Source organism: Platichthys flesus, chromosome 19 (assembly GCF_949316205.1).
Source record: "Platichthys flesus chromosome 19, fPlaFle2.1, whole genome shotgun sequence".
NCBI classification, from domain to species: domain Eukaryota; kingdom Metazoa; phylum Chordata; class Actinopteri; order Pleuronectiformes; family Pleuronectidae; genus Platichthys; species Platichthys flesus.
Window position 1 is genome coordinate 6283534 of NC_084963.1, and position 70738 is coordinate 6354271.

General features: G+C 42.3%; 5 protein-coding genes across 8 annotated transcripts; 2 read left to right on the top strand and 3 right to left on the bottom strand.

The window, feature by feature from the left end:
- Positions 1 to 3257: 3257 nt before the first annotated feature.
- Positions 3258 to 24541, bottom strand: hook3 (hook microtubule-tethering protein 3). 3 transcript variants are annotated; one of them, XM_062412828.1, is made up of 24 exons: positions 24384 to 24541; positions 19052 to 19137; positions 18668 to 18740; positions 18448 to 18498; positions 18167 to 18299; positions 18017 to 18084; positions 17722 to 17784; positions 17433 to 17516; positions 15400 to 15563; positions 15168 to 15308; positions 14882 to 14969; positions 14665 to 14778; positions 14432 to 14542; positions 14235 to 14319; positions 14072 to 14141; positions 12393 to 12533; positions 12019 to 12106; positions 9919 to 9953; positions 9734 to 9816; positions 9421 to 9521; positions 9207 to 9311; positions 8978 to 9049; positions 8297 to 8433; positions 3258 to 6621 (listed from the first exon to the last, which is right to left on the bottom strand). In XM_062412828.1, the coding sequence occupies exons 1-24, from the start codon at positions 24438 to 24440 to the stop codon at positions 6606 to 6608; spliced, it is 2166 nt and encodes a 721-aa protein (XP_062268812.1). In that variant the 5' UTR covers positions 24441 to 24541; the 3' UTR covers positions 3258 to 6605. The 3 variants fall into 3 exon arrangements, with proteins under 3 accessions (XP_062268812.1, XP_062268813.1, XP_062268814.1); XM_062412829.1 differs by having other exon boundaries at positions 3258 to 8152; XM_062412830.1 differs by having other exon boundaries at positions 3258 to 8433.
- Positions 24542 to 26105: 1564 nt separating this feature from the next.
- On the bottom strand, positions 26106 to 30258 carry rnf170 (ring finger protein 170). Its single transcript, XM_062413335.1, has 7 exons — positions 30120 to 30258; positions 29043 to 29206; positions 28584 to 28659; positions 28074 to 28188; positions 27913 to 27986; positions 27370 to 27501; positions 26106 to 27040 (listed from the first exon to the last, which is right to left on the bottom strand). Exons 2-7 carry the CDS (start codon positions 29180 to 29182, stop codon positions 26771 to 26773), a joined length of 807 nt encoding a protein of 268 aa, XP_062269319.1. The 5' UTR covers positions 29183 to 29206; positions 30120 to 30258; the 3' UTR covers positions 26106 to 26770.
- Positions 30259 to 31914: 1656 nt separating this feature from the next.
- gpn3 (GPN-loop GTPase 3) lies at positions 31915 to 34687 on the top strand. 2 transcript variants are annotated; one of them, XM_062413514.1, is made up of 8 exons: positions 31915 to 32059; positions 32568 to 32676; positions 33297 to 33464; positions 33606 to 33730; positions 33839 to 33954; positions 34057 to 34153; positions 34240 to 34368; positions 34486 to 34687. In XM_062413514.1, the coding sequence occupies exons 1-8, from the start codon at positions 32012 to 32014 to the stop codon at positions 34549 to 34551; spliced, it is 858 nt and encodes a 285-aa protein (XP_062269498.1). In that variant the 5' UTR covers positions 31915 to 32011; the 3' UTR covers positions 34552 to 34687. The 2 variants fall into 2 exon arrangements, with proteins under 2 accessions (XP_062269498.1, XP_062269499.1); XM_062413515.1 differs by having other exon boundaries at positions 31915 to 32054.
- Positions 34688 to 35209: 522 nt separating this feature from the next.
- On the top strand, positions 35210 to 38515 carry arpc3 (actin related protein 2/3 complex, subunit 3). Its single transcript, XM_062412778.1, has 7 exons — positions 35210 to 35337; positions 35735 to 35834; positions 36406 to 36482; positions 36805 to 36873; positions 37134 to 37260; positions 37646 to 37740; positions 38273 to 38515. The coding sequence occupies exons 1-7, from the start codon at positions 35332 to 35334 to the stop codon at positions 38333 to 38335; spliced, it is 537 nt and encodes a 178-aa protein (XP_062268762.1). The 5' UTR covers positions 35210 to 35331; the 3' UTR covers positions 38336 to 38515.
- Positions 38516 to 38740: 225 nt separating this feature from the next.
- ube2g1b (ubiquitin-conjugating enzyme E2G 1b (UBC7 homolog, yeast)) lies at positions 38741 to 42837 on the bottom strand. Its single transcript, XM_062412779.1, has 6 exons — positions 42627 to 42837; positions 41588 to 41690; positions 41399 to 41496; positions 40917 to 41095; positions 40337 to 40447; positions 38741 to 39816 (listed from the first exon to the last, which is right to left on the bottom strand). Exons 1-5 carry the CDS (start codon positions 42667 to 42669, stop codon positions 40361 to 40363), a joined length of 510 nt encoding a protein of 169 aa, XP_062268763.1. The 5' UTR covers positions 42670 to 42837; the 3' UTR covers positions 38741 to 39816; positions 40337 to 40360.
- Between the last annotated feature and the right edge of the window lie 27901 nt (positions 42838 to 70738).

Below are 70738 nucleotides of genomic sequence, written 5' to 3' on the forward strand. Positions count from 1 at the left end.
ACGATTCTACGATTCTAAATCAGTTATAATCGTTATGTCTGAGGTGCTCTTCTGTTCACATGGGTCGACACAATCTACAGATCCACTCTTCTCTCCTTTTACTCTCCGACTGCGTCAACCGGCCGAGCAGAAGCTTCCACTTTCCCCCCGGTGCCACCGCTCACCTGCGTCCCACTGAAGTTCTGCCAAAAAGGATAATGCCAAAGTGGAGAGGTGTTGTGTGTGTGTGTGTGTGTGTGTGTGTGTGATGGGCGCGTGTTAAACTCGCGGGTCAGGTATCCGCCAGGCCTCGGTCCAAAGGCGCCGAAACACCACCTGATCCGTGCTGTCTGATTGTGCGTGTGTGCGCCGGAGTGTGTGCATCAATGAGGGCCTTGTGTTATCAGGCCTCCGCTGCCCCTCCCCCACCACCACCACCTGCCCACCAGTGTGATTGAAATGTAAATTGAAAGTGTCATAAAGCCCATTTTGTCAGCCAAACGCTAAGTTATGAAGAAATAATAACCGGCTCTTTCATTAGGGAAATGACAGCGTGCGTTTGCTCTGATCAACCCCCCCCCCCCCCCCCCGGTGGAATGTCTCTGTAATTACTTCAATACTGAGAAACAGACAAACGTCGAACATCTGGGATCAATGACAACGTTTTCTTTGGATATTGAAAACAATGTTCATACTGGTACCAGAGATAATATCCTGTCAAAACTGCTGTACGGTGCGATTTCCCCATTTTTCCCCGAGTTGCTGACGTTGCTCTGCACGTGTCGAACTGCTCTTATTTTCTTGAAAGGTGGATTGTGAACAGAAGGACCATTCACTCTTCATCCAAGCCACACAACATGAAATACTCTGACGTCTCACAATGCACCTAGTATGGATTATATAACCCACCGGCGGGTCGGTTGTTTGAATCCACGTTTTGAATCCGTCTCCGTGTTACTCGAGCGAACGTCTGAGTAACAGTGAATCAGACACCGTGTGGTGGACTTTGAAACAACAGCACAAGAAGCAGGAGCTTGTTTCTGGACCACAGGAGTTGAATCGTGTCCGTGCTGCTGCTGCCGCTTGTCCACCGTGTTCGTAGAGTTCATGACTCACCGTCTGGCCCTGTGGTGTTATTTCATTATCTCACTGACTTTTCCTCAAACATGATTCCCCCCCCCCCCCCCCCCCCCCCCTCCTGTCGTCAGATTCTTTCATTCTTGGACGCTGGATGACAAAGTGGAACAAAGTGGAGCTGGAACAGGAGCAAAGGAGTAATTTGTAGTTCTGGTGCAAACAGAGACACGGTTTTCTGTACATGCTGGTTTTAATAAGAAATAAGTTTGTGAACTGACTCGACACATGTAAGTGATGTTTGCCTTGTTCGGGGTGTTTAACTTCTATTGTGGTGATGTTTAAAAGTTTGTCCAACATAAAAAATATAACGATCAGATACAACATCAGAATGCCAGATTATTGGTTTGTTAAGTAGGATTACGCAAAAAGTACCACAAAACTTGGTGGAAGGATTTTGTACTGGTCAGAGAAAAAACCCATGAAACTTTTTCATTGATTTCCCAAAGAATAATTCTTGGATCTTGATGGAAAAGAATCTGGCAACTTTAAGGCACTGATATTTTGGGGCGTGTGCAATTTGGTGCAGACCCGATTAAAATGCGGATCTAGTGAATTCAAACCTGGTTTCCTTGATAGAGCTATGGACTATGCAGAGTGTGTTTTAATGGCTACTTGTTGTACTTATACAATACTTTCCATCTTCTATACATCTGTCCCTAAGACCTAACATAGTAGAATCTGGTAAATCTTACATCCTTTATATTCATTTATGTCCAAAGTTGTCAGCAACATCACAGATAATCAAAGCAGATCAAAATAATGGTGACTTACTTTCATTGTTTAAACTTTCAGCAGCTAACATGGAGTAAGATGACACCAACACGCTGGACTGTAACCCTCCTCTTCCTCATCTCCTTTCCCTCAGACCCCATCCTGCTGGATGTGAGTGAGTAACCAGAGACGTGTGTTTTTATTGACTGTGGCTCTCTGCCGTGACACGCCAGGAGGAAGCACCCAGAGGCTGAGGCTCGGGAGAGAGAGAGAGGAGACGCTCTCAGGAATGGAGGACGGGACACTGATACAGGGAAGTTCCTGCGTCTGCAGCCTCGAGGGCCGAGCAGGCTTCATTTCCCAGGCCGGGCCCGTCTCTGTGTTTGTGTGCTCACGGACTCAGCAGAGAAACAGATATGGAAAATCAGAACTCACCGTGACGCACTGGTGATGCACAATGGTGACAGAATGTATCATCATCATTGAAATGTTTTTGCGAGAGTGGTTCAGACCCATTAAGGATGATTAGCTCTGAGGAATAACTTTGTTTGCTCTCTATCTCTATCTCCGGCCAAACCCAGATCCAAACCCTGGCAGTACAACGAGGTATTTCTCCACAGTCTCTGGGAAAAAAAGAAATCGTCAAATATTTTCACTAACCAGCGAATGGATTTCCGTGAACTTCATGACCGGCTTGCCCCGCCCTCTAACGCTGCCGCCGATTAACCGAGCTGCAGTTGGACACGAAGAGAAGGTTCCAATTTTTAAAGATTTGTTAGCTGTCTGGTTGAGTTGAAACCTAATCACCTGCCATCGCCATGCTCTAGTTACCACCGAAGCATGTTAGCTTTTCAGTTGAGTACTTAAATTTAAAAATGAATTCTCCTGACTTCGAGTATTGCCACCATTACCTTTTTGGAAACAGCATATGTTTAATATCAAATATTCCCACTGAACATATATTATATTCCAAATCTGATTGACATGATTTATTGTGCCCAAATAGTTGGATTCAGAATTTTGTCCTGACATTACCTGCTTGTTATCTTTTAGAGAAATTGAGGCAACGTGGATCAATGCAAACATTTGAAAACTCTGCCACTATTGTAGAAATACAACAACATGGGCTGAATCTTTTTCGCTAAAGCTCCGTAAAGCAGCTCATTGAGTGTCCCGCTCGGTTATTTGCTATTATTGTCATCACAATCTCAGTCGGAGCTGCTGTAACTCAATTTGTTTTGGTGAACCAGTAATGGATTTACCCCCCCGAGGCAGTGGGTTGAGGTCATGGGTTGATTCAATCCCGGTTTGTGTGTGTATCTTTGAAAACCAGACACAAGGACCAACTCCAGGCTGGAAACTGATATCATGAGAAAAACTCTTTCATATATATATAAGTCGTCGTGTTGAATGAGAAGCAGACGCGCGGCCTGTTTTATACAAGCTTTATTTACAATGTCATTTCCAAGTTTTGGCAGCGTAGGGAAGCACATCGATTGGTCCTCGTGGGACAGATGCTGAATGAAATCCATCAACCAAGACACCAGTTCTTTTCAGCCCGACACTTCCTCTACCACTGTCACATAAAGTATGTACACGTGTGTTTGTATAAGAGCAATATAAAAACTTGGCAAATGGAAGGTTATTTGCTACGTCGGTAAAGAAAACGTGAGAAAAAGAAAAAAAGAAACAAACACTGCAAACGTCTGGATGAGACTGACCTGGGAACAGCCTCGTGTTGTTTCTGTTTCAGACTCTTTGACTGGCCCACAATTCAGTTAGCAGTCAAATAACACTGGAAAATACTGGTTACTCGTTTTTTTATGAGTTTAAACATTACAGGTTTTGGAAAACTGAGATCCTCGTTCTGTTCCGACATGTGACTAATGAAGATGGATTTTTAAGTTATAGCTTAAAATCACATTCTGTGAGGAGAAATGTGGCATTAATAAGGTCTCAAATAACTTTTTTTAAACATTTCTCTGGTTGTAGGACAGTAACTTTCTTGTCTTCCCACTATCTCATTATTTGCATCAGGGTAATATCATTAAAAATACACACAAGACACAAAAGCAACACAGACAGTGACTGATTTAAAGGGAAATAACGGGATAACACGTTGTGTGAGATATTAAATAACAAAGCAAAATGTTTCCCCACCATCCCTGATATGACCAAACAGTACATGTGTTCCATTATATACAGATTTCATAACAAACCAATGGGGATGGACGGTCAGGATGTAATATGACATAATATTACAGCTCAAACTGCAGCGTGGTTTACAAAACACAGACACAATCAGGGAAGAATGAACATCGCAAGAAAAACAGTTCATTTTTGCATATCAACTTATACTGGAAACTTATGTGGGATAGTCATTTATTTGATATGAAATCTGATCTGTTTTAATCACGATTCTTTGATTTAACGCAGTAACGCATACATCCGTAACATTTTAAGAAACACTTCTCCCCACAAACAAGACCCCGGGTCTTTGTTGTTGTTGTTGTTGCCGCCACTGAAAACACTGGTAATTGTTTACAGGGTCACAGTAAGTTCACTAACACTTCAGTGGATGAAACATGTTGAATGTGCTTGTTCGGTTGATGAGGAAACATTCATTTTCAAACAAGTTTCTTCGAGAGCACCGTATTTTCTAGGAAACTTCTCTCCCAGAAACGACCGGAGGTGAAAATCACCAGTTTTTTTCCCCCGGCCGATCAGAGACGACACCTTCGTGTAATTTTAAATACTAGGAGACTAAACACTGAACTAGTACAAGTCTTCTCCTCCCTCTGTTGCATAAGACAAGTATTTAATAGTGTTTTGATGTCGTTTGGAAATCCATTGTAACAGTATGAGCAGAGAGATATTAATAATACTAACAGAAAACAAATTGAACAACCTTTGCTGTTCACGCAGCAAAAAGAATAAATAAGCAATTGAGATAAAAATGCACAGAATGAATTAATCAGGTTACAGAATAAGACAATTAGCAGTAAAATAGGTTATAAACAGAGAAAGCCCTCATTAAACCTACTTAAAACCTACTTAAACAATAAAAGAAGTTAATCATGCGGGTGAGATTTAGGCCGATCAAGAATTTGTTTTTTTTTACTCTTTTCAAAACAACACAATAACACTGGTCTTTAAAAAAGGCAACAAGCCTGTTGTCCTAAGAAGACCACAAAGTCTTTTTTCATTTCTTATTTTACAAAAAAGGCACTAAATCGGAGCGTTCGATATATATGCACTTATACCTGTAATATGCACATATCCTCAGGTCCAGGGGTTTGAGTCTTTCCAACCCTTTTATCAACACACGCTCTGAATATAAAATTTAAATAAGACTGTTGTTTTTTTTTTTTGTTAAAAGCTACACAAAATGTACAGTATGATTTACAGCTACACCAAATTAAATGTCAGTGTTAGTGATGTTAATATTTGTGTGAAAAGTCGAGTATTCTTGCTTTGTGGTCACCACTGCATGTTCAAACAGTGATTATCCTCCGTTGAGAATTAATGCCAAAAATTTGATTTTGAAACTGACGCTATTGTTTTCCCTCTGGGACGCCTTCTAACCGTCTAAGCCCTTTCAATCCAACTCAATGAACGCCCTCCACATTAGCCTGTGTGAGCTAACGTACAGTTGCGTGTCCTTTATATTAGAATTTAGTTTTCAATGTAAAGCGCATTAAAAGTGAGATAAAATGCACTTACATCCTACGAGACGAGTAACAACCCAGCAGTCAGCAGCGATGCATCAATGTGTTTTAAAAACCTGCATTTGATGGAGTAACAGATGTTACACTGACTTTAAATAACAGCTAAAAAAGATTCCAAGTGGGCTTAATGGGGGCTTTTCCATGTACACAAGCAGATCTGTAACAATGTTATTCATTTAAAAACTCATTTTTCCATCCTATGCTCCTACTGCATACTGTCCAAAGGCCTCGAGGGCAAACCACTTAATGCCCCGTGAGCTCTCCTTTAGTCCACAACTGGTTGTACTCCCGTAATACTTGTGGTAAAAGCACTTTTAAGATCTGGCAGCGTGATGAGGAGAACCAGGCAGAACCACTGCAGGAGATCCACACTCGAAAAGGGGGAAAGCTGGTTTCTCTTTTTCGTTTTGTTTTTGCAGACTCATCTGCAGGCTACACCTCCCGACTGCTTCTCACAGGAGCCAACAGTCCCCCGACCATGTAAATCAAAAACAGACATATGTGGAGAAATGTCACTGAGGTTTCCCGAAGCAGCTCGAGTCTCAGACAGGCACCACAGAGAAGGTCTATCGAAGCAAATGGGTCATTCTCAGACTGTCCTCCGCACCCTGTACTCGGCGGTTGTAACATACTGTTGGTTGGATAGTAACAGACTTGATGTGGTGTTGAAGTGCAAGCAGACACGTTTCATGAAGAGTAAGTAGGGAGGGGGAGATGGAGAGGATAACAGAGAGCAGGGGAACAAGAGGAGCGAGGGAGCATTTGCCGGAAGGGGGGAAAACGTTGAACCGGGGAAGGAGGGTGAGGGTTTTCGTTTTTTTCCGACCACATCCCTCCTCCGACTCGTGTTGAAGGTTACAACGCATGACACTGCAGAGTGGGGGGGGGGGGGGGTTGTTAGTGCTCATGCTGGGGTGCTGGTTATTTGCAGGCTGGAGTCAATGCAGAGTCATGCAAACGGCAGGCGGGCGGGGGGGGTTCATGCATCGAGAGCCTCGGCCTACAGCTCGGCCACACGGCGCTCGCTCGGCCAGGTCAGTGGTGCAGCGGTCATGCAGTGACATTGCTGTTAAGAGGAGGAGAGAGAGAGACATGACAGTCAGAAGACAGCAGCTAGAGTCAACGCCTCAGCAGGTTCGTTAAGTTAATAACAACAGATGACAACAGGCTACAGGGCGGGGAGGGTTACAACACACTTAACATGTTTTCAGACATGCACTTGACACTTTCCTGGTATTCTCCAGAGGGGCTGTAGGTGAGATCGACCGAGTCGGTTGCTCCAGACATTCAGCGGAACTTACCAGCCCCCTGATGAAATGTCAGGAGAGTGTCTGAGTGAACCCAGGTGACAACGCAGCTGGAGAATGTCCTGAACATTCACAGCTAGCGAATGACTGTGTAATAATTCGGGATGACAAATTGGTGCAATACAAGTAGAAAAGAGCTTTAGACGATAAGGTCAAAAACATTACCATGAGAAACCTTTTCTATAATGAAAATGATTCTAAGTTGATATGGAAAGTAGCTCTGCTGTGCAATATGGTTTAAACACCTTCTCTTTGGTGACTTATTGGCATCAAGGGAGATTTATAATCTAAATCCTGTTTCAACCGGACAGTACGAGGATCTGAAATTCACAATCTGTTTAACCTCAAGATGAGATTTTCCTTTGAACACATGTCTTCCTATGGATGAGGGGAAGCCGACCGTGTGTCGAGGACAATGAACTATGGCACACAAGGTGTTGTCTGAGACAACCTGGTAAATGCTGGTAATGCTAAAAACATGTGAACGGAAGCATTTCTCACTTTGCTGGACGTCGGCTCCTCACACAATGAGAAGCCGTAAACACAGTTAACACAATGATCTCTACTGAGCCCTGGATGGAACTTTCTCAAACAACTTTCCTTCTTTTCCCCTCAGGAGAAAAATAATTCTTTCACAATATCGTCTTTTACAAGACAACCTGCGTTTTGTTTTCCAAACCAAGTCGTCTCATTAGAAATCAATCAGAAAATGTTAAAATCAAATTAAACATTTGCATGTGAAAACCACACATCTTCCTATGCCTCTGTGCATGTGTTGCTCTTTAACACAATGATAAAGCAAAGGAGCAACCTTCTGAAACAAAGCAAATGAAACATGGACACGTGTGACTGATATTTGCTGTTAGCTTCTTAAAGCTACATCGCAAGAGTTAAAACACAGATAACACGGAACAGAAAATCTGCCAACTTGGTTTAAAAAAACAGCCTCAAACGTTGTCACAGGTAGAGATGTGCATAAATACTGCATGAACAGGTAGAGCGGTTCCTCCCAACAGAAATGACTGAGGAGATGCAAGTCCTCCCACCCCTGGGGGGGGTTCAAGACTGACTGCCCGGCAAAGGTTTGCCACAGAGTACAGGTTGAAGAAGGTCAGTGGTTGAAAGGGAGAAAGGGGGGAGGGGGGGTCGAGGCAAAGGGTCAGACCCTATTGAATATGCCGGGGGTTCAAAAATGGTAGAAGCCTGGCATCAGTGGAGTAAAATATGCTTAGTCAGGGTAAAAAGAGGTGCAAGTTTTGGGGGAGTTCCCGGGATCTCTACCTCATGGATCTGATCAGGAAGGGAAAGAAGACAATCAATAGACAGAAAGGAGGAAAAACAAGAGCTGAACGGAGATAGTGAGCCTCAGGGAAGTTCAGCGGATCTGACAGGTAGTTTGTCGCGGTACTGTTTCTGCCCCTGTTGCCTTTCTACCTTGTGGTAGCTGGCTGAACGTGGCCGGGATAGGAGCGGCGGGAGCTGGTGGCTTGTCTCTGCCGGGCCAGGAAGGACTGACCGGAGCCGGTGTTGGCAAGTCGGTCCTCAGCCGCCTTCTTCTGGATAGTCATGCCCTGAGGAAAGATGCAGGGGAAGGTCAGAGGAGGTTTCAGTAATGGGTCACTATCAGTCAGAAGTATATATATATATATAGACTCTTATATAGAACATTAACACCAACTATTGATCAAACATGGGACACAGCAAACAGGTACAACTGAACTCATATAACAGTCTATGCCGCCCTCTAGTGGTGAACATGCCGAATTAGTTAATATTTAGAGTATATGCTAGAAAAGAGGTTTTCCTGTGTATCAAAGACATTTAGAGTCTAAACATGTTTAATTAAAGAACATGCAATTCATCATGTAACATAAGAGTAGTGTAAAATGTTCTTTCTTTCAATGTTAGAGCTTGCATTGCAATATATTTCAGGACAGTTACTTTAATAATGTCCACGATAACGTCTTCACTGCTTTAAATTGTCAATTGAATGATTTTTGTGACTGTATTCATACTCTCCATGTCCTGAAATTCCAGCTCAACATGAACGTGTGTCACATATAAAAGGACACGTGACTGGTGTCACAGCTTCTGGCTGCGTAACGTCCTTCTTACCATATTGTACCAGGCTGAAACAATCAGTTTCTCCTCGTAATCTCTCTGGGTCTTTGTCTTGTCCATCTCCTTCTGTTTGAGGAAAATAAAAGACACAAAAAACTTAAGAAAAGCCAGATATTCTGTTTTGTTACATGTTTACGTTTTTCCTGTGAGTTGACCTGTTAACATTTATCTACAAGCTGCTCAGTCCTGTACGCGATCATCACTGCCTTAGCTAATGAATTACCTCCAGTGAGTGTAACATCCTCTCCTTCTCCTGCAGCTGGTTCTTCAGGGCCTGGACCTCAGGACCCGAACCCTGGTTTTGTTTGGGGTCCAGGGTCCGGATCACCTGGATGGGAAACATTCAATCACAATCACAATCACTCACAGCAAATATCACTAGTTACAGTGCAGAATACAAAAGATATCACTGTTGATCCAAAAACAAATATACTCACACTCTTGGCTTTTTCCAGGTATTTCTTATATCTCTCCTCCATCTGCTTCATGTCTTCATCTTTCTTTTTCAAGGCCTCTTCCAGATCATCCACTCGCTGGCCTGAGAGGGAACAACACAGTTGTTTGACTCAACCCATCCTGTGCTCTTTATATGCATTTCCATTTGAATTGAAAAATACATTTAACGGCTTCAGACTGAATCATATCTGTGTTGCAACATCAGGTATTATGTAATTTCTGATTTAAAAACAGGAATAGACAGCAGGAGAGGATGAAAGCAAACAGACTTCAAACAGTCTGAATATAACTCACTGCTGGCGCTGTATTTAGGCTCCATCTCATCGATGAAGGTGTTTTTCTTCAGTAACTCATTGTTCAGGTCTCGTACTTTCTCCCTGATGGAAAGAATAAAGCATATATGTTAAAATGACTTTTTCGTGCAATATCTCATTTATATTTGAAGTACAAGACAGCTCCTGGTGGGTGAAATCACTTACATGTGCTGCTCATATTTCTTTTTCAGAATGGAAGACTGAAAGACACAAAATGAATATAACATGAATCATATATTAGACTTTCAACAAACCAGAATCCTTTCAAGAGCTGCTCTGTTGGATCAATGAGGGTGATACTAGTCCCTGAGTTTGTTCAGTTCCACTTCATGATGGAATACAAGTCCCACAATGAATGGATCTGGGCCCCTGGGACAATGTGCATGGCATCATAGAGACATGTATATATATATATATTAGACAATGATATAGTTCTGATAAGTTAGGGACAGCATCTGTAATTTCCCATGATGTCCAACAGAGGGCAATGTAGAGTCAAATATATTTGGAAATCATCATCATAATGGATTCCGGATATCTTATACATACAAATAACTGACATTTTTCAAGGGTAATCAATAGAGCAGCAAAGCAGAAAGAAAATCAGTAATTTGTGGGTGATCACATGATTTTCCACATTATTATTTTTTAGCTTTTTGATCCTGTGTCAAATGTTGTAAAATGTACGATAGAATCAAGTGAAAGTTAAAATGTTAAGAGTACTGGAGAAAAGTTTCCACACTCAATCTCTAAACTAGAAGACAACAGCATCAAGGGACAGAGAAGAGGAGGAAAAATCTACAAGTGTCATGTTACTAAGGACTAATCAAAGACGTCTCTATGTCTATCAGGAGAAGATACTGACCTACAGACTACTGATAGTTAGCTATGAGAAAAGGACCTTTCCCTGTGTGCAGCAACTCAGTGTAATAAAAGCACAGAAAGTCAGTGACAGGCTCAGTTGAAGGTTAAAAATCGAATGATTCTTGTCGGACTTTCAGCCATCAAATTTGAAATATTATTTTGCAGAGAATATCCACATATTTATTACATTCTGAGTTGTGACACATTTGGTTCAATACAAACTAAGGTCATGAAGGAGCAAACTCCAACAGAAGGAACTTGTCTGATATCAAACACATATACTTACTATTGTCTGACAGAGGGAGCATTATTCGGAAAAAAGAAACATAAGTATTTAGCCGATTGTGGACGGCTTTATTCCATAGTATATCTTCTTTAGGTTCTTTTGCCTAGTTTTGTTTCTCCTGTTTTCCAGCTCAATGCACTTTAGACAATTCATCTGAAACACTTGATTGTATTCATCTAAACTAGAAAGTGCAGTTACGCAGTGTCCAAAAATTATAATTTGATAATTTAAAAAAGGCTGCAGCACCAGGTCTTCCTTTAAGACTGCAATAGAACATCAACACTGCTTACTGTACTCTTACTTCTTTAAACTTGACTCCATCTGTTAAATACTGAAAGTATTACTGCTCTTCTCATCTTCAGCGAAGAGGAAGGAAGTTAAGAAAAACTTATCGGCGGCCTAATCTACACAAACTGACAGAGAAGGAACCGGAAACCCCGACGAAGACCACAAAATGCTTTTGATTAAGGTTGATTATGTAGTAAAGGCGCATTGTGATCGAAATTGACACACATGCAAGCTCTCTCTCACACAAAAGCCTTGTTGGGTCCAAACCTCCTCGTCCTAAATACCAGTTGTTTCCCACTAGAAACTGGTTCAGGGGAGACAAGGAGCAGAGAAGAAGGCCGTTTTCTCTTTTGTGTTTAGGATCACAGATTAGACACAAGGTTAATATGAACAGCAGCAGGTTAATTTATATGTGAGGATTTTAGTTTGTAAACTTCAAGCCAGTCAGATGACCCAAGGCTTCTGTTTATCCCAAGAGAAATAATGATTATCTAACGCTACAACATAGAATTCAGTTGAAAGCAGACACACAAAAAAAAACATGGATACAATAGATGTTAGAAATGGTTAATGTTAATAAGTTAGTCATAACAAAGGGGAATCAAAGTTTTTTTTTGTCAATGCCCTTGGCCATATAAATAATTGTGAGTGTGTAGGGAACCTAAGATAAAGAACCTAAGAACCTTGACCCTTCAGGAGGAGCAGTGTACTGCAGTCTTGCTGACTATCTATACTTAACAGTGGTGGTATGAAAGGAATTTCATTTTCTTTACAGTATCAGTTATGTGCACACACACACAAAAAACAACACATTTTTTATAACTTACATCATCTGCTTGGGAGCCCTGTTCCTCAAGAGACTTTTGCAGCTCCTCCACCTGACCCTGTTCCTCCATCAAGCGCTGATTGATTAACCTGGATAAAGCACAAAAGACCAGTCAGACTACATAGCTTGAAGAAAGGAAGCAGCGAAGCTATGCAGTGGTAGATAAAAACCATAGAGGCAGGCTTCGGACTCAAAGGTCAAATGAATGTTCCAGTATAAAGAAAGGAGAACGATCCACTTTCAAAAACAAGAACATAATCTCACCACAGTCAAAACTACATGTAAAAGCAAAAGATGTTTTTCCTTGACTGTGAATAATTAAGTGTCTTTTCTTTTGCTATTAATCTGCACGTTCCTCTGCTCATCATTTCCGACCTGTTCTCAGTCTCCAGCTCGTTCTTTCTTCTGTTGGCGTCCTCCAGTAGACTCTGCAGCAGAGTGATCTTCTCGTTGTCTGATCCTTCCTGGGCCAACTTCAGCATCTTGTTCTCATGCTGAAGACGAATCAAATGTTCTCTGTAAGAAAAAAAACACAGAATAATTCATTCCATGTTTCAAATAACATGGATTCCTGATCACAATTGACTGAAATAATAATGGTTATCAAACCCCCTTAATCAGCAACATCTCTAAACAAAATGATTCTTGTATCATATCAAAATGAATCAAGACAAATGATTTTTTTTAAAAACAACTGTAAAAGCTAAATCTTGTGAAACCTATACATATGATGATATAAACATAATTGATTGGACATCAGTTAATATTTGGTAAGAAGGCAAATCATGTCTGTACTTGCCAAACTTCATTATTTGAATGAGCAGCCACTTTACTTGCCCATTGATTCATCAAAACCTGCACCTTAAAATAAGAGTAAGAATTCTGATAGCACTGAGTCAGAACAGTCTGTTACTCGAGTCTTTCTTTTGGGTGTGGCTGCTGACTCCTTTCCAAACTGAAGAACCGGCTTAATGTGTATGCACTGGCAGGCGGTGGCTAGTCGGTGTTAGGCTGAGGGCGAAGGGAGGCAGAGTTGAGTAAAGGTTCCAGCGAAGCTCATTCGATATAAACTATATCAAATAAAGTTGACTGGATTTCTCTGGTGGAGTATTGATTCCTGCACTGCAGCAGACAGAGAATAACTGTGTGTTTCCAGCTGTTCATCTGGCTGGGTTCATTTCAGAGGAAACCAGAAATAATCAAATCCAGATGTGGCTTTTAAAGGGCTGCTTCAGCTTTTCACATACACTCACTCCAACTGAGGACCAACAAGTGAGCAAGTAACGTACTTTGTATCTCTGATATCTCACGTGAAACTTTGCTAAAGCTAAAAACATCGTTCTTTGTAATTTGAATCCCTGCTGGATATGACATCTCAAGAAACCACAGCTCTCCACTGCTCTGTCAATAAAGGCTAACAAATAGTTTGGATTGATTTAACTCAAGTACAACAATTCTTCCATAAGCAGCTTTTGTAAGATTAGGATTTCAAAGGAATCCACATTGTACTACTTGTTTGCAAATGCTGAAGTAAAATCCAGGCACTTTATGAGACCAGAAGAAAACCCAACCCTCTTGGAGAGAGCGGCAGCGAGGCTGATGTAACTCACAGACAACTTTTACGTAACTCACTAGAGAGAGAGACGGCTCATTTCAGGGCCCAACTCTCATCTACCTTAATTTGGCAGAAAAAGCAGCAGGGGGGGAAGAGACTTGAAATAATCTGGCTATGGCCCAGCAGACAGACAGTAAACACAAACACAAAGCAAAACCCAGAGGGGGATCTAACTGCCAACCTGTCGTTGTATACCACTTTTCAAATTGCTTCCCTAATCCTAACTGATCTGATTTTAACAGGCAACCTGCAATTTAGACTTTAAAATCTTTAATAAAACTGTTCTGAAGTAAATGTCCTTTGTGTGACAATGTAAAGGATTTCAAAGATGCATGTGCTCAAAACCATTTACTGCTGACATTTATTCCTATGTAAAATATATATTTACTTTTCCCTAACTAGCCTAAAAAGTATAAATAAAAACAAATTATAGTCATACCGAATCTCTGGGGTTGTGATCTCAGCAGCCAGCGAATCTGAGCCGTCGTTGCTGACCAATGGGAAGAGACCTGGGTAAACAGATAGTGTTGTTGTTATTACAGGTCAGGGCAAAACACACTCAACACAAGCTCAACTACTCAGGTTTGGCTGCATTTCCTCACTGGATGTAAGCTGTCCCTCCTGAGCCTGGACACAGTGCAGCTCCTCAATCGTCTCCTTCAGCGAGTCTCTCTCCGTCCGCATACGCTACAGAGGGAGACAGAGGCATAACCGTATGATGGCGTGATACAGAGAGCAGAGACTGTTTGATCATTCCAGTTTCTCTCATTTGTTTAGTAAAAAAGTGAATTGCACATACATCTTTTTCTTTTTGTAGGGAGTCCACTTTCTCTTTGACACGTTTGTACTCAAACTCCATCTTGTCGGCCTTTTTAGACTCTTCCGACAGTCTGTTCTGAAGTTCAACCACCTGCGGAGAGTGAGAACAGTTGGAAATGAGATGTTATCCATGGGTTACAGATACATGCTCCTGTCAGGGGAATTTGAAATTAAGATGTTAGCGAGTAAACAACATGGCTGTTGACTGGGTACCTGTCTCTTGTACGTCTCCAGCTGGCCCTTTGTGGCATTTGCCTTTCGTAGCTCTTCTTCCAAACCGACGTTGGACTGCATCAACACTGTGTTCTTCTCCTCCATCAGCTTATTCTGAAAAACAGCCATGGAAAAGTAAGCATCAATTGTGCTGGCTTATGTGGATATTTATACGCTGTAAGTTCTTTCTGTTGTCTGTCTGTGTGTGATTGAGTACCTGTCTCCTCAGAAGTCCCATGTCCTCCAGCTTCTTCTTGTAGTGTTCCACTGTTCCCTCCAGTTTGGACACTTTGTCTGATGAATGCCTAGAGGGGAAAACAATGAGCGGTTTCATTTTGTGAGGTTGCATAAAGTGGGAAAGCTTTACTAAAGCTCTGTTTGTGTAGCAACATGCCTGAAACAACACATATCGGATATAACAGGATAGTGGTTCCAAAATGAAATATTGGGCTTTGTCATCTCCTGTAACACAATGAATGCTTAAATTACATTTTCCAACTTACCGAAGAACATCCATCTCATCCTTAAGAGACTGGGCTTCATCAGCCAGTGACACAAGCTCTTCATTCTGGGACTTTACATCCATCAGTTCTTTGTCAAGCTCCTCACACCGGATCCGGTAGTCGTCTTTTGCCGCCTCCAACCTAAAATGAATTAATAACAATAATCTTCCGTCAAATTAAGTAAAGCCAGCACTCGCTTTTCAAGTTACAAAATCTCCTTCCATCTCCCCACCTGAACGTTTCTTCCTGTAGTTGCTCGAGTTGTGTCTGCAGCTGGAGGTGTCTGCGTCCAGCTGGGCTGTTGATGTCCTCTATGGAGTCCGACTGGTTGAGTCGCTCCATCATGACCTGGTTTTCTGCGAGTAGACTGCTCTTCTCCTCTTGCAGCGCTGCCACCTTGGGAAAGGGGGGGTGGTGAAGAGAAGGGGAAAGAATGGAAGCACGGAGGAAGAAGAATAAGAAAAGGAGCAGAAAGGGCAGAAGGATAGGGAGAAGAAGGGAAGTGGATAAGAGGAAAGTGGAAATAGAGGAAAAGGCAAAAAGGGAGGATGGAATGATAAATGAAAGGGTTGTTAAAAGGATAGAAGAGAAGCAGAAAAAAGGGAAACAAGTTAGAAGGGAGTGAGACTAAAAGCTTTCAAATTGCATCTGTCAACATTTTCTTTAACAGGTTAATCACAATCACTGCAGCATCAGCCGCAGTGAGGAAGCAAAGACACACCAGACACGCCAACATAGCAAATAGGGCTACATATGGTTTGATGTCGTCTTGTCATTGTGATAGACAGGGAATCAAACTCCACACAAAGCAAAGCAGGAGCTGGTTATTTTCACTGCTACTTCCACCTTTTCTAATCCCTCGTTGCTGTTGGATTTATTAAAACCTAAATCAATAAACCCTTCATAATATCAGGACTGTTAAAACTAACGTGACTTGCTCTATGAGGTTAAAACCTTGAGCTTGATCTGGTATGAGTGCTATCCACAAATGACATTGCAACTGTGTAAGTGAGGAAGTGAGAGGGATCATGTCTAACGTCTCGTGACACCAGTGTAGAGTACTTTGGGTTTCACTGCATTGATTTGTGTTTTGTTCAAAGTTCAATGTGTTTTCCTGTGTAACATATTTTGTATAACTACAAGTAAACTAAAGAGACTGAACCTGTAGAAGATTTTAAATGTATTTGATAGCTGATTGGTTTTTGACACTCCTATGTGTGGAATGTAAGCCATTTGATTTGGTCACTGACACTGTTATGTGGAAGCGTACTGGGAGAACTTGCACCAGTGTGAAAAATCAGTGGAACAACTTGGTTCTCGATGTGCACTTCCAAAAGATGAAAATCCTTATCAGTAATGTAACATATAAATAACATACAATCTGTCAATATGTGTCATATATCCAACCAACAGTTCTACTATTTAATGACTCCTTCCTATTGGTCCAAAAACCTCTTGCTGTTGCTGTGGGACAGTACATGAAACACGACAGGGTAACGAGGCAGGATGTTGTCGTTGAAGGGGCGACATCTGACACACACACACAAGTGTGTGGCTGTGTGCACCGAGAGGACCGTGTGTATACGTGTGCACAAACACTTGTGCATAAACGTGTACACACACATGCACACACAATCAGGACAAGGGGAGATCTTGGTTCCAAAAGGGGATGCTGGTGCAAGCAGACTGAGAAAACGATTCCAGGACTATTAGACACACCACACACCATGGATGGAAGGAGGAGACGGAAAGAAGAAAGTTTGGATTTACCCTCTCTTCTAGCTCATTAAACTCTAACCTCAGTCTATCACGCTCCTCTCGGACATGGAGGGCCTTTAAAGCAAGGCACACAGTGTTGAAAATAGTCAGGAAAAAAACTGTTAAGTACGCAACTGCAAACTAATGTGCATCACCCCATGCAATGAGGTTATGTTTAAACCCACATACTTTGATTTGGATTTCAGTGTATTAACAAATAATATTTAAAGCCTGATAATCAGGAGTTGAAATTGTGCCTTTAGCTACAGCAGCAGATAATATAAATGTTTCTAACAATGCTGTTCTTTGATTAATATCTACGATTTAACTGGGATATTAGTTTCAGGACTGCATAATAACCCACTATAAATAATGTTATCCATCCTAATGTCCAATTACCCACACACACACTCACTGTTTATTAGTGTCATTCAGACATATGACTCATGTCTGTTGTATAAACCAGCGATCAAATAACATGGAGGATCAGAACTGTGTGAAACTAACCTGCATGTCCAGCTCACGACACCTCTGGGAGATCTCCTCCTTCGTAGACAAAGCATCATTGAGCTCCTCAGCCGTTTTTTTCAGCTGAGAACAGAAAGAAATCAAAAATCTTTCAAAACTAATTTATTTTCCAATGGCTTAAAGCTCAAATACTGGATCTGGGGTCATACAAATAAAACAACAAACAAAAACAGTCACAGTTTGTATGTATTCTAGCAAGTATAAAGAAAACTCACAGAGAGAACTGAATTGTGATGAAACCCTTCAGGGTCCAATAAAGCCTCCATACCTGTCTGTCTAGATCCACATACGATTCATTTCCTCCTGTCACTGGAGTCTCTTTACTCATCAGCTACAGGAAACACACAAAAAGAGGTTAAAGGATGGAAGCAGTTGCCTGGTTTGTCAACCCTGCTCTTGTACAGGATTAATAATTGTATTCTGCAAATGTGTCAATTCAATTACACCCACAATCCTGCTCAGAGTAAAAAAAAGAAATCTGACTAACCCCACTGTGTTCTCTTTAATCAATTATCATTTGGGAACACTATTTAATCCAGATCTAACGAGCTTGATAGTCTAACCTCTTGGATTGCTGTCATGACAACGTGCTGCACCGACTCCTCCATCATCATTATGGTCTGGATGTATTCTAGAGAAAAAGAGACAGGGTTATGAGCTAAATTCAAGTGTCGTGAAATAAAGGACAGACAAACAGAATATGGAACACGCACCTTGTTTCTGCTCACAGTTGACAGCACAGCCCAGTATGAGCTGCAGCATCCTCCCAAGCTCTGCTGGGTCAGAGTGTTCTCCGATGAGGTTGACATCTGGTAGTGTGAAGTCATTAATGTGCTGGCCTAGGATCTTGATTGGGAGGAAAACAGATTATTATTATGTTTTAATAATAATGATGGTAAATATTCCAAGTGTGGAGAAGGCAGTATACAAAGGGTTATTGAGTCTGAATATTAGGCATTTTTATTTTCAAATGAATACGATGGATGGTTCTTACCTCCTGGTTATAGTCGAGGACGCCTTTCAAAATTTTCTTTAGATTGCTGATCTGAAAAGAGAGAACACTTATTAGGACATTTACCGAAAATATTAGAAATATTAATACCAGGGACACCAACTGAGACAGACAAATATTATATGCAAATATTATATTTATGCAAAAGAAATATCTAAAATTATGCAATCTTTGACATAGGACCAAATTATGTCAGATTTACCTTTAACCTCCAGTTGTCCCCGACATCTGGCTTGATTCTACCAATCCAGGCGTCACTGAAATACACTATATCTCTAAATGACGAAGACAAGGGAAAAAGGAAAACATTAGTTTTCTTTTGTTTACATTTTGATAAGAGGGCCATCTCCTTTAAGGATCTTGAATGAGAAAAAATGCCAGCAGTGATGGGGTTACAGTCCTACTGAAAATGTCAGTATGTCTGCTCATTAGTGTAAAGAAACATTAAAATATATTGTTTTAAAATATATTTTAGTTTGCACAGATATGTCAAAACACATGGCTAAAAAAAGGGCTTCTATAAAAATACAACTGACCAGGTATAATATATTTGCCACATACACTTTCACAGAGTATGTAAACCTACATTTTCTGTAGAGCTTGGGCCATGACGATGCCACTCGTCAAGTCGTCCACTGTCTTACATGGAGCCTCCACTCCGAAAGTCTGGATCTAAACAATAAAGAAACAAAAACATTTTTTTATCAGATTATTATGTTGTGACCTTCAACGTAATCCGCTCAAAACGTTCATCAAAGACTTTACTGAACAGCTGTGATGCCTTCTTTCCACAAACACTGTACCACTCACACAAATGAGGACTTAATTATACTCTTGTGGATGCACACAAAATCTGCGGACACCACAAACATATAATTGTTCTTATTATAAAGCTCTCTATGCCGCTTGGAGTCTGTGGACTAGTACAAGTGCACAGTTGGCATCTTTGTATTGCAGTGGCCACGTTGGAGGGGAGCTGGGAGTCCGCACACAGCCTCGCATACAGAGGCTTATAATGAAGTTTATGTCAGACCCGAGAAGACTCGCATGCTTGGAGATGAACAAAGTGTGACACTATCTATACACACATTCCCTCCGAGAAGCTGCCCTGGACAAACCCAGTCTTTCCCAGCTGGCCACTGAGCATCACCAGAGGGGTTGGAGGTTACTTGCTCAATGGTACTTCAGTGATGGCACTGAGAGAGGTGCTTTAAATATATTATATAATGTTTGGACCAAACAAGACTGAAGCACATCCACTTTGTCTTTCTGCTCAGTTATTGCACTTGGCCTGTCTTTGTGCCCGTTCTGCCACTCGTCTCCTCGCTACCTCAGGGCTCAATGTCTGTTGCCCAGGCAGAAGTCAATATTCCTCTCAGTCAGCGTGCCAAAAGAGGAGGGGGAACTGAGAGCAGGAATGTTGGAGAAGGGACAAGAAGAAAATGACAAGAGAAGATTGAAATTCTGCCTGCAAGTCGTCGTCATGCCCGTCTCACGTTTCATGACATGGCTCCGATATGACACAGAGCTCAATGAGGAGCAGCTAAAAGTGTTGGGTAAGCAGGGATGTGTCACTTCATCCATTGGAATCTAAATCCCCCGCTGAGGAAATACTGGCTGTGTTTACACAATTTTCCTAAAATAAACACGATGCAAGAACAAAACCCTCTCCAGCTACTGACTTGACTGGTGTACTTTATTCAAACAAGAGTTCGAACAGGTATAAGAAAGTGAATATATTCACTGTGCTTCATTAATTCAACTCGACTTTACAAGTCTGGAATATTGAGCAGCATTTTGTTAACCCATGAAAAGCAAATAAGAACATTGCATCATCATATATCAGCAAAGACAAGAGGGATATAGGTATTAAGAACTTTGACATGGCATTATGTGTAATGTCTCCTCTTAAGTGTAAGCTTGAAAACATTGTCACCATATTTTCCAAGTGCCGCAATGACCATTAGATGACCACCAGGGGGCTAATAATAGGGTCAGTCTCTGGGGGTATAACCGGTGGGCAGGAATAAGCAGATAGAAGATTGTAATTGGTCAATGGTTTAAACTTGCTCGACTATTTAAAGGCCTCTTGAATTGAATTTCTAATCTTGAGTAAACTCTGAAGTTTCCTAAATTGCTGCTGCATGATTGCGTGTATGACAGCTTTCAAATAAAAAACCCAACAACCAAGACAACTTTCCTACATCTGATCACTTTCAAAACACCTGTATTGTTATTGCCATTTCTACAATTTCTGGTGTTTCCGGGCAGCCAAGTACCAGAGAGGCAGCGGCTTCTCTTGAGAATCAGTCCAGCAGCTCGCGGGTGAAGCCAGTCACCTTCCTGGAGCCAACACACAAAAGGTCCAAAACAATACCCAGCCTTACATAACAGTCATTACCAGTGGTAGACTGAGAAAAACCCTCACCACTTATATTACTCACGCAGTGCTGACTCCATCAGTTCAGTTACAAAAGTCCTTTACTGTGATGCTACGTTATCTTTTAGAGTGGGCTACCTTCTGATGTCCTGGGTCTGGATACTGAACGACCATAATGCAGGTGACTACCGTTTGTACTGGAAGCATAAAAACAACAGCATAATAAACATGTAAGCCGCAGGGGCACTTTGTTAAAAAGACTTTAATAAAGAAAGCACTGTGGTGGAAATTGGTTTCATCCACACCTATTGTTTTAAACTTGATGATGGCTCTCCAGTGCAGCAACTTTCTGCATCACTTCCTTTAGCAGGAAAGACCAAGGAAAGAAAATAAAGGAGGAGCCGGCCCATCAGAAAAACACAACACACAGCCAGCAGAGGCCTTGACAGAAACATGACAGCCAGTCAACAGCTGGTATCTACACACTTCTATAAAGCATTTGGGAGAATGTGATTTGTAATGCCTCACGCTTGAGGTCAGGCCGGACTCTTCTTCAAGACCTATTTTTGCTGATGAGTTATGGCGTCACCTTTAGGTCCAACATATCTGTTGCATTCTATGGACCAGACGTTCTGTCTTCACAGGGCTCTGTAGCTGTATTACCCGCTAAACCATTGTTCCCAAGCATCAATACATTCTCGTGGCCACATGAGGTCTGTGCGCTCGACTGCGTTGATACATCAACAAAACTGTAGCACACATACCACTGAACTACAAAGCCTCTGACCGAGACATGTGCCCCCCCATGTGATGTCTCTGGAAAAGCACAGGGGATCGCTGCAGGTGAGTGGCTTTATGTTGAACGGGACATTGTGCAGGGTTGTCAGTGTCAGTGAATGAAGCCGGTTTGTGCTGGCGTCATAGGAATTACTGGTGGCACATGTGTGGTACGCTTAGAATTATATGTAATTTAAACCCTTTTGGTAGTTGGCAAATATAAGTAAATCTGCTATTGAAGCTGTCACTCACAGCTGATTGTACTACTCATCTAGAGCAGTTTAAAGTTTATAGAATATCTCAGCTATCCCTGGGCTTAACCATATCCTGCGTCATGGGGTCACCTCCCAATCAGCTTATTATGATCGTATCAATTGCGGAGCCTTAGAGCACTGATCACAGAGCAAAACAAGGTCAACAACCACAGCTATCGAAACATTTAAATATCACAATCTCTTAAGATTAGCTAATAAAGTAGATCATCAACATCACAATATATAAACATCAAATCCTCCACCTCCAGACGCTTTTACTATACATCCGAAATAGAGCAGTTTCATGCATCCAGAAATGTTTTCTTTTTACTACTTTTTAGCTGGAGGTATTCTTAAATTAATATTGAAATCCAATTAATCTGACAACAACGCACCAAGTGACCTGAGGCATTTTGAGGTTCTGGTTTAGTTTAACATTTGCTTGTGTTCCGTGGTCTTGCCAGATTACAATCAGTCTGCTTTGATCACATCATCTAAAGCAATCAGCAAAAGGGAAAGATAATAGCGTTTCATCACAAGGTGTGATTACCATGATAAACTTTAGTCTTAATGGCAATATAATTGGTGCAAATAACAAAATTACCTACTACAACACAAATAGAAAGCAATCCCTAATATCTGTGGTGTAATATGAATTACTACAAATTGATGTATTCTGTTTGGAAAAGGAAAACTACAGGTTTGTGGATACAGTTGGGAAAAGAGTTGTGGAAAAAGCATGTGTTGCATGAATTGCGGGGGAGAACTGTGCTGCAGAAGGCTCTGCTCTCCTTCTGCTCTGCATGTGAAACTATTGCTGTCATGGGTTCCTACTTATCCACGTCACGGAGTATGAGACACATACATCTCTTACATAAAAGTGATTCTGCAACTAGTACCAGATAAAGTGACACTGTCACTTCACAGTTAACAGGTATGTGAGGAATGTTTTCCTGCCACATCATTACTAGGAACTTGTAGCTAGGCCATTCTGAGTTGTCATACGTAAACCAAGCAACAACAACCAGAGGTGGAGGTGACAGTGACGTACTAGGATGCACATTGGCTGTGACTGTGCATCCACAAAAGTTACCAAGTTGCTGAACCCAGTTTGTACCATAACCATTATTTTTTAAGGTTGGCAGTTGTTACTTTGTGTAATAATGAATAGAAATACACAAACACTACTGGACACATTGCCACAATATTTGCTGCAGGGATGCGGCGCAATTCCGGAAACATCAATTTCCGCGGGATAGTATGTCTGTCAACATTTTCATTGAGTTCACAGAGAATTATTCATGGTTCTTGATGAAACACATCCAGCCTGTTTAGGGGACTGGAATATATGAATCAGATCCAAATACAAATCTAGATCTAGTGTATTTGAATGGCAATCAAGAGGGACTGTAAGGACTTGGTGGAGGTATATCCTCTCTGTGTCTTTCTAATTTGAAATATATCTACATTCTACTCCAACAAAGAGTCCCAAACAAAAAAACTTGATTGCATTGTTTCTGTAATGTACATTAAATACTTCTCTTTTATGTTTATGCTCTACACATGAGCCTTTGTTTACCTAAACAATGTTATCACTAGACACTACTGACATGTGGGCAGGTTGTGTAGTAAACACATCTAAGAACCAATGCAGTTTCCAGCTAGTGTCATTTCAGCCAAACTAGTCACAGATCTATTTGACACATGCTTTGTGAATGGGGGTGACTATCTACTTAGCTCTCATATGCCCAATGGCGTCTCCCTATCTAGGCTGTAGGTTCCATGTTGCATTGAAGCACTGACAGTCACAACCACAACATCTTGTTGACATTATCGATGCAACTCTGCAAACGAACATTCTGATTATCACTGTCCCGGCTCTTGTCACAGAGCTGCCTCTCCACAATGTCAACACGAAGCACAAGGTAGCAGCACGTGATCCTTTAATCTGAAGCCTTTATTCCTCTCAATCGCTGTTTTCGAGCTCTGACTGGAGATATCCGACGTGAGGCTACAGATCAAGAAGACCCAGTGAGCTACTTGCTGATGTGGATCAGACGTAGGGATGGGGAAGGACAAGCGAGGAGAGTGATACACGAGACAACAATGACAGGAATTCAGACTCGAAGCAGCCGCCGTGCTGTAACGGTATATCTCCGGTCCAGATGAAAACAAAAAAGCGGTAACACATGAGCTGACACTCGGCCGGCGTCTCGGTGGTTTCGCCCCTGGGACTGAAAAGACAACACCGAGCAGTGGGAGAGTTGAGCTGGCTAAGGAGCTAAGGAGCTAGCCAGTAGCTACCCCTGACAGATGAGGGCGGTTTGCTGGCGAACAACACATCAGCAGCTCGAGCAGCCAAACAGCTGGCCTGCACACGTAACCACTCGTCCGCCCGTCGTCTCCCCGGCTCTGCCCCGTTAGCTCCCCATAGCTAGCGTTAGCTCTGGGGGCTAGCTAGCGTCGCCGGTGCCGGAGAGCCGCCAGCCCGGCACTTCATCACGTACCCACGTCAGGAGGCTTCCACACAGCTCCATCCGATCCAGCGTCCCCGTCCGACTCATCGTTAGCTAACCGCGACAGTGTTGGGCGAAGTGACCCTGGAGTTTAGCTGCCCCGCTTCGTACGCTCCCGACGTCCGCTGCTCGACTGCCTGGTTCGCTGCTCCGGCGTCTGCCAGAGGAGGGCCGTGGGAGGAGGGGAGTGGGGGGAGCTTAAAGGGGCAGTTCACGGTACAGATGGAGGATGGAGTGAAGAGTTCGAGTCCACTAAACACCCAACACACAACAGTGTTGCAGCCAGAGCAAATGCAATAGTAAATGGATACTGATTCTTAAAATGTAAAAACAAAAACTGAAAAAAGGGCATAACATGGCTCCATACTGCTCCTACACTATAGCCCATCTCATAGGGCTTGAACATGGTGTGACATCCTCTGCCCTTAACCCTCAGCAAAAATAAAATATTTGAACAGGGTAAAAAGAACGTAGAAACCTCAGAGAGAGCCACAGGTTTTAGCAGCATTGATAAGGGTAAACATTTCGAAGGATAACTGGAGGTCAATGATTTGATGGATTATTGTCAGTAATGATCAGTATCTGAGGAGAAATACCCATTATCCAGAAGTCCTGCAGCAATCCTTGACTATGGTCAGCAGCCAGCAAGATCATGATCTGATACCACTATAGTCCACAGTCATTGTCCACTGCCGCCATTAGGATCCATCATCAACTGCCACCTCAATCGTGGGGTCATCCAAGTATTGGATAAAAGCGTCAGCTAAATGACATGTAATGTTATGTAATTATCCTGACTGACAATTAAATATTTATCCAATCAAAGAGCATACAGGTGGATGTTTCATAGCATCTGTCTCTCAAGGGAAATAAGCTGGAGGAAGAGAAAGTAGAATATACCACCAGCTTCAGTATTTTTCCAACAAGATTCAGACTCTCATTGAACCGGTTCTCAGCTGTAGAAGCAATTACGAAACGTTGCTCAATCCCTTCAGTTTACCTATCACACACAAAGGGGGGGTGGTTGTGCCGACACCCTGGAGACAAAGTGGAAGAGACTCTGATGAGAGAGGACAGTGGTATGCATGTATATATGTTTGACTTGTGCCACACCTTAGCGTGGTATGCCAACTGGGACCTGATAGGGTTTTTCTTCGGTATCTGTTGCTGTCAAACAAACTGATTGAATTCTATGGTCGACTCTTGATCTGCCGTGTGACTCTGAACTCTCTCCTTCATCTTTTCATGAACATGAGTGTTTGCTGGCTCAGCAAATAGAGCCCCAAGAAAGCAAATGGCCTGGATATAGTTTCAGCTGCCACTCTGATGCAGCCATTTTCAGCCTGAGAGGCAGGACCCCTTGTCCGAAGAAACAAAATATGTATCAATATATTTAAGACACCTAACGTTTCCACTTCAAAACGCAAAAATATTTTTTTTTCTGACGTGGATGGAGTCAATCAATCACCAACTTATGTACCAAATCTGTATTAACTGTAGAGAAGCGATGTATACTGTGAGATAGTTAATACATTTTCAGAAGTTGAGTGATTGATGTTTGTCGATCATCGAGACCTTTGGTTTGGCATCTTTTTGTGATCAAGGATGACTTCATTTGTTGATAAAAATGCCCTTTTTTAAAGTTATCATGTATCAGACAGGTTGATATGTGCAGATCTCATTAGATGCAACTTCAGCAAATAAACAGTTCAGTGATTTGTACACAAAGGCTGTATTTCTTATGTCGTTGTGAATGTGCATAGTCACTGATTTATTCCATAAGTGCATCTTCAGTGTGATTGACCAATCAAGCTGTATGAGATAATATAGTTGTTGTAACACTCAGTTGTCTGGCAGGTGACAACATGGACACAGCAGGGAGTAAACTTTAAATGCATATAATTAAGACAGGACATTCAAAATCACATATCACAATATTGTCTCCATTATCACCATATGCACATTTAAAAACATGACTGCTTTTGGCATATTTTCAAAGAATTGGCTGGATATCACGATAGTTATTCGGTCACTGCACCGATTCAAAGTAGACTTCCTCCAACAGCACATCCTTCCACAACCCTCTTTAAGTTGTATCAGCGGTGGCTTTGAACACATTCAACTTATGAACCATTAATGAGGAATTCTACAAACAGAGGCAACATTCTCACGACTCATTCTTCATCCAGCTCCTTTCCAGTGATGAAGAAACACCTCAGGCTTTCAAAGTGAACACCTCAGAGCGAGCCGGCTTTATCGATGAACTGTCCTTATAGCATTTACTCAGTCTTTACACGCCCACATCATCTGCTGAGTTCTCTTCTTCCCCCGAGCCTGCAAGCTAAGGCCTCCTTTCCCCCCCCTCTCCGAGTGAGCACCTAGCCGTTCAGTCTCTGCGTTACCACCTCCCTGTACATGATAGAGATATACACGAAGAGAAGCAGGATTACAAAGAAGTCATCCATGAATCCCAGGAGACCGAAAAGCGCCTCGGGGAGGATGTCGAGCGGCGACGCCAGGTAGGTGAGGGCACCGACGATGCAGAGGAGAATTCGAATCCTGAACATCCAGAAGAGGCCGCCCATGGAAAACATCTCCCTGAAGGCATGACGGAGCAGAGTGGGCACATCTCTCAGCCTGTCCATAAACTGAGGAAACAGAGGAGAGGAAATATTATCAAAAAAACGTTTGAAATGAACTCCACTGAATCATAATGTACTGCACAAGTCAGTACATAATTTGCTTGTACTAGAAGTTTCTCCTACCAGCAGTTAAACATATTCCATGCATTTTGGAGGGAAAGAATCTGATTTTTGAACATTTTTAACGTCTTCAGCATATTATTATATTACATTTGCTATTTGCTATTTGCTCGTCACAGATATGTACAAGTAATTGAAAATGAATGTTGTGTTAAGTAGGCCGAGCTAACCTAACTACTGCAACCTAAATATAATCCTGCATGTATTATACTCACAGATCTCGGCTGGCCTGAGAACCTGCGGTTGTAATCGTTGACGTCTCGTAATATGAGCTGAGGTTCTGCCTCGCCATCCTGGACCGCCTCAGGGGAAGGTTGCTCATGAAATAGTGGGAAGAGCAATGTTACCTGGGAAATGGGAGAAAAAAAGAACACTGAATACGTTGATGCTTAAGGAAATAACTCCATTTCTGGACACATATAAAAATAAGTGAGAAAAGGAAGAGTAACATTGTGATGAAAAGAGACCTCAACCTTGGACTAAGCAGGTGGGAGAGGTTCATGGGCTTTCTGAGGGTCAGATCAGGTCTATTACCACCACTTGTTTTTGACAGGGATTTTGACAATAACAGAAAACAATCAAACTGAAAGTGAAAGGTATAACAGACCTGGGAACAAAGAAGTGCAAGTCTAAATAGAGGAAATAATAGCTTCACAGAACGTATCTTTGTGCAAGAGACAGTAACAGCTACCCGTATGTCTGGCATGCAAAAATAAACCAATAACTATTCTACAGCCATGATTTATTACACGCCTCACCATTTGTCTGCAGATGGGGCAGTGGATAGCACCCAGCCAGGTGCCATACCTCCAGTACGCTATAATGCAGGAGCCTGTGCAGGAAAACAAAAGGCACTAGGTACACAAGTAGATCTATTTTGGCATTCAGAGTATTTCCAGGATCTGTCCAATCATCTTACCACAGAAGAGATGTCCACAGTTGGTTTCCACGGGCAGAACAGCCTGCTGTAAACACACAGGACAGGACATGTCTGTGTAATACTGCTGCCGGGCCTCCGCCTGAGGACTTTCATCCTGAAAATAAAAACAAATCTTTAAAATCATAATGATAAAACAAATGGTTTTGAAATTCGCCCTCTTACTGAAAAGATCAAGATAAAATGCGACTACCTTATTGCCCACCTGCATATTATATTTATTCGAACTACATTTTTGTTTGTGGTTCATTCTAAGAACCATAACCCTTTTACAACTTCCTGTCCTCATTTGGCAGCAGACACCTTTCCGCGTATTTCTCAAAGCTTTCAAAGTACTTTCAAACTTTTTATAAGAGACATTCTATTGCTTTTGATGCCTTTGCAGCAATTTGAAAATGAATACAGTCATATAGTTGAAAATATACACGTTTATGAATTTGTGTGGTTCGTCCTATTTATCATATGAACTATTTAGCTAGAAGCTGCTAGTACCTGCTCTGTTTGGAGTTGTTGTCTGACGGCTCGGACGTGCTCCTGGTTCTCAGGATGGATGTTCTGCTGCACTTCTCTACAACAGGACAAAGAGCAAACATCTGGCATCAATGATCATCAGCTGACACCGTGGAAAATAGCACCACTGTGTTTGACTGTGCAAACTATCAGGATGTTTCACCATCAAACTCTAAGGAATTATTTTGCAAATACAAAACAAAGCGTTAATAACTGTAGTATTATTTGGCCAGAAAGAGCCTGTTTCACAGAAGCAATCAAAACTTTTATAAATTTTATTTAACCTGTCAATGTCATTTTTTATAAACACACTGAATATGTGCTACCAGGGTCAATGTACAAGAGATGCATGAGTTTCCCCAACATTTAAGGTTACTTTATTTGCATCATACAAAGTGTGTAACATTATCTTAAGATAATTGGTGTGATTTTGCTGATTACCTGCAGAGCAGAGTGAGGATGCCTGCAAGGAAGGTGATGCTGAGCACCACAACAAATAAGACCTGGTTGCTGACTCCTTCGATGAGGGTGTCCTCATCTTGGATCAGGTAGTCCACGTCCCCACATTGATTGTCCTCCATCACCCACACTCATAGTCTACAACACTAGAAAACAAAGACCCCCCCAAAAAGAGGTTATCACTTAAACATGACATGTTGTTTATGATCTTTAAGTTCTCTAAAGAAGCATGTTGAGTTATTAATGTTGCTTTTTTGATTAGCTTGATATTGGTTGATGCTATTTAGGGGGCAGCAGAGTAGAAATAATCAACTACTTTTAACTTCAGTGTTAAATAATCCGTGCAGCCACACACTGACTATAGCATGGTAATCATCTTGAGTTCCACTGTGACCAACACACACAATGTACTTAAATATACAAAACACTGAAGTGAAGTTCTTAATATAATTACGATGGTTGAGCACATTTAAGGCTTGAAAACAAGCTGGAATAACGCTGCAAATTTGGAATTAGCCAACATTTGTTATTGTAAGCACCTTTAACTAACTGACTAACTGGGTGAATGGCTGGCTGACTGACTGACTGACTGACTGACTAACTCTGCATCTAGTATCAAGATCTCAACGTGGTTATACCGCTGTTAATGTTTACTATCCTGTCACTATCCGTCTGTCACGAGCTTACATTGAACTTAGTGCTAATAGCCAGGTTTAGCCCATATACAGTCTCTATGGTTTAGCCTTAGCCTCGACTGGCTAATGCTGTTATGTATTTCTGAACACCTCCCGCCGCTGACGTGTCGTTCAGCCGCTAGGAGCTTCTCCTCCGGTGGACAGTGGCCACTTATTCAACAGCCATGAAATGTCAAAAAGAGAACAGTGAATCCAATCAAACCAGGTTCCCTTCTGCTCGTGCATATCAGAGCTTCATCTTCATTCATATCTGTAGCTAATGACGTTCAACAGCCGAGGAGTCCCAACACGACACCAGATCCTAACGAAGCAGATGTAGTCTGTGTGACACACTGTGCACGTCACAGTAAAGATAGAACCTCACCTTATAACTACACCACCTTTCTCTGGACTTGACTGACAGCTGGTTAGTGATCAGCAGCTCGACTGGCTGCTGTCACATTATGTTTCAGTTTGTTGTTGACGCTTCTTCTTCTTCTTCTCCTGCTGATTCTTCCTATTCGTCTTCTTCTTTGGGGTTTAACGAAAGCTTGCATCCCTGATATGGACCTTCTACTGCCACCCCCTGGTGCGAGTTAATCCCTACAGCGTCCGTTTTGTGTGATATTACAATTTCAATGGGGCCCCTGTGTCTGCCAGTGCCTGTCAGTGCCTGGGGCCCTTATAATAATAATCTTCCGATTTTTCTTCTTCTTTTTTTTTCTTGTTGATCAATTAAAACACTGAGGGTACTTGGTGGGTCTGAATATAAAAGAGTTGAACCTCTATAGAAATCACATCTATTTTGATGATGCCCCCTTTCTATCCAAGAACTTTTGAACTGTAAACAGATGCACACACAGGCAGACAAATTTGTAAGCTATAAAAAAACAATACAAATATATAATAAAATATATCAAAAGAGTCCTGTACTGATAGCATATCATGTCATGTCGACACAAATAAACTTTAATGATGTCCACAATCGGGGTGATTCTTACCTCTATATTGTTCTTTCTTCTCCTCCTCTACTTTGCGGTGCTTTCTGAATTGTGCACCTGATAATTTAATCTTTTTTTGATTCATCTTTGACTCTTACTGCAGTCTATAATGTCCCTACTATGCCGCCAAAATGAGTAGGTTTTTATACATCTCTTTGTATGCAGCACGCTTCTATGAGGAACTGTTGTGAAGTGAAATGAAACTCCTTTTTTGTCTGTTCATGCTGAAATAAAGTGGATTCACTTGTTCTGACGTTTTCGATCACATCTTTATAAAACACCTCACTAGCTTCACACTACAAACCCCATGGGGCTGGGGGAATGTTTTTTGAGAGACGATTCCAGATTCATTCACTAGACTGGCACTCAGTAGAGCTCAACAGAGCCGTATAGGTTCCTCTCTGATCCATGCAGCTTCCTTCTAACAAGTTGTGTGGTTATTGGTCCAGTAGTTTATTACATAAACCTGTTGACTGACAAATCAGAGATGAAAACAAAACCACCTTAGCAGAGGTAACAAAACCTCCACCTATTTATCAAGTAAATGTCACCAACATTAATAATTATTAGAATCACAACAGGAAATTAAAAGTAGAATGAAATGTTTAAAGAATATCTAAATAGTTGACGGGTCATTTTCTGTTGGTCGACTTATCAATTCATTTATTAAAAGCTAATTTTCCCACTTCGCACTTTCCACCTTAAAACTATGACATGAACTGAACTATGAACTAGTTCAGAATTGAAATGGTGAACTATGAACGTGAACTATTCATGTTTACTTGTATGAACTGAAATTTGAAATAGTTCATGTCATGAGAGGTATAAACTTGCACAACACTGTATGTTGTTCATTATGTTATTAAGTGTGTTGTACAGTATGTTATTAAGTGTGTTGTACAGTATGTTATTAAGTATGTTGTACAGTATGTTATTAAGTATGTCGTAGTATGTTGTACAGTATGTTGTTCAGTATGTTATTAAATATATTTCAGTATGTTGTACAGTATGTTATTAAGTATGTTGTACAGTATGGTGCACAGTATTTTGTAAAGTATGTTTTAACTTGATGAGTTCTGGTGTGTGTGTTCAAATCTGTCCATGTGGTTTCCCACTTTGGTCAGTAGGTGGCAGCAGTACAACATAAGACGGATGTCAGTGTTCATTCAAACAAGAAGAAGAAGAAGTGCTGTAGCATCATCGCACATTTCACCAGCAGCAATAAGAAGATTTAAGAGATTTAATTTTCACATCGACACTTTTTCGCTGAGGCAACATGCCTCGTTTCGCTCAGCTGGTGATGGGCCCGGCGGGCAGCGGTAAGGTGCGTCATCAGTCGGCCCCGTAAACTTCCTGTAATCATTGTTATGCTAGTGGGCTAAAGCTATGCTATGCTAAAGCATGAGGCTGATCTGTATCCCTCACAGACCAAGTTCAACTTCAGGTTTTATTTGTCATCAGCAAGTGAACACAGAGTCAACCGTAGAATTAAAGACAAGGAGAAACAGGTCAGCAGCAGAATCCTTACAATTAAAATAAAAGCCAGGTAGAAGGAATTTATTATACAATAACGTACAAATACAATACAAAGCAATATACAATGTAAGGTGCAGTGTGAATGAAGTAACAATTTTAACAGTATGGAGTGTGTGGTTTTAATTATGGCACTTGTGTGTTTATAGTTATTCCTAACATGCAGGCAAACAGATGTACTGAGGGTTGTTGGTCATGAGTTGACTGCACGTTTAGGAACCTGATGGCCTGATTGTTGGAACTGTTCTTATATTTGTATGTTATGAATGGATTATTAATGTGTTTATGTGTCATCACAGAGTACCTACTGCTCCACCATGATCCAGCATTCAGAGCAGATAAACCGCTCAGTTCAGGTGGTCAACCTGGACCCGGCGGCTGAGCACTTTGACTACCCTGTCATGGCAGGTGAATACTGCATCTCTTTACCTCACATAGTGATACTTGGAGTACATTACGAATACTTAGCTGTATATAAAGACATGTGCAGACCATGATAAATAGAGGAGATTGCAATAGGTTGTGTTGTTACATCCCTGTAATGTTTTTTTTTTTTTATAGGTATATTTTAAATCAGTAGTGTGTTGTTATTACACTGTTTCGTTCGCATGGAGTATAACAGCACTCTAAGCTAGATCACAGCATAGTGTCACCACACAAAGCCTGACATATCTAACTGTACAAAGTGGTAGTAAACAATACAGAATATATATGACTGAAATACAGACAGATGTCAGGGATAATCATACAAATTTACTTAATTTTCTTAACAAAGTTACAAAGTGCTTCCCAGACAGAAAAAAATGCAAATGAGAAAAAAGGCAACCTAAACAATAGAAATGTTATCAGTGCAGAAAACAGAGGGAAATAAAATGAAGTAACACACAAAATAAAACACTATATTTAAAGCTTTGTGATTAAAATATGTTAGAGAAGAATAGAGTTGTATAATCACAGGATAGAGGAATCAAGCGTTTGCTGGGTAAATGTTATAATCTGTATGACAACTCCATTACTTGTGTCCTCAGACATCCGAGAGCTCATCCAGGTGGATGACGTGATGGAGGACGACTCTCTCAGATTTGGCCCAAACGGCGGCCTCGTCTTCTGCATGGAATACTTCGCCAACAACTTCGACTGGCTGGAGGAGAGCTTGGGTCATGTGGAAGACGACTACATATTGTTTGACTGCCCAGGTAAACACCTGCTGAGGGGTTACGTGCTTTTTCTCGTTGTGCTGTTGTGAGGAGAAGGTGATGGGTGGAGAAATGGGAGGACATCTGTTCTGCCAACACACAGTATGGTGGAGTTTTGACGACGTGGCTTTGTCTCTGCAGGTCAGATTGAACTGTACACACACCTCCCTGTAATGAAGCAGCTGGTGGAGCAGCTACAGCAATGGGAGTTTCGGGTGTGCGGGGTCTTTCTGGTCGACTCCCAGTTCATGGTGGAGTCTTTTAAAGTAAGGCATCGCTCCAATATCCTCATCTGTTTATTTTTAAACAGATGAGCCGTTGTTTTTTTGTTTTTTTACCTGAAGCTGCAATTCTTCCCTGTTCCCTCACTTCAGTTCATCTCTGGAGTCATGGCTGCCCTGAGTGCCATGGTGTTATTGGAGATTCCTCAAATAAATATAATGACTAAAATGGACCTGCTCAGTCCAAAGGCAAAGAAGGAAATTGAAAAGTAAGTTACAAGTTATATGTGATCAATTCTCCTGAGACCCGCAGCAGTGGTTCTCCTTGAGTTTTTTAATACAACCCGAGTAACGCTTTGTATCTGCTTTAGATATCTGGACCCAGATATGTACTCGATGATGGAAGACTCCCCCGATTCCATCAGGAGCAAAAAGTTCAAGAAGCTGACTCAAGCTATCTGTGGCCTGGTGAGTGAGAACCTTCTTTTCACACTGGATTTAGTTTTGAATAAAAAAAAATGTTTTTAATGAGACGTGTCTGCCTGTCCATCCAGATTGATGACTACAGTATGGTGAGGTTCCTGCCCTTTGACCGCACAGACGAGGAAGGTATTAACATAGTGCTTCAAAACATTGACTTCTCGATACAGTACGGAGAGGACCTGGAGCTCAAGGAGCCAAAGGTGAAAACAAACAAAACCACAACAATACATTTAAAAACATGTTATAACTTGGCATTGGCCATAATCTTCTTTCTGAACTATATATTTAAGGGATACCATGTTCTTTTCTTTCCACAGGAGACTGACGAGGAGCCCTCGAATCTAAACTTTGATGAGATATTTCAAGGCAAAGGAGACAGCTGAAGAGAAATGCCACTCCAGAAATGACGGAGTGTTAGTGCCATATTATAGAAAATGTATAATTCTGAGAATTTGTGAATAATGTTGTAAAATGTAGTGTACAGTATAGAGAATAAAAATTATAATTTGTTCAAGTGGATCTTTTTCTCGTAATGTTATGACTTTATTCTCTAAATCTCAGATTTATAATACTTAACTAATACGTAACAGAGACTTTACAGGAGACAGCAAAAATCTTGGAGGCTGATGATCAAGCCGAAGTGGAGAATGTGGACATGATACTGCAAAGCACACAGAGAAAATGTAAAAAGGACTGAATGCAAAGATGACAAACATCTAATGTCATATATATTTAAAAGGGGTTGTGAGCCACTTTGATGAATCTAGAGAAGTGTGATTTGAATCCACTGATGTTTCAGGATGATGCTGAAGTTTGAAGAGTTGTTAAATTTGTTTATATTTTGGAATAAAATAATCCATCAAGTATACAACTTCAGTGTGTGTGTGAGAGAGAGAAGAGAGAGAGTGTGTAGTGTGAAAGAGTGTGTGCGTGTAGAGAGTGTGAGTATGTGCACGCTTTGTGAGAGAGCGTGTGTTTTGCGAGAGTGAGAACGTGTGTCGTGTGAGAGACAGTGTGTGTGTGGGTGATTTGTGAGGGCGCCCCCATGCGGCCGCTCCCCCTCACGACACGTGTCCACTTCCTGTAAGCTGAAGGGTGGGACAGGCGGAAGCAGCGTCCTATTTCTCTGGCTGAGCAGTTGGACTGATAGATCATCACTCAACATGCCGGTGAGTAAACACAAACAAGACAAATGACAAACACAAGCTGTTATTGTTCAGTTTAAAGCAAAACAACAAACCGAAGCATCTCCTCAGCGGGTGAAACGAGGCCCTCCGAGTCAAGCTAGCTCTGCTGTCTGCTCTCGTTAGCATCGCTGCTTAGCCACCCTAGCATTTATTCGCTGTTTTTACGATGCGTGTGACATCATAAATGAATCATTAGCTGATGTAACTGAGCTGCTAACGCTTCTTAGCCTCGTATCTGTATAATACACCAGCTGGTGTGTGTTATCATGCTGTGCTACCGAGAGCAGCAGAGATGTCATCGATGCTAGCTCTCAGAAATAGTCTTTATTATTATTATTAAATTAGCTGTGACAGCAACTGTATTCCTCTGTGTTTTCAGGCGTATCACTCCCAGCTGATGGTCCCCGACACCAGGATGGTGGGGAACATGGCTCTGCTCCCACTCAAAACCCAGTTCAAGGGACCAGCCCGAGGGGACGGTGAGGATGGGGGGGGGGTGTATTATCCAGCGCAGAGTAAAGACAACAACTTAGACACAGTCATTGTCATGTTTGAAGGGTTTTTTGTTTTGTGCAGGGGCTCAAGTCACGTTGCTCAGTTCCTGAAACATGCAACTGCTTTACTTCCATAAATGGTCTGATCATTACATCCTCAGTGTTCAGACTTCTTCACACATTTCCTGTGACATCCACCTATAAAGCTTATAGGTGCACGTAGGCTTTTCAGTGTTTACTCTAGAAACGTCTGCATTAACGTACGTGTCCCGTAAAGATGTAATAGTTTACAATAAATTGGTCGAACCATGATATCGTGGGGTCATGATGTAATAAAAAACAGCAAGGTATATTCTATAATACAATATGGTACGATACGCTACTTTAAGGTATGATACGTTAAAGTAAGAATTTATATTTTCAATAAAGCTTAACTAACAAGAACCAGAATATGCCACTTTGTAGTTTCATGTTTAATAAAGTGAAAAAAGTTTCCAGGAACAATCTGCAAATTCTTGAGATAATCTTATGCACACATTTGTGTGTCTCATTTCAGGCATAGAGTCGGACATCATTGACGAGGCCATCTACTACTTCAAAGCCAATGTTTTCTTTAAGAACTATGAAATCAAGGTAAGACATTTATTATCACCCCTAACAGCCTTTATCCCTCATCTAATACGACCCCAGTATTCTACATGTGTGTACGTTTAACATTTAAGACATGAATTTGAGGAGCACTGCCTCACTAGTGTTCTCGTTCCTGTGTGTATTTTCTCCTCCTCCCCATCATGAGGCAGCTGTGCTCCTCGTTCCTCCACATGCCCCAGCTTGTTTCTTCTCATCCCCCCTCAGCGCTGCATAGCTGCTCAGGATTTAAACTATGCGGCCTCTCGCTGTCACGACCTGACCAAGTGTGTCCTAATCAAATCGTGTGTGTTTTCATTTGTGTCAGAACGAGGCCGACAGGACGCTGATCTACGTCACGCTCTACATCTCCGAGTGCCTGAAGAGGCTACAGAAGGTGAGATGTGTAAAGTTTGTGGCGTTTGATGTTTGCATTTCATTAATTGTAATATGTGCAATAAGAAATCAACCCAAGGCTGTTGAGCCTCCTAGGGCTCAACAGATGGTTCTTAAAGAGCCATTAAATGTGTAGAAACTCAATTGTTTTTCCTTGCACACCGTTTGGAATTAGCAGCTATTTAAATGGTTGTAAGTAAAACAGATGAGCCATTTATTTATTTAATGTTTCCCCCCCCTCTCTGCTTTGTCTCTTTACAGTGCAGCTCCAGGGGTCAGGGAGAGAAGGAGATGTACACTCTGGGCATCACTAACTTTCCCATTCCTGGAGAACCCGGATTCCCTCTTAATGCTATGTATCTAAAACCTACAAACAAGCAGGAGGAAGGTGAGAACAAGCACAATTACACCAAAAACAAATAGCAAGAGTGTTTTGCAGTTTATTATCGGTATTTCCTCTTGTGGTCCATTTCCACTGTTTCCCTACTTTAAACTCTGCATCAGAGCCAGTTCCCCTGTCCTTCTTAAATTTCAGCAAATTTTGGCTGAGGAGTATGAAGCCGAAAATAGCAATGCTGACCAAAGCCTCATCAGATTTAAGGATCTGAGGCTTGAAGTGTTTCATGCTTGTGTGGCTTCCCCTTCTGTTTTTACTGGCATCTTTTTTCCTGTGAAGTTAAGAATATAATACGGGTAGAAAACAATGCAAGCAAGTACCCAAGGTTTCCTTTCCAAGCGCTGACCTCGCAGTAATGAATGTTGTGCTTCTTCAGAGACCATGAGGGCGTACCTGCAGCAGATTCGCCAGGAGACCGGCCTACGGCTGTGTGATCGTGTGTTTGACCCCCAGACAGACAAACCCAGCAAGGTGAGTCCAGCATCTCCAAGTCAACACCACTTCAGATTTATATGCACCAGATAACACTGGTCACATCAGGTCTGACCTACTTTTCCTGTTTTAAAGTATCAGGGCATTTCCTTTGTCCAGAATGTACCGAGGTAACAGCTTTCAGTTTTGCTTTTGTTGTAACGTAAAAGGAAACCAGAAAGGAAATTCCAGAAAATTACTCTACAGCTTCTCGACAAGGTTCAACAATGAAATGTGGGCTGCTCTTTAGAGTCCCAGTCTATTTAGGCCGGTTCTGTCTTTCTATAGCACATTCAATTTGTTTTACCAGCACAAACAAGCCTATATGACATTCACTCTGACATAGTGTCGAAAATATTTGACCAAATTACACACATGACAAGTGACTTGATCTCAAGCGGCTCTGGAGTAAATCTGATCTCAAACACTGTGTTCAGTTGTCTTGTGACTTTGGAGCTGTTTGTATTTGTTTATTCTTCACACAGCTTCTTTCAGTGCAACAGTTTCCTAACAAGAGTTTTGTTTCTTTCAGTGGTGGGTGTGTTTCGTCAAGAAGCAATTCATGAACAAAAGTCTCTCCGCTCCTGGACAGTGAGCAATCTCAGGATCTGCAGTTTCTGCAACATGGGTGGATTTTTTCTGGGGGGGGGGGGGGAGGGGTTTATGTTGCTAAGAAAAAGATTTTATACTCATTGAGTTCAAGGATGTGTCTTTGTCTGGATGTTGATCATATTGAGCTGGTGCTTAATTCATTAAATCACAGATTGGAAAGTAATGACTGGTTTTGTTCTTATTGCACTTCACATCATCTGATAAAAGTTCTACTTCCGTGAGATTCACACATACACAGCTGTGATTTGGCAGCTTCCTGTCTAGGGCCTGATTTCCCTACGCCTGGAAACAGCCCTTTACGGGAAGTGTGTGACTAATTTTCTCTCAGATCCTCAAATTAAAAGCCGGTTATATATTTGAAGTGATTAAAAACATCTCAACAAATGGGTCAACAATGTCCACATTGAGCTTTATTTCTTGTTTTCACAATCTTAACATTGATTAACCTGCACACCTCCACATACCCATCAAATGATGTTCCTTATTAGACATAAAAAATATGTTATTACTACTGTTCAGCCCTGATGAGCGACTCCTTAGGGAGATCATTTCATGGGTGCTGTTTGAAGTGCCACCGAACTACGACAACACCGCCTCTGCATCTTCATGTGCAATCTCAAGGACAAATAGTTTATATTTACAAAAGGTAAAAATGTAGCATGTTCATTACAAAAGGTAATTATTGGTGTGTTGTCTTTGGTTTGTCCGTAAGAGTTTATCTGCCTTTCAAACAAGCCGTCAGGTGCAGTTTTTTTTATTGAAAACAGGTTTCCTTCCTTTCTTGGCAATCAAAGTTAAGGCAGCGATGGATGATTATTTCCCCCCTTAGGGTAAAAAGCCTTAAATGCGCAGGAAAGTAAAGCCAGTGTCTGTAACTCCATCTTGACTGCATATGCTCCAGAACGACATACATCCATTGTTAAACAATAGACCGGATGGCTCAGTGTGGCAGGCGGAAAATAAAACTAAGAAGACTCAAAACAGATGATGCGCATCTTAAAATAGTCGCAGTCTAAATAAATAGGTTCATATAAAGAAGGTATGTGTGGAGATGGTGCATTAATCACACAGGATTTTACTTTTACCCCCAAAAGTATGCACATTAAGGAGGTGACAGCCCGTTTAATTCATCTTCCTGTGAGTGAAACACTGATTCTTGAACAGAGAGTCGGTCTCGTCCCTTTGGGGGAAGGAACAATGAAAAGTAAAAATGGGAACTTTTTTGGCAGCATTTATAAATAACAACTCTCAAACGGCAAGACAAAAATGAACAGACAAATAGGTGACGGCTCCAAAAAAACAAAAAGCTGATGGTACTCAACTATACATGGGTTTGTAATTTATTTTCTTCGTCCAGCGGGTCTCCCTCTTCTGTGGGTTGACTGATGTTGGTAAAATTGTTATCCACGATCATTCAGCTGACTTAAGTGTAACCAGTTGTCAAATACCCTGTAGAGTTCTAACCTGAAACAAAACATACATCTCAGTTTAGGTCGGAATTGTGTAAAACTGTAGCACAATGACATGGTTTTACAAGGAGAGACGTCCCATAGGTGAGGGGCAACAGTACATTCTCAGATTTGCAATAGATTTACTACAGATCTTTTCTCAGGATCAGGATTAAAATTCTATTAAGACACATTTACAGGAGAAATTCTGATGCTAATTGATGTTGTTTTCCTTCTCTAACGTATAAAACAAAGTAAGCTATCAATGAAAGTTTATGCATAATGTGTTATACCTCAACAGGCCTATAAAATCCTGACATTTAATAAACACATTATGTGCTATTTGATAGCATGATCGAACGAAAACTGGGCAGGTATTTTTCATCGTGGAAATACAAAGGCTTGATTTCAGGTGAGTCACAAATGCTGTTGAGGTTTGTCAGAATAAACATATCTTCATGTTGAGTAAGACCCCCCCCCCCCCTTTAACTGTGCCCTGATGCAGAGAAAAGATTGGTTTGTGTGGTTGTACTGACCGTGTTGATGTCTAGAGTGAGGCTTTAATCAAAAGCCATCTCTTGACTCCTCCTCACACATCGGGCCACTTTTTTCTTAAAAACTCCAGTAGGATCGTCCCTCCACTCTTTCTGCAGCACAAACAAAAACGCAGTCATTTCATTTTGCTTCTTGGTCAAAGCCTTTTGCACAAAACACTTAGAAGCACAGCTGTCTGATGTTTACTTGAATTCAAACGCGAGCTAGAACCATCACCTTGTTCGGACCCCCCCCCGAATAAGAAGATAAGCCCCTTTTAACCCAATGAAAACTCAGCTCGGCCTGACAGGTGGTGATTGGCCCTGGCATCGACCCACATCTCTCAGCCTACGTGTTGGGATTTCCATTAGAAAACATAGAATCAACTGAACGATAATTTAAGAGTCCCTCGATGTGTTTGTACACTTCATCTGCACACACAAAGACCATAATCCATCAACTCATAGATTATAATGATTTTTCCTATGTTTCTACAGATTGAAGTTGTTTTAAACAAATACACAAAACACTGCACAAACACAAGCATCACTGAAACCAAACCAAATCAGAGTTCACACTTACAGCTGCATCTACATTGGCAGGAGAGTCTCCATTGGGGTCGGCCAACATGGATATAACACTGATCATGATGGTCTCCACCGTGTGGATGGGCAGCCAGCGCTCCTCAGGCTTCTCATAGCCGTACTTGTCCTCACCAGGTTCGTGCAGGATTGAGATGCAGACATCACCATTTTTTGCCACTGGGAGAAAAACAAGTACACAATAAGGTTAGCGACATGTTTGCACTTCAGCACAGGATTAAAGATTATATGATTTGGCTTTAAATTTGAAACGATGTCCTGATGAAGCAGCTAAATGAGAGACTCTCAAAATCATGTTAAGTTACTTCTGTAACAAAATAGGTGTAAACTTCCAGCAAGTGGTACATTCTGTTTCGGGGGGTTAGAGTGCTTATATACACTTCAAGCCGAAGAAGTATTTACACACTTGCCAACTTGATTGAATAATTTGCGGACACCAGGGCCTGGACGGTTTGCACTCACCGTTCGGATGCCAGATCTCGGTGACGAACTTCATCTTGGGAGGCCTGTGAGGATAGTCCCGGGGAAAGGTTAGCGTGCACTTGAAGAATCCTCCCTCGCTGCGAAGGAGAAAGATGCTGGTGTTAGAGTTTTGCACCTGGGAGGGGGGGGGGACAAAGGCAAAGCTACTTCATGGGTGAGGCCCCTCACAATAATGTGTCCTGAGGTCCGATGACGACCACCTCCCACTGATAGATGTCGTCATCATCCACCAGACCCGCAGAGAAGCCTTCCACTGGGTTCTTGTTGAGCTCTGAAACACAAATCATCTGATGTTAAAAGGGACAGTTCACCTGGAAATGTAAATTCACTCATCATCCACTAACCACTGTGCTGATGGAGGGTGGGTGAAGTGTTTCAAAACGTCTGGCGTTTCAGGGATAGACAGAGTTGCAGCCAAATCCAATACAATTGAAGTAAATGGTGACAACAGTCATTTACATCATGTTTGAGCCTAAATGTCCCCTGTTGTCCTCCTCTGGAGCCGAGGACATTTGTGGATTCCCGAGGACATTTAGGATTAGAACATGGTGTAAATGAGGCTGTTTCGAGTTGAAGTTGAATGTCGGAACTTCCGGACACACATGACATCACAGGAGGCGTATGAAGGCATCTTGGGATGTGTTGTTTTATGACGTCTGACGCTTTGTTCACCATTTACTTCATTTGCACTGGATTTGATTGCATAACTGTTTACCCCTGAGACTCCAGAAGTGTGTTGTGTGGACTCACAACACTTCGCCCCCCCTCCATCTGCACAGTGACGAGTGGCTAATGGGTGGATTTCAAATTTCCGGTGAACTATCCCTCTGAACAAACACTTAAAAATGAGATCATCGTAACCACACGAGCTGAACGTGCGTCAAAAGGTGTCGATTTTGTTGTGTGGAAAAAAACTGTTGACGACACAAAACCCGTTGGTGTGTGTTACACTGAGGGGAAACTGAGCACATTCACGTTGAGGGGCTGTTGCGCAACACCTCGGCTAACAGCTGTGCGACACGCTAACGGAACACGTGTGGGTTAACTCCATTCCCGTTAACGTGTGTGCGTGACAAAAGGTGACACTACGTTACACAACAACGGACCAGCAACGTGTGCGTTTGACACAAAAGCCAAAGCAAAGCCAAAGCAAAGCAACGCGGGCGGCTTTAGCTTGGCGATATCAACAGTTAGCGTGCTAACTCACCTCCGAGTTGTTTGCGCAGTAACAACGAGGACTGATCCGTCATGGTGTCGCGGGGCACGTGCTGCGGGTTCTACTTCGTGCGGGGTTGCGGTGAACTGACTCGATCTGTCAACGCGGGGAAAGTTAAACATGTGAAGATGAAGAGAAACGTCACGTTTCCTCCCGAGCCTCAGTCACAGCAACAACATGAGTCAAGAGACCGCACCAGGGCTGAGTTACACCCTCAGTGAGACCTGCCAGGCAGATTGGGCTCTCAGGATGTAAACTATCCTCGACATTTTAAACCTCTTAAATGAAACTGTGAGTTCAGTCCAGTCAAATGAGTAACACGTATGAAATACAGGAGGTTTAATCGTAACTTAAGAGTTGTACTTTGTGGCTCACACAGTCAGGGCAGTGATGCCTGTCAGACATATTTTAGGGTACGAATATTCCAATTCACAATGGTAACTTTTCTTGTTCGTGGGATTTTCGCAGTAGTGTCTCCAACCATTCGTGCACTAGTGCCTCAACCGGTAAGTACGAGTACTACAAGGCAGGACTTATTCCTGGGACCCCTCGTGGGTCCCCTGGAAATAGTTTGACTATTGTTTTGTACTTTTTCTACACAATTGCAGAGTAAGACTAAAGGTGGAACACACATCACAGTTAACTGACGTCCCATTTTTGTTCTCATACTTATTTTAAAAGGAACTTATTATTTTACAAGAAACCAAGTACAAATGTTTTTAAACGAAAGTTGAAATTCATAATTTCATAAATTGATGGTATCCTCACTGTTCTTTTTTTTATTCATAATTGTTGTTAATTCCATGTTGGTTTACTTAACTTTTATTGTAAATCATTATTACTTATTTTACTATTTAAACATTATTAGCTTAGTTTCTTAACTATCGTTCTTTCTTTCCTTGTTGTCTTTTCTATTATTGATAGCACAATCATTTTAATGGATGAACATTGAGAAAAAGGAAATGTGTTAATATAAGAACAACATTCACATTAACTGTAAAGCTCATCTCAAATTAATTTTGACAACTTCCTTACATTTGTTCTCACCACAGTTATTTCCCCCTTGTAGTGTTAAGAAGTATTCAAATCACCAGATAGGGAAATTAAATTCACAGAAATATATTTGAGGTGGAAACTGCAACCAATAAGATGCATTTGAAAGTTAAGTAGTTAAAAAGTTCTTGCTATCGTGCACAGGGCTCTGACCTCGGCACCATCCAGCTCCTCTGGGATGAATGAACACTGATTACCTCTCAGGTCTTATCATCAGCATCACGGCTCAACCTCACTGACGCTCCTGTGGCTGCGTGTGGGAGCAAGTCCCCACAGCCAGGCTCCTAAATCGTAGCTTACATGGAGGAAGTTATATGATAGATTTCATATTCGATTTTCAACAATCACAGTAATAAGTGTGTGAAGTGTTTGAATACTTTAGAGGTCTCATCCTCTCTAACCTATATTCTAAGCATGATTAAGTCATTCGTGTTTCTCAAGCTGAGCTGAACTGGATATGGCCTCTAAAAAAAATTACCCCAGTCCTGATTCTCTTTATCATCTCATCACTTATCTTCAAAATCGGTTCCCTCCTGAGTACAAGCTTACCCTGCGCTCCATCCGCCATCTCCGACTTCCTCTGCCACCTCTTTGTTGCTTTATTCCCTGTGAGCAGCTTTCAAATCCACCTCATCTCACTTTGCTGCTTTACAACACTCTTAAAGCTTCCCATATAAAAAAATCCTCCAAAAATACCAGAGTGTGCACAATTGCGTTTCAATATTAAAAGCTCTATAACATTTTCAGGCGTCATTAAAGGTTATCGGCCTCATTACATCATCTCAAAAAAGAGACCTGAGCTGTGGTGTCACTTGTCGTACTCTGGTCTGTCCTCAAAAGCTTCCATATATATCAATTTGTAAAAATGTTATCTATCTATCGGATCATAGTGAGTACATCACATTTATTATATATCTCTTAGCTATGTCGTATCTCCCTTGTCTGTCTCTCTGTCTATCATCTAACTATCTTGCATTTTAATATCTTTCCTAAACCAACCATGAATTTATTCCTGTACCATCTGCATTATCCCAACTCTAATTCGTCCATATTGTGGAACAAACAACATTTTAAATCCCATTTTATCCCAATTAAATATCAACATATTGGTTGATTCTTTGCGTTTTTGGAGGCAAAATTGAGAAAATATACATCATACCCACATGAAGTGACTTTGCCTTGAACTAATTTGCACCCTGACAGTCTCTCTCTCTCTCTCTCTCTCTCTCTCTCTCTCTCTCTCTCTCTCTCTCTCTTTCTCCCTCTCTCTCTCTCGTCTGTACGTCTCTCCCCCTGACAAAGCCCTCTGTATTTCCCATCATATATTTGCACAGCTTCCCTGCAACAACCTCTGACTCATCCGGGAACGTCTCTGCTCCTTCATCCGGCGCTCCAGTCACCTCGGGTCTTTTACCGACTTCTGTTTTTTTGCCCACAGGCGCCCATCATAAATGCAGAGCAAAGACCATCTTTTAATGAAAAATGTATCAGGAAGAGTTTCTACATGGGTTGGTCTTGAAGGTGGTATTTACCTGCACACACACACACACACACACACACACACACACACACACACATACATATGCTGCTGTCACACTCACTCAGGAATATGCGACGGCTCCCTCCCACACAACGAGGGGGGGGGTTAGATTCTTCTGTTTGATGCACGATGAGGTTTATAAAACAGTTAAATTCCATTAGCTGATTGGTGATCAGCTGATCCTCCACTTGTTTGCCGATCAGCTGATTAACATCTAACCTGACCAGTCACACTATTTCTCTTCTTCATGCTTTTTTTGTGCCGCAGCTCCTCTTCAAACTCCAGCTGCCTCCTTATCAGCGAAAGTGTTGGTGCTGTTGATTTAAGTCCACTCTAATGTCCCTGTATGTCTGTAACTGGAGGATGAGTGTTGAGAGCTCACAGGAGAAGCTGAAGGTTCCTCCGGGCTGTATCTCCATTTACTGCAATCGGTCGATCCCTTGATCAAAGTGCAACTGACCGAAACTGACATGTGGTCGGAATGAACCCTTCTCGTGGTCGTAAACTGGTGCACTCTTTTCCTCCATCCATTATTTATCTATGCTTTTGAGGAGGGGGAGGCGACTTCTGGGTCACCAGTGTATCGCACAGACACCATCAACCATCCACATCTTTGGACAGTGGGAGAAGGCCGGAGTACCTGGAGAAAACTCACAAAGAAAGAACCCGGCCTGATCCAGGATTCGAACAGCTAACGCCTCTTGATGTGGGTAACCCTCTGGAGCTCTGACTGCATGGTCCCACTCACTGAACTGACACTGAACCACGGATATTACCCATGATCCCCGGCTTCCTGAACCAGAAGAGCTGCTGCTGTAACAAATCCACTAAACTCTGGTTGGAATTCTTTATATTTTAAAAGCTTCCCTCGCTGAATATTGGACATTATTGTGGTTTTTAATGAGTCTTTTTAACTGATTTTCAACATTATTCTGCTCAGTTCCACCAATCTCACAGGAAGAGCCCAAGTTCAGGGTGAGGGATGGGAACGACAGTAGCACCATTCATTCATTTATTCAGCTTATTTTGCTCCACATATTCAATCCCCCACAGAAATAACCAGCAACAGTATTTTTTTAAATTGACTTACCTATAAATCAAGTTTGTGCCAATAAACTCATTTTAAAGCTTCTATTTTAAAGTTTATAAAGTTCGATAGTGTTGCTTTTATGCTGCCGGGACTGTAACCATCAGCTGAGCTTTTATTTAACAACAGTATAGCACTGAAGAACCTTTGTCCTTTATCAGCTTTCACCATTTATTTACCTCAACCTGTAACATGTGAGGATTAAAAAAGGTTTCTTCGATATCGTTTCTTTGTTGCAAAAGAGAAAACAGAATGTAATGAGCCTTCTGGGAAATGTGGTCTTAACTCCGAGCGCTAACAATACCACTTGTATTCGACGGGAGCTATGCATACTGTATAAATGACAGTCTTATTTGTATGAAGTAATGTGGCCATTAAACACTGTGTCATTAGGGAATGACAGAGTGCATTGATACTGGTGCATTTACCTCTGTGCATATTAACAGAGGCTGCACTGAACCCAGAGGCAGGAGGGAAGCAGGAGCCCGGCCAGTGGCTAATAGCAGGTAATTTGTTGCATTGATTAGATCTGTCTCATTGCTGTTCCGAGGTCGAAACCACATCGGAGTCTGCTATCGATGCTCTTTAAAGCCAGAAAGTGAGTGAGCTGCCGACTTGGACCTCTTCACTGGAGAGTTTGCTAAGAAATGGGAGATTAGACGAATTCAGAAGTGGCCGGTGAGTGGGATTGAAGCCGAGAAATATAATAACTGAGTTTCCAGGCTTTTATGAAGAGAGATCCTGTCACAGAAAGGACCACTTCACAATAAAGTCCTTTTTTTTTTACTGTAGCTTAGAAACTGGAGCGCAGCAGATATGGATTTTTGTGAGGACAATGCCTGTACAGATTTCCGATAGCCAGATATACAGTTTATAATTTGTTTTATTATATGTTAGATTGTATATTAGAAAGTGACAATGATTATATTTTCTAGATATTTTATTATAAATAAGGCAACACAAATACAACCACTTAAATAGAGAAAACACTCTTTTTCTATATATAAATGTAAATACACAACTTGTTCTGCATCGTAAACATCTAAAATAACAAAAACAAACTAAAATTTCAAATGGAAAAAACTATGCAATGACATCATATCCAGGTATTTTCTGCATTGTTTATTCTGTCAAATAGAAGTTTTCATATCATCAGACAAAGAATTTTAATTTAATATATTATTGTCAGACATGTGTAGTCTGAATAACGTGGAGCTAATCTCACACACTTTGTGTCTTTGGAGTCTTATCACAGAGTGCCTTTGTGTCTGTGAATCGGACCTTGTGGTTTCCAACGGGTTTTAATCGGGACTGCAGTAATCTCAGTTGACCGAACCGTGTCCACACGTGCCCCACGGAAGGTTTTCTATAAACTAGTTACATGACCCAGAGAAGGATGTGCACACAAAATCAAAAAGTAGATGATCATGGACATAATCTGTAAATACTTCAAATGAACAAACTCCACCTTCTGCATCATTATTACAAGTTATTACATTAATACAATACAATTCATACTGGTGGAGAAGGGCTGGAGGGAAATTTACTCCCACACATGAAACTATAATAGTGTGGCGGTGGTATAAAGTCAAGGCGCTAAAGCAATTAGCGAAAAGCTTGTTACTACTATTGCGCTGCGAGCCGGTGGGATTTCTCTCTCTCTCCATCTCTCTCTCTCTCTCTCTCTCTCTCTCCGTCTTTTTTTCTCTCTCTCTCTCTCTCTCTCTGGAGACTGTGAAAAGGGTCACGAGGATTCGCTGCCTGGAAACAAGTGAGTATTTTTGCCTGGAGAACAGAGGACGTTAAACATGTTATTAATTAGTGAAGTGATTTAAAAACATTTGGATGGAGGCTGTGAAGAGCAGAGAGATGCTCCCAAGTCTAAACGACACACAGGCGGCATGTGGTCACTGTCAGTGTTACGTCTGCTGCACACGTTCAAGCCCCGGCGACCGGAGAACCTATTGATCCCAGTGACCCTTTGACTTTTCCTCCAGCAGTGTTTGTTAACCAAGTCCACCAGTGATGACAATTACAGCCTCCTTTTCTTTTGCCCATAAAAGCCGATCGATACGGACTAATTCCTTTGGCCTTATTCGGCGAATTTATCATAATTTATTGAACCGACGGGCTGTGTTGAGATCTTGGAGTGTGTTTCATTTGAACTTTAACTACTGGTAATGGCATTTGTTTGAGGAGCTATGGTTCAGGGGATGGGAGCAGCGGAAAGGTCAAAGTTTAACCGTTTCTGTGCCACATCCCATTCGACTGGGTTGAGCAGGTTTGACAAACTACAGGTTCACCTGACGCACACGTCCATGAACAGATCACAGTGAATGACTTGTTTCATTGTCGCTCACCTCTGCTGTGGTTGTGTTTCCTTTGTGTGGCGTTTGTATTCGTGCCGCGGCTGTTGTAGACGCTCTGTCACTTATTCAGTTGTTTTTTTTGTTTTTTTCCATTTGTGTGTGAGACGTCTCAGCCTCCAGATACATTCTTTTAAAACTGAAGTGGTAAAGTTATTCATTCATTTGTTTTTCATTTTATTTTTAATTATGGGAAACTACCTCCAGGTTTTTGATTTCATCTGCTTATTGTTTATTTGTGTTTCAGTTTGTTTGTTTGATTATGCAAAAACCTACTGGACGATTTACCATGAAACTTGGTGGTGGGAGGTCAAAGGTCAGGAGAGTTTGGATGTTTTTCTAACGATCTTTTGATAAGAATTCATAGATCTTGATGAAATAACCCAAAACTTTTAGGGGATCAATATCTTTGAGTGTGTGTAATTTGAAAATCTTGATCTTGTGAATTTAAATGTGATTTCAGGAGGGGACTGTTGGGTTTATTGATGAATCGATAGTTTAATACCCAAAACACTGAATATATTAATGTTGTGCACATATATTCCATATTGTATTATTTATATACAGCTGCGGCAGGACGTGACATATCAGGTGCTCCCTCTAGTGGGTGTGGTCAATGCAGGCACCAGCCTATGGCCGATGTATTTAGTTTGTGGTGTTCAAACAGTATCATTCCGATGAGTCTAGAATATAAATACATTTGATTTCAATATATTTTACTCCTATTGATTGTTCATTTACAAAACTGAACCTCGGTTTGCTGTCAAAAGAGAGAAACTCCTGAAATGCAGCACAAGTACATCAGTCGGGAATAATTTATGGCAGACAATGATTGGTTGTGAAGACCGTTTGATTTTTAACTTCAGCGGATCATTAAAGGCAAGACATCGGGGAACGGGCATTATATAAGTGATTGATTCTTTCAGCCCCGTGGAGGGAGACTGTGGCTTTAACTCGGCTGCTCCCTGGTTCTCTGTTCCCCATAAAACACACTCACGTCCTCTTAAAGGAATCATCATCACTCTGCTGCTTAACGGAGAGGCGTAGTGTCGCATTACAGTCACTTCACATCCATCTGAGACAAAGCTCATCACCGGGACTTTTCACAAAAACTAGTGCACATGCTCATCAATTAAAAACCAGTGTCTCTCCACTCTTCTCACCATCGTCCTCCCAGGAGTGCTGCAAGAGACATTTGGGCTAATCATCTTCTTTCACATAAGACTGATTATAGTGTCACGTCTATATTGACTCGGTCCTTTATCACAGCCACGAACGCCAGCACCCAAACAGTCATCAGTCAGCCCGGGCCACGCTGCGGCGGCTCATGTAAAAGCCATTATCCTTAATAAAATACCCACATCTCTCCAACAGCATCAGATTGGCTCATTTGTTGTTTTTAGTTCGGAGATGGTTTATTTAAGGAATCTAATTTCCTCTGGGAAATTATACATAGGCTACTGGAAAGGTGGAATTAATTTATTGGGCTTGTGGGCCCCCGCCCTCACCACTCACTGTCCCGCAGAGGAAATAGACATGTCTAAGAATAGGCAGAATAAATACATATATACATAGACTGAAGTACAGTCCCAGTTTCAGAGCCACATCTCTCAATGGAGAATGGGAATCCATATAAATTCAACTTAAAACGACAGAATATGGCATTTGCAGTTTGTATAAATTATGTAAAGGAACGATACTCAAGACATTTTCATATTTAAAAGGTTGAATGCATCATATTAATTGTTGGTTGATGCTGCCTTTCAATAGATGGCAGTGTGACCCACATTTAAGAGGGGGATGCTGGTGTATCATCTGCTTTGGAGGAGTTTAAAATTACATGTTGGAACTTTTGGGAAGTGAATGTTTTGACAGTTTACCTCGTGCATTTACCTCTTTTTACCTTTATATCTATCTATCCAGAGAAGATTGCTGAGCGTGCATCTCTGTGTGTGTAATCTGTGCAGACAAACCCACCAGGGAGCAGCACGCCTGCAACCGCCACTGATTCCTGTGAAGGAAACGTGGGAGATAAGCACATCACCGTCTTTGTCCCACAGCCTTTCAGATCATCTGGGGGGAATCTCCAAAAACAACTTTCAAAGACACAGGCTGTGCTTTTATTCTGGAAATGTAGACTCCACATTAGGCTGATTTACCCCGGCTCAGGGCTCACAGGCTCATTATCTTCCAATTAACAGTAATTATTCATTATTAGGGCCAATAGCACACAGCTCTAACGTTATCGCCACAGTGTTCTTTGACTCCGTCAGCAGAGTTTTAGACGGGATTTATAAGAGCAGGGCTGATGTGATAATGTGTGAATGGTTTTAGGGAAACAGTGAGTCAGTACATTGATGGAAAAGAAGAAAATTAAAAAGTAAGAAACCATAACAATTTGTAAAGTCTGTGAAGAGTGAGGAAACTAATTAACGGAGAGCTTATCTGATGTGTCGTGAAAACCCCACATTTGTATAGATGTGTGGATTGATGTTTGATGCTTGTGTGTAACTCACGCCACACTGCATGTTTTATTTTCACACTGATGTGCCCTGCTTTAAATAATGGAGCATTAAATCCCTCCAGGACAGCTCGACACCCTGCATGGCTGATTACATCCTGCTTTGATTTAAACGCACTCATCCCTCACAGACATCCTCGGAGTCCCCCCCCCCACACCACCCCCCCAGCCCGACCCACCCGTTGCGGCCCGGAAATTAGTGGGCCAGCTGAAATGATTAATAAATGGCTGGTAAATAAATCCAATTTTGTCGCCATGCAGTGCGACGCCGCCTCACGCTCGGGGTTTCTAACGTCACCTGGCCTTTTTCCATGTTGCACTGGAATCACATAAATTAACAAAGGTGTTCACGGTAAACTTCAAAGAAAAACGCATCTTTCAAAGACCATTGATTTTCTGCTTTGTGATGGTCTGAATAACTTAGAGATGATAATGAGAACGTTGTTGTTGTTGTTGTTGTTGTTGTTGTTCTCTCGATTTCTCGCATTTTCTTGCAGCAGGTTTTCTAAAACCCCTCGAACCAAGTGATTCATCCATCATCTGTACCGCTTCCTCTTGAGGGTCACATGGGGGGTGCTGGAGCCAATCCCAGCTGACATAAGGTACCCATGTGTATCGCAGGGGGTCAACGTACAGAGACGAAAATCACTTGTAGGCTACGTGTCTTTCGAATGAGCACTCGCAGAAAACCAATGCCAACAAGGGAACAAGATGCAAACCCAACAGAGAAAGATCCCGACCACTACGGGATCGAACCGGGAACCACCACACCACTGTTCCACCCTCCCTTCACCATATATACCTTCACTTTAACTGGTGTATAAGCCGGTAAGTTTGTAAACCCTGTTTCGTGCACCGTTACTACTTACGTCTGATGCTTGACCTTTTAATTTCAGATAAATTTCAGATTACAGGCGAAAAATAAAAGCTGAGTGAATATTTGTATGCAAACCAGACCCTCTGATGTGTTTCTTTATTGCTTGTTGACATTTCACAGCAGGACTCGTGTAAATACCGGCTGTGGGAAACCAGGACAACACTTGCTGATTTGCGCTTATGAAAAACCAATCGCCCCATCGCTGAGCTGCAAAGTAATAGGAGGAGGGCCGCCTCCGGCTCATGACCAGGAATAGCTGCTGTCCTGATTGTCCTCCCAGTTGGTGGCCATGAACGAGAGGCCCCACGCGCTCTGTGTTCGTCAATGTTCCCGTCTGTTCACCTACGCGGGCGCACACAACCAGCCGCGGCACACAGAGGAAAACAGAATTGATTAATGGGATTACGGGATGAAAACGAGATTGGCCCGGATAATACGACATCTAACAGAGATCACTCGCGCACGCAAACGGGTTCAATGAGATACTGGGAGTGCAGAATTAGTCTGAAATCCCCCTGAAAGAGCGTTTGAGTCCGACGTATTAATCTACTTCTGGTGAAGAAGTGAGATTATGTCGTACCATCATCTGGTTTGGGCGGACAGAAAAAACTCGATTTATGGGGCCATTGATTTAAAAAAAGGAAGGCTCCTCTTTTTCTCTCTCCCCCTGATTCAAAGGTTTTAGATCAAATCCCTGTTAACGGACACAATGATCTAGGATTTTCTCACAACGGCTGCGTTTTTTCCACGGACATTTGTTCCAATGATTAAACCCTATTCCATTCATATCCATTTCCTCCAGTGCAAAGCTTTTCTCCATGTGTCCTGGAGACTATTTCCTCCAAAACAGCTCAATGACCAGTCCCTTAAAATGTATTAACCACCCCCCCCCACACACACACAGACACACACAGACACACACTCAAGTACAATGAGACTCAGGCAGAAACAAGATCATCTGATAATCCCTGTCTGCGACGCCGATGTTTGATTTATGACTCTGCGACACGATGGAGATGAACGCAGGTGCTGCAGTCAGAGCACACGCTGCTGTAATTCTATTTTGCCTCTTGCATAATAAAAGTTTCTGCCTCCAACTTATTCTCAAGGTTTGCGCAGATCTGATGAAAGCCGCGCGGTTTTATATGAAACCCATAAAATAATGAGGCCTACGTTTTTATTGTTATTCTCCACCTCTCCTGTTTTGGACCCTGCCCACAGATTCTCTCTGCATCCCTTCATTCATCCCTTTATTCCACACTACATTCTAACACCGGCAACTCAATTAGATGAAACAGATATAACAACATGCCTTTAATATATATTCCCAAGTGTGAAATCTATGCAATTTTAAATAAACTAAAACTTTTGGACCATGATGGGAGCCATCGATGAAGACCACGGAACACAGCTGCTGATGAAACATCTGGAATAAGTTTGAGAACATTTCACTTCACATCTCTCGTTTACCAGTGTCACACTAAAACCAAACACAATGCACAAACTGGAAAATCTCCAGTCTTTCAATGCACATCTTTGTTTTCAACATGAACCCATGTTCTGCTTGTTGTTCTGTAGTAGGAGCTGTAATCGACCTTCGAGGAAACTCCGAAGGTCAGAAAATTGACTTTAGGGCAGAGATAATCAACTGGACCTCCTTTAAGAACACTTTTCATTCTTTTCCTCGCACGCAGCACGACATCAACGTCTCCTCCCAGAATTCCTTGTCCTCAATTCAGCCAGTTAAAGCTCATATCGTCCTAATTACTACCCAGACGTTGTGGGACCGAACCAAGGAGAAGACGGCGCTCCCACAGGCTTATGGCAATCTTGGGTGCTTGACTTCTTGAGATTGAAAAGATACACATGCGGCCTCCAGACGGCACGTTTCTCCAGAGAGCTCGGCCTGTGCGCCGCCTGCTTCTCCTGCAATTTGTAGTCCAGGAGCCTGATCTGGGTAATTCAGCAGTGACGGCTGTGTGCTCGCTGGACCAGGCGTCAAATCTGCAGATTCCTTGTCTGACGGCCCGAGTTCGACACACGTCTCCCCGCTTGTCATCAGCAGTTATCCAGCCTCCGTCCAAAGGGAGGGACCGACAGGCGGCTGGAGTGAATTGTCTCGTGTCTCGGGGTAGTTGATATTCCTCGTGAGCATATGGAGCCCTTGTTTGTAGTTTATTTTCCTGCCAACAAATCTGACTTTTGCCGTTTTAAAAAAAAAGCAGGACGTGCACCGGTGATCAAACGCAGCCACAGGTGGGAAAAAAAAGCACCAAACTTAGTCCCCCCCCCTCCCCTGTGCCTACTTTGCACTATGCTCTTCTCTCCCTCCTGTCTTGTTCTGCCGTGGATTGAGGAGAGGACAAAATAAAGGCGACTGCTACAATTTCATCCCTATTGGCCCCGAGGCAAATTGGCCCTCTATCAAAGAGGGGCCCCCATCTATCAAGCCCAAGACGGGTATTGAAATTGCCCCCCACCAGCCACAAATCAGACCAATGGATCGGCCTTTATCTCACACAAGGCCGTCATCACTCTGTAGTGGCTGGAAGGGGAGGAACTGGGCCATTTAAAGAGTCTCTCCTGCGTTTCTCCGCTGATGGATGCGGCCTGCCTGACCCCCCCGTGACCAGGAGCCGCTGGAAGAAGGCCCAACCTGCGCTTAACCCGGATCATTATCTGGCTGCATGCCTTTTTGACTCTCCTTCACTGTTTTTCTAATCCTGTCAGGAGGCTGCTGTCTGTTTTTTCCACCTCTGTTACCGTTCCAGCTCCGGTTTTTATAACCTCGGAGTCTCTCTCCGTCTGTCTTCGTCTCGCCCCCCCCCCCTGGTCCTCCCTTAGTATCTGTCTCCGACGTCCTTTCCTCTCGCCGCCCACATTCGTTTCTTTCCCCCCCGCAGCCAATCAATGCAAATAGAGAGAGACCGTAATGAAGGACAAGACGAATGGATGCGGCGTTGTCAGCCGTGTCTCCCCAGTCTGAAAAACATTACCCTGCCTAGTTTGATGGATGGAAATCTGAATTCAATAATACCTCACTCTTGCCACATTCCCCACGAGCAGCTATCCATAATGGAAAGACATCTCGGCTGCCGACGTGGCCGCCGCCTTGAATAACACACGCTTTTACTGTAAACACCAAAGTGAAACCGATAGAAACTGATGAAACCGCTCCCGTCTTCCTCCGCTGATTCACCTTTGACATCGGCAAACATTCACCAACAGGTCAAAGGTTACGACCGGTCTCCCGCTTGACAGGTTCTGATCAGAGAAGAGCACTGGACAGAGTTACAGCGCGATCGGCCTGAACCGCGATCCATCATCCCGCCGACACGCCTCCTCCGCGGCTCCGCTCATCCTCTCTGATCAATTCCATGACTTATGTGTTTAACTAAAAGCCCATCCACGATCTAATCCCGTCCTTAATTGTGTTTTAACTGCGCTGCTTTCATTTGATTAGATTCAATCACAGCGCAATTAACCCACTCTGATTTTATTATTCATACTCAATCAGCGACAGGGAAATTATCTTTAACGCGCCGAGGCATTAACATAAACCGACTTGGTGACATCTGCCTGATTGTGGAGGCGTCGGAGGAATTACACAAAACAGAGGTGAGATGTGTGCACGGATATTTAAAAGGAGGATTTCGGCTTCGTAAATAACATATTTTTGTAGTTTTCGGGCGGTAGAGGCTGGATTTAGTCTCGCACACTGTCCATCATCATCATCACCAGACAGCAGGGCAGTCTGGGTTTGGATTTGGCCATTAACCGTTTCTCCGTCTCCAGAATAACATGATGATTGAACCCCCTCTGAAAACTGCATGGGGCCTGTTTGAATTGAAATGAAAATAAAAACCATAACTAGAGCGTTCATTCTTTTTGTATTGGAAAGCAAAAGAACTCTGACTTATCCCATTGTGCGCTGGTGAGGACATCAGTGTGTTATGTGCCAAGCAAATTGTGTTCATGATGCTCAGAGGAGCCGGAGAAATGGACAAATCTGAAAAACGAAATAAAATGGAGCGAAATATTTGGTTTCATGTTACTAAATTAAATTTGAACTGTGTTTTTCCAATTATAACATAATTTCAGTACTTCATAACTTATTGACTGACATTACCTTTTGATTTAAGGTAATACAGATTTAAAAAGTATGAAGAATTTGAAAGATACTCATGTTAATAACTTACATCACAATAAGTTGTGGCAGATCATTTCTATTAGGTTCAAAGGGTGAGAACCTTATCCACTGAACTTAATGAGTATATTTGTAATTGCCGATAGAAACAATGATAAAAACTTTCAAAATAAAACCGAAACACTGGAACTTAAACGCCGAACTACTGGAAATTCAAGATACATGAAAAAAGTACTTTCTGAAAACGCTATTTTTACCAACACATGTGAAGTGTGCTGCATAATCCCACGGCTTGCCCTTGGTGCAGGGGCGAGCGAATGGAGCACCATGCAATGCTAATCAAATTTAGGGAAAACCAATTCTGAATTCTCAAAGCCTTATCCCACCCCATCCCCTCGACTCGGTATGAGTGAGGTGTTATCAGTCCCTGGAGGGGAGCGGGGGAACCTCGGCCTGCACCGTGTTAGGGTGAGGTGAGGGGGGGGGGGACACCCACGCACACACAATGGACGCCTGCAGAAAGTAAAACAGGTCAGGACTCCAGTGGTCTGATAAGGCAGAGGACTCATGAATTAAAGAGTGGTGCAGGAAATATGACATTTTTCTTTTCCATTCAGTCTATCGGGACTTTACCGGCTTGCCAGTGAAATTACCTGGAGAGAAGCTGGTGCGATAATGGGGAAGCCGGGCGACGAGATTCACTCGAGTAATTTCTCTCTGCAGATTGGCATTGGAAATTCAAAACAGCGCTAGTGCCCGTTGGGAAATTCAAGAGACCGGGGGAGCTACATTATCATAATAGATCATTTGTATCTGCTTAAATACCAATTTTTCTATTGTGAAATAGAAACCGTCCTCCCGCAAATCGTTCGGTGTGAATATTGGATTTACAAGGCTCATTGCGCTTAATTAAAGGAAGCCAGCGAGAGTCCGAGGTCATCATTCAACAAAAGTTACACATGTTAACGTATATAACTGTTTCCCTGTAATGTTTTAAATCAGTTTATACTCTAAGCAACGGCATCACAGCCCCCCCACGCCCCCAAGCCACTGAGCGGAGCAGATAGACAGCTTCCATCCAGACCCTGTGGCGTTGTTGATTTTTGGGAGTAAATGCCGACCTTTGTTCTGTCTCTTCTTCTTCTGCGGAGGAGAGGATGATTAATTCAGAAGTGGTAATGGCAGAGGAGGAGGGCAGGGATGCGAAGGGCCCTCTTTCTATAATGATTGGTTTAAATGAGTGCCGTAATGGGCCTGGGTGCCAGAGCTGGTGATTTACTTTGTCTTGTCGTCAAGCTATCTCGGCCTGAAGGGGCTGAGCAGAGACTCGGAATTGGATGGAGACGCTGCACGCGCCCAATACACGTCAACAGCGAATCCTCGGGCCAACGTATTGATACAAACAACCATTCACACCTATGGTCAATTCAGAGACTCAAACTACCTTCTGAATGAACTTTAAGAAGAACTTTATGTATATATTACATTGCTCATTTTCCTTCCTGCAAAGCCAGAACAGAGCTAAGAGTCAAAGTTTGCAGGGCCAATGTTCTGAATACTTATCACAGAGGTAAAGACAGAGGAGGGGCCTTGTTCCATCCTAACCTTTAAATAACAGAGCGGGGGTGGCACTGAGGTGTGCACTGGCTAAATAAGGATTGGTTCTCACTGAGAACAAAGCCCGATGCTTTTTTTACTATGAGGCCTGCTCTGAGACAATCCTAAGAGAACTCCAGAGTCCAGTTTTAAAGCAGTTATTCTTCACTTTGAAAAAGGTTATAATAACCTCGACGGGGCCCTTCGGTGAGCAAACACAGTGAAGGGGAGCTGGAGGGGGGCAAAGGTGGGTAAATTGCTTCTCTAATGGAGTCCTAATCTGTGGAGGCAATCTGCAGAGAGCTGCCCCTGGCTGTGCCAGTTGCTATGATGAGACAGAGGTGACAGCGTGGCAGTTATTATTAGTGGTATCATTGATCAGACAGCCGCAGCGGCAGAGCTGGAGAGGGATGATGGATTCAGTGGCTCCGGCCCAGCTCAGTCACGGAGGCTGTCAGGAGCGAGGCAGCGAGGGACTCCACGGGTCCGCGAGGGAGAGAGAGAGACAGTCTGAGGAGGACGGGGGTCGTGGTTCTGAGCCGTCCCTCTGCACTCTCATGTAAATGAGACGGGGGGCCGCGGTGCACGGTTCAGACGGGGGCTGGCTCTATTCACCAAAAATCATCCATCTCGGGGAATGACACGTTGGAGATGAAGGAGTTTCTGTTTTTCAACTTGGAACAGGGACAACTCGTATTCAGAGGAAAAACAGGACCGATCAGCATCTCTCCGAGATCCTTCCAACATGAGACGAGTGATTTCACAGTTTAAAGAGAAATCAGATTGAACTCTGAACAGAGCGAAGGAGGTTAATTTGATCATTTACGTGTTTGTCTGCGATGCACTTGTTTATCTCACGTTTTCTAACTTCCTTTTTAAATATAATTAGCACTTTTCCCACTATGTTGTCAGTCTAGACAAAGACGCAGCTAATAAACACCAGTTGTCATGATTTCCACCGTGACTTTATGATATTTAACAGACCTATTCATGATGTTTTATCAGGTTTTTCCCCTGTCAGACTTACACAGCCCTCTGATACAGCAGCAGGTGGTTTCCCTTTGAAAGACCCCCCCACACACCTATGAGACCAAAGACCCAGGGAGAGTTATGTATTGGAAGATAAGTATTTATTCTTAAATGCCAGGGCTGACTTCAAAAGTGAATAATTCATTTAAAAAAAAAAAACGACTTGATCTTGAGGTTTAAAGTTGAACTAATGTTACTAAAGCATGTTAATCTGAACGCCAAGGTTCTTTTGAATACGCACAATTTAATTTACATGCTAAATGGACTGCACTCACTTTTGTTCAGAGGAAACCACTTAAACCGCTTCTCACAATGACCCACAATCACCTCACACACGTTCACAGCGCTCCTTTGTACAGCGCTTCCTTATCACACATCATTCTTACCCAAGGATACTTTGAGCTGGGGGATCGAACCGCTGACCTTCTGGCACGTGGAACTCGCCAGGATGATTGGAACTGACAGAGCATTAATTTATGTATTGTGCGTCAGTAGAATAAGCAAAGTGAATTTACCACACTACACTCTACATGAGGCTGCTATTCATGATGGAATGGTCACCAATCAAATATGGTCACAAACGTTTCCGACCGATCTCCAGTCAAACCCCGACATCCTGAGGAAGACTCTACCCATGACATGAAACAGACTGGAAACAACTCATAATATCAACTGGTTTGTGGAAGAACAATTCCAGATTCAGGAATTAAACAGAGGAGTCATCGATGTTTTAAAGATGTTTCTCGTGTTTGTGGAGCAGTTGAGGATCAGATGTTTTTGACGTTGTAAAAATTATGAGACGGCCTTGATTTAATAATTTCCTGGTGAACTCATTCTTTGCAAATGAATATTAAACATCAGAAACACATAAAACTAGAAAAACAAACGACCAAATGAGTCCGTCTGACTTTTGGGGAAATGTATGGGAATGACGCATGTGGAACTTTGAATATTTGCAATGTGTTGAAATGATGCAGCCATCAAACATGTCGGATTCGTTTGAACGTTTCATAGGAGCTGCAGCTCACTGGTTGAGAACAGGATATTGTGTTGTCGACAAAATAGACAATATTCAATTAAAACATGAGACTTGGAGAAACAATTAACAATGAGATAAAAAACAGTCAGTGAATTCAACAAATTGTTCAAACTGAACCTATTATTGTATTTTCAATTTCATACAAAAAGGGTTTTATTGCGATTCCATTTTTCATGTCAGTAAGCAATTGTGTAATTAATGTAATCCATTTAATCCCCCCCCCCCCCCGGACCTCTGCTCTCTGCTGACCCACTCAATCAGAGCGCTGAGTCCGACCTTCTCTGCACACTGGACTACACCTGTGGCAGCTCGGTCTTCAACAGTCTCTGCTTCTTTGAGGTGGAGATACAGTGGTGAGTGAGGTGGAGATACAGTGGTGATTGGACTTTTCACTTCCTCCTCTTGGACCTTGCAACGTTCCCGCATCCCTGTGTCAACATGTCACCCAACTCAAAAGGTGTGATATACATGGAAAAATAAAATACAGGTTTGAGGAAAGAAAAAAGGAAAAAGCAAAGTTTTTAAATAATCCCTCAACCTGCCAGGTGGCTTGAACACATCCGTGCCCTCAATTATCCATTTGAACCTGTGACTGTCTCCTGCCTGATCTCCCGAAGCCGCTCCCTGTCATTTCAAATTCACACTGCCGTTTCCAAGGCAGTCGGAATTGTCTTTCCTCCTCCGTGTAGCCCGGAGCTTTTTTCTCTTCACTTGACAGCCTCCTGTTAACATGAGCCGGTGAAATAAAGATTCTCTTCATTTTTACTTGACTTAGTTTTTTTTTTTTGGCTAAAGGCTTAGGCTGTGATCCAATTTCTGGGCCCAATTTATATCCGGTGTTTACCGAATTTGCCCGGTAACCTTTTTGTGGGGTGCAGTGTATGACAGGACTTAATCACACAGGCACCCTGCTGAGTGGAGAGAGAGCAAGGTGGAGAGAGAGCAACTCATCCCTGCTTTAAAACCCACAATGACGCCCTAATGATGGCTGGAGGGAGATTATCTCTCCATCGTGACGCCCTTCTGCAGACTCTGCCCTCCTGCGCCGCTATCTGCCAACTCTATGCACATTTGAATATTTTTTTTCAAAACTATCTGCCTTTACTTACTTTACCAAAAAGGCCAAACCTCCCTCAAGAAGCAATGGTGAGCTGAAAGGTCTCTATTCCTCCGCTTTGGCTCTCAGCCACGTTTTTGTGCTTCATGTGTCAATATATAAAATCCTGGAAAATAACCCAATTTCATTTCTTTTTTGCACTGTTCAATGAACCAAATTCAGCCACTGGAGCTCTTCTGCACCACAATGCGTCATCTCATATTATCATCAAGGAGGCAAAGTGCCCCCTGATCCTCACAATAAAACAAACTAAACTGAATAAACCTTTTTCCTCCGTGGTAACCTCACAGGCGTCTATGAAACTCTAAATATATATACTCTGCTTTGCATAAGCAGCGCGTTATGCAATTCTGCAGGGAGTTGGGGATGGACCTAAACTCATTTTCCATCTTTTTTTCTTGCCTACATGAATTTGTTGACCTGACATTGGTGGGATTCCTCAAGGAGAGGCGACCCTTTGTGCAGAAAATGGGTCACAGCTGAGTTTGGGGCATTCAAAAGGTGCATTTTGATTTTTTTGTTAAATGAAGGATAGGTTTGCAAATGTAAAAGAGTGAAACATCCAATCAGTAACAGTGTGCCCACACATTTTCTTCCAGTTGAAGTTTTTCTTCTTTGCTGTTTTCAGTTCTAGCTCTGGATGCTGCTGCTAATCATTTCTTTATCTCCTGTTTGTGTGGATATCCTTGAGCCAAACCTTGGACAAGAATATGCATGGAGCCATTTGGCCTCAGAACACATCACAGACAAATCACCGAAATTCAAAAAATTCAAAAAACATCACGTTGCGGTGGCCCGAGTGTCTCCGAGCTGATGTATGCAAACAGAAACATTTCCACATTGCGTTACAGAGCAGTAATGACACTTGTTTTTATTCCAAAGCCCATTTCAAGTCAGCCACCTAAGGGCAATGAACAAATCACAAATTAAAGGTCAGCAAATATGTGCGTGCTGCTGATAGCAATGCAAAAAATCCAATGGAAAAACACAGAAAACAAGACAAGGGCTTCTGTCAGAGGTAGTAACTTGCATTCTATAAATGCAGATTGAAAAAGTCAGGATAGAGAGGCATATTTTAAAAGATTAGTTTGTTATTTCTTAAAACAAAAACAAAAAAAAGATGTGCACTCACACAAGAAGCAGAGGAGATTAAATGCTCAGGACACTGAAAGCATGGACTCTGCGTGGGGGGGGGGAGGGGTGAACAGACTTCAGATGAGCAATAACAAAGTAAAAACAGAGGAAGAAATGTTAAGATTAAAAGTACTAAAAGATGGAGTTTAATGGAAAACAACCACAACGATGGAGTTTTTCATTAATATCATTTTTTTCCTTTACAGGACGATGAACAATATTGGGGGGGGGGGGGGGGGTGCTCCAGCCTGTGAAGGCTCTGGGCATAAGGAAATAGGAAGGTCTGTAAAGAGTTCAAAGTATTTTCAACATGAAGAGGGGGAATGCAGCCGACCTTGGCTGGTCAAGTGTTCAGACCTCTCTTTCTCCAGCTGGTCCTTACTATCAGCTCTCTCCCATCCAGGTCCACGGCATCTGGACCAGCTTTCTCCACAGTCCATCCAGTCTACTGAACATTGGGAAGGCACAGAGAGAAGCTGAGGCCACTCTGCTCTGCTGCTTTTATAGAAACAGCCACCGATGAGTTGATGCAAAGGTTAATTTCCCAAATTCCAAAGCAGCAAGGAAGTCAAAATACCAGAACAATGCAGCAGAACGTCTCGGTGAGTCTCAGAAAACAAATACAGGCAAGGTTCATACACAGGAGAGCTGCACAAGGTACAGAGGCGTAGTGGCAGGGAGGAGGTGTGTGAGCAGGTGTACAGTTTATAAACTGGGTGACGGACTGGTGATGGGAGGAGGTGAAACTGGTGATAGTTGAGTACGGACAGGTCGTCACAAAGTTTCCCTGAAACTTAAAAACTTTAATTCTGACCACAACATGAACCAGATTTCAGGGCAGTGCATTCACTGACTGTTTCCCTCATATTTCACTCGAAACCACAAATGGCACTCGTGTCCCTGCGGCACTTGAGGAAATGTCAGAGGATCACAGCAGTCAGTGGAAAAAATCAATAAATACGCCTGTACAAGATTTCGTGCCAATCCATTAAGGAGATGTTGAGATGTTTCACAAAATAAGAAAGAACTCTGACCTCCGTGTGCACTAGAGAGAAAACCAGGGAAACACCAGAGTCATTTAGGATTCACCCTCTGGGGACCATGAGAGGAGTCATGTTCAGTCGGGACCAAAATGGTGAACGGGCAGAGCAGCCAAGGGGAACGCCATGGCAGACTTCATAAATTGTGAGGTAGCATATGAACAAAACAAATATAAATCTCCATAAATCTTCAATAAATATTCATCAGTCAGATTCTAACTTTAGTTTTAAGGACTCCTGAACTGTGAGTAAATCACTTATTATACAATATAATGGTGTTTCTGAAACAGAAGAAAACTCAGTCAGACAGTTATTCTTAATTAATGCTAGACACAAGAAAAACTATTTAATTAGACATATGTAATTAAATATTGCATCAGGAATCTAATATTTGCCGTTTTGATTATTAAATTATACAAGTGGGAAAAATCTATAAGTTAGAATGCAAGCGGCAGTAATTGAAAGGAGGCAGTGAAAGTGGAGTATTACAGTAATTGCCCAGGATGCTGAATAAACTGATCTGATTAAATCTCGCCCTCGTGTTTATGTCAGACTAAAGGAGGGAACCTGGTTCGTTGTTTCTCCCCCGTGAGCCTCTGTTTACCAGGAAGCTCCTCGTAATGAATGAGCCTCTTAATTGCCGCGCGTCCTCCAGAGCCAAATGAATCATAAAATGTATCTGCGTGTGATTGTGTCACCGCGGTGCTGACTAAACAACAGGACCTGCATGTACATCATGGTGACACGTGAGTAGTTGCATTAGTAACTTGTTCTCTAATGAGCTGACGGTGCCGCCTCGGTGCTCAGCCAACGGACTGTGTTTTCCTCTTTGTTTTTCTGGGTCGAGCTTTCGGGTACTTATCCTGGTGGAGGGAGGCAACAGGACGTTTAGCTGAGCATTAGATATTTTAGTTGCGGAGGCTTTGATGGATGAGTCCTTATAAGAAACTTAATTGAAACTAGCTTGCATACAGCATTTACCTCTGTCTCTGGAACCTTGCTATTGCAGTACTTGTTAGCTGTGTCTCATTACAGTACAGGGGCTGCATCATTTGAGGCTGCATTTGAAAACCAAGTGATTCACATTAGCGCCACTGATAATATGACGGCTCCTTCAAACCGGACTGACAAATGGGTCCTTTCCTCGCAGAGAACCAAAGCTTCACCGGGAGGATCACTTTTAAAGAGGTAATGTTACTAATGTTACTACCACACAGCAGATGGTACACGTTTAAAAACCAAGGGGCAATAAACGTTCTCAAAGTGATCAACTTTAGCTATGTTGCTAGGCAAGGGCGGAGTGAGCTGATGGTTTGGCCCACTAAAACCATTAGTGGTTTAGCCCATGAAGGAGGCGGTCTTTGTGGGCTGCCTGCGTCACGTCCCATGAAGGAGCCACAGTCATAGACTAAAGAAATAAAGATGGACGACATGTCTCAACTTGTTCCCACTATCTAGAAAAGAAGGACTCAGACATTTTCAGTGTTTGTAGTCAGAGTTGACATGAATTCACTTTAATTTGGGCCGTGTCACATGCATTAACATGGTGGAGGCAGGAATTGTTTTACCTGTACTGCAGCCAACCACCAGGTGGCGATTTTGCTTCACTTTCCCTTCTCATCTGAAGTTAAATATAGTCCAGGACAGTAAGACTTGATTTTTCCTCTTATTTTATCGGTGACAAAACTTCTCCAAAAGCAACAGCCGATGCATTTTTTTTGCAGAGCAAGCATGACTGTGTCAAAGTAATTTACATCTTGTCTATCGGGCGAGATGAGAGAAGCACTTAAATTCTATCACTGCAACAACAGATCCTGTCCGCTCTCTTCTTTCACACCAGAAGAAACGAAGGAGAAGAATGTTTACGAAGGTAAACCTCGATGATTGTACATGGTCATTGGCTGAAGGATAGTGCGCCTCTGGTGAATGTGATTAGCCGAGGGCTTTATTACCATCTGTAAAACATTCCGGACTTTAATGTGCCATAGAGCTCTTCTTTTCTTTACTGTGCTGCAGTGAGCTTGGTGCTGTCCTCATTACAAACGTGCCGGGCCGGCAGTTGAACACCTCGCCAGCCTCCTCTTGAACGGCACCACCGCCTCCTCCGGTTTTACAGGGTACAAGCACCCGCATACAGTTTGTCACTTTGACATGTATATATATATATATATATGGAGGGTAAACACCTGGGCAGGCCATTGCTTCTACCTTTAGACTCTTTATTAGATACCGTGAGTCATCCTGATGTCCTGATTAGTGTGGTGGACAGTGGGCCTTGTATCAGCCCGTCTAGGTCAGAGACCCACATTCATCTCCTGGAGGCAACGCCACTGAAATGCCAGACACCCTGCAGACAGACATCTCACCGGGACAAGAGAAACTCAATCTATTACTACTTAGATCACTTCACTGGCTGATTTCAAAATACTGCTCGCTGTCACCAAACCATTTACTGGTCCTATCTGTGTCCTGATCACAGTCTTCTGATCCCCAGATGCTACATCTCCTGTTGTAGATGATCAGAGGTAAATGTGGAGGTGTCACGAGGAAGCCACTCTCTCAAACTAACTGCCTTTGTCTGTGCCTGAATCTATATCTATATGTCTCCATCACACTTTATCTATTTGGTAGTGTGTATGTATGGAAATGTCTGGGTGGGTGGAAAGAGGAATCATTATTTAATTATGTTCATGTATATTTTATATATAAATGATTCATTTTATTACATGTGTCAAGGAGATGTTTTATCCCCGTATTTTTTATGAAAAATTACCTACGGGATTTTTACAATATTTGGTGGAAAGAAGGGACACAGGACAAACAGAAACCCATTACATTTTGGAGTGGATCATAAAAAGAGGCGTATTCAGGATCACTCATCTTTTAAATAAGGTGTTTTTTCACCAATTTCCCAGAGAATAATTCACGGATCTTTATGAAAGACACATGAGAGAGACGATATCTATGATTCTGTGAAATTGGTGGTGTGGATCCAAACAAAAAATGTGGCTCACATTTGCTGCGTGTGTAAGAATAGATTTTTATTGAATAGTAGACACTTGACATAAACCTGACACCCGAAATATTCTCCTTTTTGGAATATTTTTTGTTCTTAACAACACATTTGTATTTTAAGTATGTTGTTGCCGCAGCATTCAGAACCGTGATACAAGAGACGGGAAATGATCTTTACAGTCCATTAACATGTATCTCAGGAGAGTAGGTGGCAATCAGCATGTGACCGCATGATAAAAAGAGAAACACTCAAAGTGCACCCAAGACACAGATTGGGATCCAACTGCACAGACCACCAGGTGGTCAGGGACGTGCTGCTGCGATATTTAAAGTGCAGCGTGAGCTCCAACGTGCCGTCACTCCACACGCAGCGAGAACATAAACACTGAGCTGACCTCCTCGGCTGTTCTCTTCTGGATCCACGACCTGGTGCCCGGATCCAAACAGTTAGTGTATGGAATGTCCAAAAGGCAGAATTTCAGTGGTTTCAGAATCAGGGTTTGAATCAAAATCTAAAGGACGTTTGAGGTTCTATATGGGGGATGGTGTCAATCAAATTTGATCCCACGGCATTTACATAGTTCTGATGAAGCACATTCGATAAGTTAGTGTTATTAAGGTATGAATGTTTTTCTAGTGCTTTCATTGAGGTTTAATACATCTGACGCTTCACCCTGATATCGGTATCGTATTGTGTTACAAGACATCTTGCCGTGTCGAACCTCATCTTCCCGGGCAGCAGCGTAACACTCCCCTCAAATGCATGTGTTATGAAAGACCCTACGATCATGTTTACAAATCACATCTCTACGGTAAATGTTCTGAATTTAAATAGCGCTTTTCTAGACTTGATGAGCACTCAAAGCTCTAACAGTACACTGCTGAAATCTATTTCTAAAGGTAAATGATTTGAAAGTGCACATCTGATTTTACACGGGAGGTTTTTGGGGCTTCTAAATGACTCTTTGTGGATCGCAGAGGCCTTTAGTGCGGGAGGTAAATGGGCTGCAGGGCAATCTGTCGCTGTCTCTCCCACTTAGCCGGGCACTGTAATGGGAACCATTGTGCAGCATGTCTGCAAAGGGTGGGATTGCAGAGACACTGATTGAGGCTTGAGCAACCGGGGCAAACACTCGGCTGTATTCACAAATCTTTCGGCAAACACTGGATGAAGTGTTGTCATCGATCTTTTACAGCCGACGTGTGTGCCAGTGGTTTTTCCGCACCTTCAGATTTCAATCCCGTGCATTGGTTGCTGTTCAACCCAGTAACACATTGTCTCTGTCTTGAAATGGATGTTAATCAAACACAGACCTCCTCCTGTCTGATTTGATACAATATGAGGTTTCCTTTGGGACTCTGTGAAAGACGTCACGGCAGAGATCCATTAAGCACTTCATTTCCTAACTGAAGTCGACTGTTAGTCACTGTCTCCAGGCGTATGGAATCAGTCTGGAGATGTAATTCACTGCCTGGATCTGAGGATTACACATTCAGTCTAAAGCTGGTCGGGTGCTTTGTGCCCAAAAATAACACGCTTTTGTTAATTAAAGCAGTTTGTCTTTAATTTCTTCAGACAAAGCCAGGTGAACCTGAATATACATTAATTAAACTCCAATGGGAAGATCTCAATGTAGTATTTCATTTTGCGAGTCACCAAAAGTTTATTCTGCTGCTCTCCGTCATTCGCTCGGCTGTAAATCAGAGTTCTGCATGAATTGATGGGGGGGGGGGAGAGAAAAACAATGAGAGCAGTGATAATAATCACATTTCTCTCTGATCGCTCTCTTGCTCAACAACAAGCAAACATTTCCAGAGTGATTACCGACAATAATATACGAGCCTTCCATCCGAAGGCTGCTGCTTACATAGCACTTCAATTCAGATATACAATGCACCTCTTTATACAGCGAGAGAAGCATATCAATATTGTGTGTAATGATCCATCCGGACTCAACCAGCAGCTCACCTGCTTCCTGTTCCTCCGGGGCTAGTCAATGTGACACAGGGAGCTTTGAACTGACCTTTGTGTGCTCGTTAACCAACAACCCAAACTGGATATCTGTAGCTTTTCTACAGCTCGGCAAATAAGCACACAGCCTCGAGGGGGGGGGCTGTTACCATGTTTGGTAGTCAGATGTACTGTCTGCACTGCATTTCACAAGTGAGGTGAAAGCCAGACCGCACGATTGCATCAGGGTTCCACACGCAGCGTTACATATTGGCAAGAGCGGACATAATTGCTCCTGGCAACATGCATGGTCAGTCAAAGGATGAAGCCCAGTGTGTAACTCTCTGTTGTTTCTGATTCCTTAACAAGCAGTGGCGTGTCAGCGGACCAGTCATCACACAACTTTTTTTTTAAGTATACAAATTGTTTGAATATTGTGGAAAGGAAAAAATGAAGCACAGGACATTTAGAAATTGGTGGCAAGTGCGACAATAAATAAATGTCTGCTGCAATATAGAACTTTACGAATCTGGGATTAATGCTAAGTATACAAGTAGTTTGCCTGTGGTGAGTTTGTGGAAGTATAAATATAAGATATATAAAAATATAAGAATAGGAGCTGTCCTTTTTAATAGTTTAAATATATTGAATCAGTTTCCCACTGTGTGCTGCTTCAACTCGTTCCGGCTGTGGTTCATCTTTTCATGTTTTACTACATCATCCTCAAATGTTTTTCCGAGTCAGAACTTTCTTGCTGACCACAGTTGCACAACCCATTAAGCTCACACCGGTGGTAGTGTAAGCATAAATTATTTACTGCTTATTCAGGAAGGCTAATGATCAGCCAAATTTTTATTATTACTTTTTCAAGGCGTCGTTGCATCACTGGTCATGAACTATCACCATTGGCCAGTTACTCTCTATTACCTGCTCTGCAGCATCTAATGGCAGCTGATGGACAGTTTGGCCTTGATCTTTCACTTACTGGCTGTTGTTGGGAGGGAGAGCGGTGCAGTGGGCAAGTGATGACGCTGACAGGTTACACATCATTCTCTGCGTGTGTGTGTGTGTGTGTGTGTGTGTGTGTGTGTGTGTGTGTGTGAACATGATGAGGCCCCGGTGATGATGGTGCTTGACCGGTGGAGTAAAGTATGAGCTTCTCATCGCTGTTTTTGTGCTTTCCTTTGCAGCAGTTGTGTGTGTTTGTGTGTGTGTGTGTGTGTGTGTGTGTGCGTGTGTGTGTGTGTGTGGGTGGGGTGTCACAAACCTACAAAAACCCACTACGTTGTGAAAAATGAAGAAAATGTGAACCGGGCCACGGATGAAATTGGCGCAGCGGTACATCCTCAGCACATTTGCTCTCGTTAATCGATATAGATCAGCTAACAGCCTGGCTCTAAGTCGGCCCAGTGGCATCTCCCAGGATGTAATACAGCTAATCAATACCTCAATGATTTCTCCTGCAAGAGAACACATGCTCTGTGTGAACCACCTGATGTATCCTCAAGAAATACTAATCAGAGATAAGCTAGCATAACGAGAGGAGGAATCTTTCCCTCAAATGATGCAACCGGCCGTGTGTGTGTGTCTATGTGTGTGTGTGTGTTTGTGTAATAGCCAGAAAGAGACAATTAGATTGGTAGAGACAGACAGAGAGACAAAGAGCTTAATTATTAGAGACACACAGTACGTCTGTGGCTGATGATTAAAATTACCATCAGGGATGATTTGATATTAGTGCTAGTGAGAGCAATCTTTGTCAAAATTCAATTAAATTCAACTGAACTCAATTTTATTTGGATGGCGCCCTCACAGGAGACTTAATGAGCAGGAGACTCTAATTTATTACAGATTCAATATAAAGATTAATATAATTCACCGCAGTTCAGGTTGTCAACATTGATACAAATGTATGTGTAAATATGGAAGATTAAGAAAAAAACTGGAATAGTGACAATAAGAAATAAACAGAAAGTGAATCGGAAAAAGTTCTATATGTAGAAGTGATGTGCGGAATCACAACAACCACATGAGCGCTAAACGGTAAACGTGCAAAGTAGATAAATAACAATAACCAGTAAATTAATATTTGTTTAACAAGATACAAGACACATGTATTTATCACATGCACAGACACACTCATGCAATTAACCCATCTGTTGCAGGACACACAGAGCAGTGGACAGCCATGTAAGGCTGCCTGGGGAGCAGATGTTTGGTGAGTAAGGTGCCTTGCTCAGGGGCACTAGACAGTGAGGCAGGGATAATCCTCTTGTATTTTTTGGACAGATCCAAGTGTCGTCAATCCTGGTACGTTTTTTTTTCTTGTTACTCCCGGGGAGTCGAACCAGAGACCTTTCAGTCTGACGTCTTTCCAATTGTCTGCCCATAGTCCAAGTTTTTCTGCCACTAGTCCACCGCCTCTCTATAACGCAGAAGACTCATTAACATGTGCAGGGGAGTGAGGGGGGGGAGTGAGGGGGGGGGGTTGTTTGAGTGGATGGCCACAGGACGGATGGACCTCCTGTGGTGTTCATCGCAGCACTTAGTCATTCGGCGTCCGGGGCCGAACGCGCTCCTGCGGCGGGAGA

Coding starts and splice junctions, on each gene's coding strand:
- hook3 (XM_062412828.1), bottom strand. CDS start 24,440: ATGAGTCGGACGGGGACGCTGGATCGGATGGAGCTGTGTGGAAGCCTC. Junction 14,779..14,881: donor TGGGACTTCTGAGGAGACAG/GTACTCAATCAC, acceptor GCTGTTTTTCAG/AATAAGCTGATGGAGGAGAA. Junction 9,050..9,206: donor GGATGTTACACTCACTGGAG/GTAATTCATTAG, acceptor TTCCTCAAACAG/AAGGAGATGGACAAGACAAA.
- rnf170 (XM_062413335.1), bottom strand. CDS start 29,182: ATGGAGGACAATCAATGTGGGGACGTGGACTACCTGATCCAAGATGAG. Junction 28,189..28,583: donor AACAACTCCAAACAGAGCAG/GTACTAGCAGCT, acceptor TTTTATTTTCAG/GATGAAAGTCCTCAGGCGGA. Junction 27,041..27,369: donor TCTCAGGCCAGCCGAGATCT/GTGAGTATAATA, acceptor CTGTTTCCTCAG/TTTATGGACAGGCTGAGAGA.
- gpn3 (XM_062413514.1), top strand. CDS start 32,012: ATGCCTCGTTTCGCTCAGCTGGTGATGGGCCCGGCGGGCAGCGGTAAG. Junction 33,465..33,605: donor CATATTGTTTGACTGCCCAG/GTAAACACCTGC, acceptor TTGTCTCTGCAG/GTCAGATTGAACTGTACACA. Junction 34,369..34,485: donor TGGAGCTCAAGGAGCCAAAG/GTGAAAACAAAC, acceptor TTCTTTCCACAG/GAGACTGACGAGGAGCCCTC.
- arpc3 (XM_062412778.1), top strand. Junction 36,483..36,804: donor TTAAGAACTATGAAATCAAG/GTAAGACATTTA, acceptor CATTTGTGTCAG/AACGAGGCCGACAGGACGCT. Junction 36,874..37,133: donor GCCTGAAGAGGCTACAGAAG/GTGAGATGTGTA, acceptor GTCTCTTTACAG/TGCAGCTCCAGGGGTCAGGG.
- ube2g1b (XM_062412779.1), bottom strand. CDS start 42,669: ATGACGGATCAGTCCTCGTTGTTACTGCGCAAACAACTCGGAG. Junction 41,497..41,587: donor GGACCTCAGGACACATTATT/GTGAGGGGCCTC, acceptor TCTCCTTCGCAG/CGAGGGAGGATTCTTCAAGT. Junction 41,096..41,398: donor CGAGATCTGGCATCCGAACG/GTGAGTGCAAAC, acceptor TTTTTCTCCCAG/TGGCAAAAAATGGTGATGTC.